Source organism: Helianthus annuus, chromosome 4 (assembly GCF_002127325.2).
Source record: "Helianthus annuus cultivar XRQ/B chromosome 4, HanXRQr2.0-SUNRISE, whole genome shotgun sequence".
In the NCBI taxonomy this organism is placed as follows: domain Eukaryota; kingdom Viridiplantae; phylum Streptophyta; class Magnoliopsida; order Asterales; family Asteraceae; genus Helianthus; species Helianthus annuus.
The window spans coordinates 191895363-191960724 of NC_035436.2; the positions used below are offsets into that span (position 1 = coordinate 191895363).

At 38.9% G+C, this 65362-nt stretch overlaps 1 protein-coding gene, 2 long non-coding RNA genes and 1 pseudogene across 3 annotated transcripts; 3 read left to right on the forward strand and 1 right to left on the reverse strand.

Moving 5' to 3' along the window:
• Positions 1 to 29773: 29773 nt before the first annotated feature.
• Positions 29774 to 37079, reverse strand: LOC118491183 (annotated as a pseudogene).
• A 326-nt stretch (positions 37080 to 37405) lies between these two features.
• Positions 37406 to 38916, forward strand: LOC118491184. The gene is made up of 6 exons (XM_035988718.1): positions 37406 to 37512; positions 37583 to 37622; positions 38102 to 38209; positions 38305 to 38353; positions 38454 to 38628; positions 38756 to 38916. Exons 1-6 carry the CDS (start codon positions 37490 to 37492, stop codon positions 38832 to 38834), a joined length of 474 nt encoding a protein of 157 aa, XP_035844611.1. The 5' UTR covers positions 37406 to 37489; the 3' UTR covers positions 38835 to 38916.
• A 7785-nt stretch (positions 38917 to 46701) lies between these two features.
• Positions 46702 to 47781, forward strand: LOC110937658. The gene is made up of 3 exons (XR_002590937.2): positions 46702 to 46779; positions 46858 to 46897; positions 47703 to 47781. It is a non-coding gene; the product is annotated as an uncharacterized LOC110937658 (long non-coding RNA).
• Positions 47782 to 48096: 315 nt separating this feature from the next.
• LOC110937657 lies at positions 48097 to 48633 on the forward strand. The gene is made up of 3 exons (XR_002590936.2): positions 48097 to 48204; positions 48312 to 48486; positions 48612 to 48633. It is a non-coding gene; the product is annotated as an uncharacterized LOC110937657 (long non-coding RNA).
• The last annotated feature ends 16729 nt before the right edge of the window (positions 48634 to 65362 follow it).

A 65362-nucleotide genomic window follows, 5' to 3' on the forward strand; every position in this document is an offset into this window, starting at 1 on the left:
TTATCGTGAGCTTAATAAGGTCACTATCAAGAATAGGTATCCGTTACCCAGAATCGACGATCTGTTCGATCAACTGCAAGGAGCAAGCTATTTCTCCAAGATTGACCTTAGGTCAGGATATCATCAGTTGAAGGTCAAGGAGGAAGACGTACACAAGACCGCGTTTAGGACTCGTTATGGACATTACGAGTTCCTAGTGATGCCGTTTGGGCTCACTAACGCACCAGCCGCGTTCATGGATCTCATGAATCGCGTCTGCAAACCTTATTTAGATAAGTTCGTTATCGTCTTTATTGATGACATTCTTATCTACTCGAAGAGCCAAGCTGACCATGAGAAACACCTTCGTTGTATTCTCAAACTTCTGTATCAAGAGAAGCTTTATGCCAAATTTTCGAAGTGTGAATTTTGGCTTCGAGAAGTCCAATTCCTTGGACATGTTGTAAGCGAGCGTGGTATCCAAGTAGATCCCGCTAAAGTAGAAGCAGTCATGAACTGGCAGGAGCCGAAGACTCCTACCGAGATTCGCAGTTTCCTTGGATTGGCAGGATACTATAGACGATTTATTGAGAACTTTTCAAGAATTGCTGCGCCCCTAACTTCGTTGACTCGTAAGAAGATTAAGTTTGATTGGGGCCCTAAGCAGCAGGAATCCTTTGACATTCTGAAGCAGAAGCTGAGCAATGCACCAGTGTTGACATTGCCTGATGGAATAGAGGAATTTGTGGTGTATTGTGACGCATCACATACGGGCATGGGTTGCGTACTCATGCAGAAAGGCAAAGTCATTGCCTACGCTTCTCGACAGCTCAAGGTGCATGAGAAGAACTACACCACCCACGATTTGGAATTGGGTGCAGTTGTATTTGCTTTGAAGCTATGGAGACATTACTTGTATGGAACCAAGTGTATAATTTATTCGGATCACAAGAGTCTTCAGCATCTGTTCAATCAGAAGGAATTGAACATGCGACAAAGGCGATGGATGGAAACTCTAAATGATTATGATTGCGAGATACGATACCATCCAGGCAAGGCAAATGTGGTTGCCGACGCCTTAAGTAGAAAGGAAAGGGTTAAACCGATCAGAATCAATGCCAAGCGCATTGAAATAAGAAATAACTTGAATGAAAGGGTGTTAGCTGCACAGAAGGAAGCTGTGCTGGAAGCTAACTATCCTGCAGAAAAGTTGGGAGTAACTGAGGAGCAGTTATCCCACGACAAAGATGGGATGCTACGACTAAACGGACGAATATGGGTTCCAGTATATGGAGGACTTCGGGATGTTATCCTCCAGGAAGCCCACAGCTCTAAATACTCAGTTCATCCTGGAGCAGATAAGATGTATCAGGATTTGAAATCAAACTACTGGTGGATTGGTTTGAAGAAGTCCGTGGCCGAGTATGTGGCCAAATGTTTGACTTGTGCGCAAGTCAAGGCTGAGCATCAGAAGCCGTCAGGTTTGCTTCAGCAACCTGAAATTCCCAAGTGGAAATGGGAAATGGTGACAATGGATTTCATCACCAAGTTACCAAAGACGAAAAAGGGAAATGATACCATATGGGTCATAGTAGACAGACTGACTAAGTCAGCTCATTTTCTACCCATCAAAGAGACGTATAGCTCAGATATGTTAGCTCAATTATACGTCGATAAGATAGTAGCACTACATGGTATACCTATATCTATTATCTCTGATAGAGATACTAGATATACGTCACATTTTTGGAAGAGTTTCCAACAGTCGTTGGGCACTCGTTTGAATTTTAGTACGGCTTACCATCCTCAGACTGATGGTCAGAGTGAGCGTACTATTCAAACTTTGGAAGACATGCTTCGAGCATGTGCGATCGACTTAGGTGGTAGTTGGGATAAGAACTTACCACTGATTGAATTCTCCTACAACAACAACTACCATTCCAGCATAAAGGCTGCGCCTTTTGAGGCCCTATACGGTAGGAAGTGTAGATCGCCCATTTGCTGGGCAGAAGTTGGAGATGTCCAGTTGTCTGGACCAGATATCGTCTTTGAGACGACAGACAAGATCGTTCAGATCCGTGATCGTTTGAAAGCTGCCAGGGATAGGCAGAAAAGTTATGCGGATCCTAAGCGCAAAGATTTTCACTTCGATGTAGGTGAAAAAGTGTTGCTTAAGGTATCACCTTGGAAAGGTGTGATGAGATTTGGAAAGAAAGGCAAGCTAAGCCCGAGATACATAGGACCTTTCGAGATTATCGAACGTGTCGGGTCAGTCGCTTACAAGTTAAACTTGCCTGAAGAGCTTAGTGCTATTCATAATGTGTTCCATATCTGTAATTTGAAGAAGTGTTTCGCTGACGATTCACTGGTTATACCGCATACAGATATACACATAGACGAAAGTCTAAAATTTGTGGAAAAACCTTTGTCGATTGAGGATCGACAGGTAAAGAAGCTTCGAAGGAAGCACGTGCCTATTGCTAAGGTCAAGTGGGATGCCCGTAGAGGTCCCGAATACACGTGGGAAGTGGAATCCACGATGAAAGAAAAATATCCCCATTTGTTTGAATAAATCTCGGGGTCGATATTTCTTTTAAGGGGGTGAGGATGTAACACCTCGAAAAATTTCGTCCAATAATGTCTTGACACGTGTCATAAGGTTCCGTTATGTGAAAACATACTTTAGAGGGACTAAAAGTGACAAACGGTGAAAACTATGGAACGTAAGGGTCCAAAGTGTCAACAATGGATAAATAGACTCTATGATAACCCTACATAATGTTCATAACCTTTAACGGATGGTTCATGGATCATACGACGCGGAAATTGCACAAAAGTGAAGTATTTCAAACTATACGGGCCAAAAGTGTCAACATGTTTAATTTATACCTCTGAGTGAACTTTTGGCAGACCCGAAGCTTTGTATAGCTAAAATATACTCACTAGAATATGTGGTAAAAATTTCATGAAGTTTCGTCAACGTATGAGAAAGTTATGGCCAAAACCGTACTTAAGGGACTAAAAGCATCAACGTCGAATTTCAGGGCTTTTCGGTTGAGCGCAAAGTGTTCCGAGGACATTTCCATGTTGGTAAAAATCCTAAGGTTCTTAAAAACCAAGTTTGGGGGTTTACGGGTCGAGAAAAGTGGCCGAAACATCGCGTACAAGCTCAGGGACCATTTCTGCCAAAACTGAAGCAAGTTTGGCTGAACCAGGGTCAGGCGACCCGCCTGGTAAAGCCCAAGCGGGCCGCGTGGGGCTGCCAGCGACAGGAAATTCGGATTTGGGTCGAATTGGGTCCGATTTTGAGTGGAATCCAGTTGTTCTTGCCTCCAAATGCTCCAATTAGAAGCCATGCATGGCTATGACTACAGTAAACCTCAAATTACAGCTTTAAATCCGAATTCATCTCATTCTTGAGCATTTACAATTGTGAACAAGAACTCTCAAGACTTGCAAAGGTTCTCAAGACTTCCTGGAGCTAATCTGATCATCAAGGCCGATTTCTAGTGTTCACTAATCACCTATAGGACCTTTGTAAGCTTTCATTTCGTTCTTTAATCCGTTCTTGTTGTGATTATTGCTAAAAGTCAAACTGGGTGTTCATAAGCTTTGACTTTCTGATTAAACGGATTTCTTTCAGTCATTTCTCGAATTGAAACCTGTTATAGATTGGTAATTATGTGGGAAACAAACCCTCTAAAGGGCACTATCTGAATCCCACCATATGCATGCTAATTGTCGAGTCAAACATGGTTCTAAAAAGTCAACAGAAGCGATTTTTGTGAAAAATGACTTGAATAATGATATAGATGACATGCAATCTGATTGATCATCATAAATAACTTGTAATACATATAAGAATGTGTTTTAATCATCATCAACTCGACAATCTATAGTATAGACACGAATCGGAACCGAAAGTCTTGTAAAACGATTATTTCGTAGACTATCGATTCGGATTCGTACATGCATGTTCGAGATCTGTATTGGAAAGTATTTTTGACTATTTTTATTTTAGTTAAACTTTCTGGAAATTTTATGTCATAAGTCTATGCTTAGCCGATTCGAATGCATGTTTCCGATTTATGCATAAAGTTGACTATTTTGCCCTTTTTGATTTAAAACGGGATTTTTGGAAAAGTGAAAGGATAGAAATCTTTATTTCTAATATATGAACTTGCACCGAAAATTTCGGATCAGTTGGTGGTCCAGATTGTGAGTTATGGCCATTAGCGTAAAACTATATTATAAATTTACATAAACGGTCCTTTTCGCGTAGAACCCGTTTCTGGCCACGTTTTGATACGAAACTTTTTACCAACTGATGTATTATAATATTCTGGGAATTTTGATGATTTTTAATTAATTTTTGGCTGAACGGATCCTAGATCACCTAGTCATTTCGGCTTATGTCGGTTTTGACCGTTTTAGTCATAAAATGAGTTTTACACATCCTTTTGACCCGAAACCTTTTTCTACTGATTTTATATGATGAATAAATTATTTTAAGTATTCTGGAAATATAAAAATCTCAGATTTTATTTGAAAACCCGAAAACGCCCTTAAATCGCATAGTTAGCGTTTTAAGCGCATAGTGAGCGTTATACTGGTTTTAAACATATAAGACCTATACCTACTGATGTGTTTAGCATATTTTCATATAATAACAGTAAGTATAATATTTTGAACTCAGGTTTCCAGTTTTGGCACTTTTAGCCCTGGTGAAATTACTAAAATACCCCTACGGTGCATAGTTTGGTTTTAAATGATAAATTTGGTATATGGGTCATACCCTACTGATATAATATGTTATATTAAGTATATTTACTGTATGAACCAGACCCGAAACTCAGATTTCTAATTTTACCCTTTTATTATCTTTTAAATGACCAAAATGCCCTTCTAAGGCATAAATTGGGTTTAAAATTATTCCGGGCAATATGGAACATAACTTACTGATATAATATCATATTTTAAGCATATTATCTCAGGGAACTTGCATTTGAATCATTTGTCTACCCGTATCGCCCTTTTTGCGTTCGGTTCGGTTTACGTAACTAGTTTGCGTAAATTGACCGAAACGGGTCAAACGTTATCATTTTTATTTCAAAATCCAGAATGTATTTAGTATACCCATATTATACAAGTATTCAAACTTGTCGGGTCTAAATCACATTCTATCCGGTCTTTCGCTTAATCGTGCGTAAACCGTATCATCCTTAAAACTAACCGGTCAAAGCTTAGGCTCAAATAAAAGACCCGTTAGGAATCTAATAGGTTAATTATAAACCTTTGTTCCAGATTAGGAGGCCCGGTAAAAGCTACCAACACTTATCATTTGTGACTTATACTTGCTCAGGTAAATACATTTTGACTTATTTTCCCTATACGGGCTTGGGGTACGGTATTTAAAATACCGCTTGATCGGGCGCACAAGTCCTGCGCCTTATAGGTGTACAGTCTTGAATAGCTTGTGCGACTTCGTTTAAACAGTTTTGTCTTACTTAAAGGCTTTGGGGGGTTATTGACCGTGTCCCGGATATCCTTGGCATTATCTTACGAGATGGCCACGACCAGAGCACGGGGTGTAGGCGTACACCCGACGTGTATAACGCATTAATGTGGTGTGTCATTTAATCTCTAGCCCGGACAGCAGATCCCGGGCCACCAGAGATATAAGTGCATGTAATTCGTTCACAAGTTTATATTATATAATTATCCCAAGTTAATAAAAATATTTATGCCTTGTGCATTTAAATCAATTTTCAATCATTTTCAAAATGAGTCAGTCGATTTGTATTTACCAGTGTAAACTGACGTATTTTTCCCAAAAGGTTAAGTGCAGGTACTATACGAAAATAGGCTGGCTGTTTCCTAAGAGCGTCCACTATAGTCTCGCAAGCTCGGACGACAAATATCTGTTGAACTATTTTTATCTTATTTTATTTGATCCGCCTGTGGATCCGTTTCAACTACTGTGATATTTATTATTGCACTTTATTTAAAGTTGAAATGTATCTATTTTGCTTCCGCTGTGCATTATTATATTGTGTTGATTGTCTATGACGATGCCAACTACGTCACTGTACCCCACACCGGGCCCACCGGTGACACGTGGAAATCGGGGTGTGACAGTCTAAGCTAAGGCTACATTAAAGACCCGTTAGGATTCTAATAGGTTATTTTAAACCTTCGTTCCAGATTAGGAGACCAGTAAAAGATATTTGCAATTTATTCGATTAAGGATTAATACTTACAAAGGTAAATACTTTTAACTTATTTTCCGTTATACGGGCTTGGGTTACGGTATTTAAAATACCGCTTGGTCGGGCAATTGACCCCAACTCATTAGTAGTTGGGCATTATCAATGTGACCCGTTTAAAAACTTGTTTTGTTGGCTTTACGCCTTTGGGAGTTTAATGATCATGTCCCGGATATCCTTGGCATCATTTTACGAAATGGCCACGACCCCGACACACGGGTGTAGGCGTACACCCGTAATGTGTCTATATAATTAAAGGTATAACCGTTGGTTTTCCCGCCACGGCTTTATGCTTTGTGGCGTGTCTTTTAACCTTTAACCCGGAATGACCCGGGCGACCGAACGCATAGTACACATTTAATTCTTTACAAGATTTAATTATAAATTATCCCAAGTTATGAAGAGTTTGTGCCTTGTGCATTCAAATCAATTTTATTAAACATTTTACAAAAGTGTCGGTTGAATGTATTTACCAGTGTAAACTGACGTATTTTCCCAAAAAGACTAAATGCAGGTACTAAGCGTAATTGGCTGGATATTTCTCCTTAGCATCAATAAGAGTCTCGCAAGCTTAAGATGCCTACGTCTGTTGAACAATTACTTTTATCTTATTATTGATCCCCTGTGGATTTTATTTCAACAATGGTGATACTTTGATATTACATTCAACGTTGAAATATATTTATCTTTATGCTTCCGCTGTGCATTCATATATTGTGTGGTTTGACTATATTGTTGCCAACTACGTCACGATAATCCCCCACCGGGCCCACTGGTGAGACACGTGGAAATCGGGGTGTGACATGTTGGTATCAGAGCCAACATTGAGTGAATTAAACACTAGTCTTTGGTGTTTAATCTCAATGACACAATTGCACATACTTGAGTCTAGACAAGAACATAGGACAGATTCGAATTTTATTCCAGTTTGTCTTTTATTGTTTATTGTGATTTTAAAAGTTTGTTAAGCAGGAAATATGCCGCCAGCAATCAGAAGAGGAAGAGGAGGAAGAGGCAAAGGGCCGATCACTCACAATGATCACGAGGCCGGACCCTCGAACATGCGAGCTCCTTCGAGTACAAGGAGTGAGGAACCCCATAGGCGAAGAAGGAACCTCTTTGAACCTGCTAGATATTCTACCTCGCACAGTTCGACACCATCATACCGTCACTCGTTCGGACCAAACTCAGAAAATGAACCCAATAACCCTCAACCTTCGTTTATACCTCTCCAGCGATCTCTATCGCACCATTCTTATGGCGATCCTTCTCCTTTCTTCCGAGGACAATTCAACCCAGCAGACTATGTCCAAGAACCCACGGGGTATAACCCATTAGGGCCAGAGGATCACTTTTCTAAAGACAACGCGGTAGATATGGACGAGGATACAGATCCCGTCGAGCCTGCAATCGAGATCTCGGATGGGTCATCCTTCCATGGAACACCCTATCAAGGTCCCGACAGTTTTCAGGCGAGGTTTGACCAGTGTGATTGGTACTTCAAACCCTCTCACCACTTCTCGCCTCATGAGCAGCAGCAGCAGGATCCCTCCGAGGATTTGCGTTTCGTGGCAGTTACGCCACCACCACCGCCACCAGTTCAACAAGCACCTCCTGATCCGCCAAGGCGTAGAAGATCAGGCGCGCGGATGTCTACCTGAGGAGGGGAATTTCATTTCAGCACCCCTCACCACTTGAGTGCAAGTCACTTTCCGCCAGTGCCTGAAGAACCACAGTTAGGGGAACCTTCGGGTCACCCTGCAGAGGTGAATTCTGCACCAGTTGCACCATCTCCGCCACCTTTCGGATATTACAATCCGATACCAGAGTACGTCGATTCCTCCGCGTACAATCCGTTTGAGCAGCCGACTCACACGCACTATAACTATAACTATGATGCCGATCCATACGTGGTAGCGGCTAATTAAAATGCCCTCCATGGACACTCTTGGAGACCGGACTACTCAGCTCATGGGTATCCAGCACCTCCTAGACCTCCGGTTCAGCAACCGTCGCAGCAGCCACGTTTTTCTCCACCGGAGCAAGAAGAAATCCTCCACCGTCTAAACCGAGTGGAACGAGACTTCGAACAAGAGCGTAAGAGTAATCGTGGATTCCTCAAGGGCCTAGCAAACCTACTAAAAGGAAGAAAGAAATGAGATCATTAGTCTCTTTATGTACTATGTAGTCCCTGTGTGGACATTTATTTGTTTAGTCCCTATGAGGACATTTATCGTGTTTAGTCCCTGCGTGGACCTATCGTCTAGTCCCTTCGTGGACTTGTTTTCTATAAACCTCTGCGTAGGTATTTAATTATTTAAAAAGTCCCGTTTAGGGCAGCGTGTAACCATTTTTAAAAATTAATGGAATGTTATGTTATAAATTTCATTTTTATTATTATATATGAAATAAATCATTCCTTTTAAATTAATCTGCCTAAATAAAGAATCTTAATGGTGAAACCTAGCCTGGTGTCATTATAAGACCCGACCAAGATGGTAAGACCTAATTAAAAGATTCAGATTCCTGTTAACCTCTGTAAACATGTTAACGTTCTTGGCAGATGTGATTCGTCAAAATCGCACGCGTCATTCTTATATGAGAATCCTTCTAAGGATTCCAAAGCCCAAATTAATGATTTGTAAATCATGGGTTAAATCGTCAATGAAGATGATCATTTATTAAACAGCCATTAGCGATGTAGTGCCTACGGGCCAAACTTATTAAACATCCATTGGCGATGTAGTGCCTACGGGCCAAACTTATTAAACATCCATTAGCGATGTAGTGCCTACGGGCCAAACTTATTAAACATCCATTAGCGATGTAGTGCCTACAGGCCAAACTTATTAAACATCCATTAGCGATGTAGTGCCTACGGGCCAAATTTATCAAACATCTATTAGCGATGTAATGCCTACTGGCCAAACCTATTAAACATCCATTAGTGATGTAATGCCTACGGGCCATATTTATTGTCATATAAGACAAAAGACAGTTGTAGTCTATGACTCCCTGTCAGAAAAGGTAAAAAGACTACGGTTCAAACCTTTATGCCTTGATTCTCTGTAATCTCGGCTTATATTATAAAAACGTCCTTGTGACTAGGCTTTTATGCCACTAACTATATGGTTTGTAATTAGGATAAGTTATATTCAAATCCTAAATAAAAGCGAGTAACAAATTAACCAAATATGGTCTATGTTTACCATGGTTAATGAATTGCCATAAAAGACAATTCCATAATAAACTCCTAAATGAAACTTTGTCATAATCTTCTGTAGCAGATTCAAGTTACAATGGCTGAACCAAGTGGAGTAAATAGCCATTCAAAAGAAGATGAAAATGACAACGCCCAGATTCATTTGACGGGCGCTGAGCTAAAGGCTCTAGTCGACGGCGCTGTTAAGGCAGCATTGGATCGACAGTACGAAGAATACACCGAGTCTCGGAGCAGAACCTTATCTAAACCACCTTCAAAGCCAAAAACCCACTCAAGATCTCACAGCAAACCACCATCGACTCCGTCTAAACCCAAAAAGGATGACGATAGACACTCGTCCAATGAAAACAGCGTCCATCCTAAGAAGAAAGTGGTCGATGATACACCTCGCGCCAGAGGTTGCATATATAAGTATTTTGTATCTTGCAAACCCCGAGATTTCACTGGGGAGAAGGGTGCGATAGATTGTATGACATGGTTGGACGAGATGGACACTGTTGTGGACATCAGTGGTTGCGCTGAAAGAGATTTGGTGAAGTTTGTTTCGCAGTCATTCAAGGGCGAGGCCCTGGCATGGTGGAGATCTCTGGTTCAGGCCTCGGGGAAGGCTGTGTTATATAGCATGACATGGGAGGAATTTATGGCTCTCGTCAAGGAAAATTACTGCCCTCAACATGAGGTTGAAAAGATCGAGTCCGACTTCCTATCGTTGGTTATGACGAACCTTGACTGTCAAGCTTACCTCACGAGCTTCAACACAATGTCCCGGTTGGTTCCGTATCTGGTAACCCCGGAACCAAAGAGAATAGCTCGTTTTATCGGTGGTTTAGCCCCCGAGATAAAGGCAAGCGTGAAGGCCTCTCGGCCAGCTACCTTTAGATCTGTAGCTGACATATCTTTGTCCCTCACTCTGGATGCGGTCAGACAAAGATCGCTGAGGAACAAGGAAGCTGAGAAGCGAAAATGTGAAGATGATAGTTCACGAAGGCCGAGCAAGAAGCACCGTGGAAACGGTGACAACAAGAAAGGGTCTGAGTCAAGGAAAGGTGGGCATCAGTCTGGTGAGAAGCCCACATGCAAGAATTACAAGAAACAACACTTTGGGAAGTGCAGATTCGAATCGAACTCGCAGACTCAGTCGAAGTCATTTGCTTGCGGGATATGTAAGTCCAAGGACCACAAGACCTTGGATTGCAAAAAGCTGAAGGATGCAACCTGCTATAGTTGCAATGAGAAGGGGCACATTAAAACCAACTACCCTAAAAACGCCAAGAAGCCTGAAGAGGCCAAGAAGAGCAATGCAAGAGTCTTCAAAATGGATGTGAAAGAAGCTTTGCAGGATGATAACGTAATCACAGGTACTTTCCTTGTAAACGATGTCTTTGCAAGAGTACTTTTTAATTCAAGCGCTGATAAGTCATTCGTAGATCATAAATTTTGCAAATTGCTGAATATGCCTGTCAAAACCTTAAATGTAAACTATGAGGTAGAGTTAGCAGATGGCACCATAGAAACCGTCTCTACTGTGTTAGATGGATGTGTTATATCCATTAAGAACCACTCTTTTCCTCTATCTCTACTCCCCTTTAAATTGGCCGGTTTTGACATAGTATTGGGTATGGACTGGTTATCTCATAACCAGGCCCAAATCGTCTACAACAGAAAGCAAGTGGTGATAAAGACTCCGTCTGGTGAATCCCTTACCATTCGGGGAGATACCCAGTATGGGCTGCCAGAGCATGTGACTATGCTCAAGGCTTCAAAATGTCTAAAGAAGGGTTGTGTCATCTACATGGCACAAGTGATTATTGATGAGCCTAAACCTAAGATAGAAGACATCCCCGTCATTTCGGAATATCCAGAAGTTTTCCCTAAAGATCTACCTGGGTTGCCACCAGATAGGCAAGTGGAATTCAGGATTGATATCATCCCTGGAGCAGCACCTGTTGCTAGGGTACCTTACAGGTTAGCACCAACCGAAATGAAGGAGTTGAGGACACAACTGGATGAACTGCTAGCAAAAGGTTTCATTAAACCTAGTTCGTCTCCCTGGGGAGCACCAGTCTTGTTTGTCAAAAAGAAGGATGGATCGATGCGTCTGTGCATCGATTATCGCGAGCTTAATAAAGTCACGATAAAGAATAGGTATTCTTTGCCCAGGATCGACGATTTGTTCGATCAGTTACAAGGGGCAAGTTACTTCTCGAAGATTGACTTAAGGTCAGGCTACCATCAATTGAAGGTTAGAGATGAAGACGTACATAAAACCGCATTTAGGACTCGTTATGGTCATTATGAGTTCTTAGTGATGCCTTTTGGGCTCACTAATGCACCGGCCGCATTCATGGATCTCATGAATCGCGTTTGCAAGCCGTACCTAGACAAATTCGTCATCGTTTTCATCGACTATATTCTTATCTACTCAAAGAATCAAGCTGACCATGAGAAACACCTTCGCTGTATTCTCAAACTCCTGCATCATGAGAAACTCTGTGCCAAATTCTCTAAGTGTGAATTCTGGCTTCGAGAAGTCCAATTCCTTGGACATATGGTTAGCGAGCGTGGTATCCAAATGGATCCCGCTAAAGTGGAAGCTGTCATGAATTGGCAAGAGCCGAAGACGCCCACAGAGATTCGTAGTTTCCTGGGGTTAGCAGGATATTACAGGCGTTTCATTGAAAAATTTTTGAGGATTGCTGCGCCCCTAACTTCCTTGACCAAGAAGAAGGTAAAGTTTGTTTGGGGCCCTAAGCAGCAAGAATCCTTTGATATTCTGAAGCAAAAGTTGAGCAACGCTCCTGTACTGACATTGCCTGAAGGTACCGAAGAGTTCGTAGTTTACTGCGATGCATCACACACTGGCATGGGATGTGTGCTTATGCAGAAAGGCAAGGTTATTGCCTATGCTTCAAGACAGTTAAAGGTGCATGAAAAGAATTACACCACCCATGACTTGGAGTTGGGTGCCGTTGTGTTCGCACTAAAACTGTGGAGGCATTATCTGTATGGTATCAAGTTTGTGATCTATTCTGATCATAAGAGCCTTCAACATCTGTTTGATCAGAGGGATTTAAACATGAGGCAGCGCCGTTGGATGGAGACTTTAAATGATTATGATTGTGAAATCAGATACCATCCCGGCAAGGAGAATGTAGTCGCTGATGCCTTAAGTCGAAAGGAAAGGGTGAAACCCATCCGAATCAATGCCAAGAGCATTGAAGTAAAGAACAGTTTGATTGAAAGGGTGTTAGCAGCACAGAGAGAAGCTGTGTTAGAAGCTAACTATCCTAACGAAAAGCTAGGAGTAACTGAGGAGCAGTTTTCTCTTGGCAAGGATGGAATTCTAAGATTGAATGGACGAATATGGGTTCCAATCTATGGTGGACTACGAGATGTTATCCTCCAGGAAGCCCATAGTTCCAAATATTCCGTTAATCCTGGAGCTGATAAGATGTACCAGGATCTAAAGGCAAATTATTGGTGGATAGGCTTGAAAAAGTCTGTAGCCACTCATGTAGCTAAATGCTTGACATGTGCGCAAGTTAAAACCGAGCATCAGAAACCGTCAGGTTTGCTACAATAGCCTGAACTTCCTGAGTGGAAGTGGGAGATGGTAACTATGGATTTTATTACCAAGTTACCCAAGACGAGGAAAGGAAATGATACAATATGGGTTATAGTTGATAGACTGACTAAGTCAGCACATTTCTTACCCATCAAGGAGACTCATAGCTCCGATACGTTAGCCCAGTTATACGTTGATAAGATTGTAGCCTTGCATGGCATACCTGTGTCTATTATATCTGACAGATATACTAGATACACGTCACATTTTTGGAAAAGTTTCCAGGAATCTTTGGGCACACGTTTGAATTTTAGTACGGCTTACCATCCTCAGACAGATGGTCAGAGTGAGCATACTATTCAGACGTTGGAAGACATGCTACGTGCATGTGCGATCGATTTGGGAGATAGTTGGGATAAGAACCTACCATTAATCGAATTCTCCTACAATAATAGCTACCATACCAGCATTAAGGCTGCGCCCTTCGAGGCATTATACGGTAGAAAGTGTAGATCACCCGTTTGTTGGGCGGAAGTTGGAGATGTCCAATTATCAGGACCAGAGATAGTCTTCGAAATGACAGACAAGATTGTCCAGATTCGAGACCGTCTCAAGGCTGCCCGAGATAGGCAGAAAAGTTACGCAGATCCAAAGCGTAAGGATTTTCACTTCGAAGTAGGTGATAAAGTGTTGCTTAAAGTGTCACCCTGGAAGGGGGTGATGCGTTTTGGTAAGAAAGGCAAGCTGAGCCTGAGATACATAGGACCTTTCGAGGTTATCGAACGTGTCAGATCGGTTGCCTACAAGTTAAACTTACCTGAAGAGCTCAGTGGAATTCACAATGTGTTCCACATCTGCAATCTGAAAAAGTGCTTCGCTGATGAATCACTAGTAATACCACATACAGATGTGCACATAGATAAGAGCTTAAAGTTTGTGGAAAAACCTTTGTCGATTGAAGATCGACAGGTAAAGAAGCTTCGAAGGAAGCATGTACCTATTGTTAAGGTCAAATGGGATGCTCGTAGAGGTCCCGAATTCACGTGGGAGGTTGAATCCACGATGAAAGAAAAATACCCTTATTTGTTTCAGTAAATCTCGGGTCGAGATTTATTTTAACGGGGTGAGGATGTAACACCTCGAAATTTTGTGTCCAATAAAGTGTTGACACGTGTCATAAGTTTACACGTGGTATTAAATACTAAATAAAGGACTAAAGTTGACAAACCTTGAAAGTATGTAAATTCGAGGGTTAAAAATGTCAACGAAGGGTAAATATACTGTATAGTAACCCTAAATGATGCTAGTACCTTCAAACGAATAAATCATGGATCGTACGGCGCGAAACGCGGAAGAAAGTGAGAGATTACAAACTACAGGGGTTAAATGTGTCAACATGTTTAATTATACCTCTGAGTGACCTTTTGACGAACCCAAGACTTTGTAACAGTAAATTACGCTCACTAGAATAAACGATATAAATTTCGCGAAGTTCCGTTTTAAAACGAGAAAGTTATGATCAAATTCGTATGCGAGGGGTTAAAAGCGTCAACAATAAAAGTTAAGGCTTTTCGGATAGCAATTAAACTAACCGGGGACTTAACGGCACGGGTAAAAGTCGCGAGGCCCTTATTCGTAAATAATCGAGGCCCAAATCGCAAAGTTACCCCTTCAAAACCGAAAGGTCAGGCTAATCATTACAAAAGATTTGAAAATCTTGATTTATAAGCCTCAGGCGGGCCGCGTTAAAGAAACCAACAAGCTAATGCGGGCTGCGAGCCACCTGCAGATTCGTTTACTGACATTAGGATTCAGGCGGCCCGCATGAGCCCAGCCTGAATCTTAATGCGGGCCGCGTCAAGTCCCCAGATGCAGAAAACATGTGCAGATTCACTGTTTGAGCTTGTGAACAATCTTGTGTGCATTAATTGAAGCATGGGCGCCCCCTACATGTTCCCTAGCAAAGGACACCTACTGATCATCCATGAACAATTGTAGGATGAGTTATAATGATCTTGTGCACCATAATTCACTATAAAAGGCAAGGCATTGCACCAATGTGAAACACACCTCAAACCTGCCTTCTAGTTCATCTCTGGAGCTCTAAAACATTCTTCTAACATCTCTAGTCGTGCACCAAGCTTCTGTAAGTATGCCTAACCTTTTGTGGCTTAGTTTTTGCATAGTTTAGCTTAAAAGTCAATCCGTCGTAATTAACGATTGACTTTGCGATAAATCACGAATGGTCCAGTGATTTGTCGAATCGAAGGTAGTTATATGTTGGTAATCATGTGGGCTTTAAACCCCTAAAAGGGCACCCTCTGATTCCCACTCTAACTAGTCCGAATGTCGAGTCAAACTTGCTTAGAAAAAGTCAACAGGATGCCTTTTTGCGATTTTATGAATAATCAGTAATGTAGATGGCATGTAACCTGTTTTAACACTCATAAAACATGATAATAAGTATGTTAACTAGTCTAAACTTGTTTGATCCGACCATTTACTGTTTAGACCCGGTTCGGAACCGAAAGTCGCAAAGCTTTGACTTTTGCTTTGACTTCAGTTCTGACCCGTTAAAGTATGATTTAGATATGCCTTAGGACTCTCTTAGGACCAGGTTACATGATGGTATAACCCTCTGTGACCGGTTCGTTGTTTGTCCGAGTCTTTTACACCTTTCCGTTAATTGCTTAAAAGTTGACCGTAACGCCCTTTACATTCTAAAGCGAGAATTTCGGACATGTGAAAGGACCATAACTTTAGTTACTGATTTCTAAGCATGTCCCAATAATTTCACGTCAATCCGAGGTCCAGAATAGGAGTTATGCTAAATAGCGCAATTACGGAAATATTAGTAATTAATTGGCGTAATTAGCATAACGCCTATCTAAAACCAGATTTTGACACCAAACCTTTTACACGCTGATGTAAAATAATATTTTGGAATTTTTAAAGATTTTTAATTATTTTTAACCTACTCATAACCTGCGGCTATGGCATCGGTTCGGTAAATACCGAATATACCCTTTTCGAGCATAACTTGAGTTCTACAAGGTCTTTTGACCCGATTCCAGTTGCTACTGATTTTAAATCATAAATAGAGTATTTTGAACTTTATAAACTGATCGGAAAACTCAGTTTTCCTGTAGAACTCAGAAACCTCTTTTATAATCTTTAAAATGACCGAAATACCCCTACGGGGCATAAAATGGATTTAAACTCGTTACTGGCATTATGTAAGGTATCCTACTGATACCACAACCTCTTTAGAGCATATTGACGTAGGAAACCTGTGTAAGACTCTTACGGTCACCCGTTGCGCCTTTTGCGCGCACGGTTCGGTTTATGTAACTAGTTTACATACGCTAGCCGAAACGGGTCAAACCTTGTTGTTTTGACCTCAAAATCCAGAGTGTGGTTATTAAACCCATATAAAACAAGTCCTCAAACTTGTTGGGTCCAAATCACATTCCATTCCCGGTTTTCGCCTTTCACGCGATTAAACCGTAATTATCTTTTGAAACCAACCGGTCTAAGCTAAGGCTACATTAAAGACCCGTTAGGATTCTAATAGGTTATTTTAAACCTTCGTTCCAGATTAGGATACCAGTAAAAGATATTTGCAATTTATTCGATTAAGGATTAATACTTGCAAAGGTAAATACTTTTAACTTATTTTCCGTTATATGGGCTTGGGTTACGGTATTTAAAATACCGCTTGGTCGGGAAATTGACCCCAACTCATTAGTAGTTGGGCATTATCAATGTGACCCGTTTAAAAACTTGTTTTGTTGGCTTTACGCCTTTGGGAGTTTAATGACCATGTCCCGGATATCCTTGGCATCATTTTACGAAATGGCCACGACCCTGACACACGGGTGTAGGCGTACACCCGTAATGTGTCTATATAATTAAAGGTATAACCGTTGGTTTTCCCGCCACGGCTTTATGCTTTGTGGCGTGTCTATTAACCTTTAACCCAGCACGACCCGGGCGACCGAACGCATAGTAAACATGTAATTCTTTACAAGATTTAATTATAAATTATCCCAAGTTATAAAGAGTTTGTGCCTTGTGCATTCAAATCAATTTTATTAAACATTTTACAAAAGTGTCGGTTGAATGTATTTACCAGTGTAAACTGACGTATTTTCCCAAAAAGACTAAATGCAGGTACTAAGCGTAATTGGCTGGATATTTCTCCTTAGCATCAATAAGAGTCTCGCAAGCTTAAGATGCCTACGTCTGTTGAACAATTACTTTTATCTTATTATTGATCCCCTGTGGATTTTATTTCAACAATGGTGATACTTTGATATTACATTCAACGTTGAAATATATTTATCTTTATGCTTCCGCTGTGTATTCATATATTGTGTGGTTTGACTATATTGTTGCCAACTACGTCACGATAATCCCCCACCGGGCCCACCGGTGAGAGACGTGGAAATCGGGGTGTGACAAGTATCTTGGACACGGCCCCGTGCTCATCGAGCACGGCCCCGTGTTCATCTTTCTGCAGAATTTTGTAACAAGAAATCTTGAAGTTTTAAGTTATTCCTCTAACTTATAAAGCCTGTTTGAGCAATATTAACATAAAACAATGTTGTTCAACTTATTTTTAACAAGATTTCTTGAACAAAACTTAATAATCCCTTCATCAAAGCTTGAAACCTTAAGCTTTAATGGAGGCTTTTGGCGAAAGATGAAGAAGAAGGAAATGGATAAAAGAGGAAAGGACAAGATGGTTGTTGGAACCTTCTTTTAGAACATACCTAGGATGGTAGGAGAGAAGATCCCTTCAAATCTCTGTCCCTAGATGGTCCAAATGTGCAGAATTCTTGGCTGCATTTATAGAAAATGACAGCGTGCTGGACACGGCCCCGTGTCGGTTGGACACGGCCCCGTGTGCAGATAGAATACTGACACAGTTTGTCCGTATTCTGACGTAAAAGTAAGAAGGAAATCTTTTGGTGGACACGGGGGCGTGTTGGCTGGACACGGCCCCGTGTCGAAGGGCTGATTATGAAGTTTGTCTATTTTTAAGGAACTTATTCGGATCGGGTGGTTCCTTACTGGATGGAACAACCCCAAAGTGCCTAAGATACCTCAATTGACCTAGGTTAAGACGAGAACGCAAGAGGTTATCGGTGAGGGTGATTCCTATGCTATATGTAGGTGGACAAGTCCAACCCTTTTCCGGGCTCTCGTTAAAGAAGGTGTATGCCGAATCGCTCAGGTCTATGTATACATCGAACGAAGTCGATGGGGAGTCCTTCACGGCACAATCGGCACAGGGACGACTATCGTCCAAGTCTTCGCTAGAGTTGAAGGTATTATCGGGAGCAACGAGGTTGTTTGAATGCGATCCCAACACTTCTTCTTGGTCATTGTCTTGAGATGAATTTAGGAAATCCAACCTAAGTTCTTTTAACCAATTAAGAATCAGATCTTCTAGTTGAAATAGTTCATCAAGAAGCATTTCCCATAAAATATCTGGTTGGGCGCCTTCGAGGGAGTGATAAGGATTATTTTTACTTTCGTCTCTCTTAAGGATACAGGGAAACGATGGGTCTATATAGTGGAGCTTATAATTTAGAAAATAACATTCTAATTCTTTATGACCGCCTCCACATAATTGACACCACGTACCATAAGAGTGCCGAAAGTAAAAAAGATCATTATCACTCATTTTTGTGTCAGAATTTACCAACCGTCGGGATCTTACGGTTCTGTTTTCAGTAACTGAATCTTGGGCACGGGGGCGTGTTGAGTGGGCATGGCCCTATGTTCAGCTTACTGTCTGACTTAAAACAAGATTGCCAGTTCCAAAGATTGGGCACGGGGCGTGTTCAGCGGGCACGACCCGTGCTGAGTTCTACAGAAGCTGAAAAATTAAGAAAATCCTAAAAAAAATAAAAAGAAAATAAAAAGATGATTAGGCCGTTGATTCCTAACTTTCTTAAAATCCTTGTGTCCCCGGCAACGGCACCAAAAAACTTGATGTGCGTTAGGTGTAATGTATTTTAGGTATGTATTTTAAGCCCTTTTACACTTTTTTAGCCAAGTTTTAAATTTATAAAACACGATATTTATTAACACTAAACACACATATGGGCAAGTGCACCCATCATGGACGTAGTATAGTGTTGGTAAGATACCGAGGTCGTCCAAGGACACAAGAGCTTTTAGTACCGGTTTATCCTCAATGTCTAATCAAATCAAAATGTTAGAAAAAGATTTTTAAAATAAGAAAATAAAACTAACTAAAAATGCTGAAAATAAAATAAAAATAAAAACAGATAGACAAGATGAATCACTTGGATCTGACTCGTGTGTTAGTGTAACCTTTGATTATTTTCGCACTTTTGCACTTGTTTAAGATATTATCTTAGTTATTGTAGTAGGTATAACAACCCTCGGTAAAACCGACATCCTCATAATAATTCCGATACCCTAATATATCTTTAAATGTATCTATGTGTCTTTATATGTACCCCGTATGTGAAAACCGAGCCCCAAAATAGATTTATATTATATAAAACAAATAAAAACAATAATCTTTAAGTTGAGGCGGGCCGTGTAGGGCCTCACCTCAAGTTAACGCGGGCCACGAGAGTGTTTAACCAGACTTTTCCTAAAACACAAGTTGATGCGGGCCGCGTACATGGTGGGTTAAGTCCATGCGGGCCGCGAGTGTCCGGAATTGTGGCGTGACCCGGTGCGGCCACGTGTCCAACTCGTGTCAACCCTAGATGATGACCGGAACAAGCTATACGTTGACTTTGGGTCAACGCGGGCCGCGTAAGGCCTGGCCAAACTCCACGTGGGCCGCCTGGGGACGCGATTTCACAACTATAAATAGAGGGCAACGGCCTTCAGTCAGTTTCGCTCAAATTTCTTTCTTTCTCTCTAGCTTTTAAATAGTGGGCATTATACCCGAGTCCAATACCCCCTAAAATAGCGAGGTTCTGCTACGATGTAAGTATTATAACCCCTGGAGACGTATTAGATACGCTGCCCGATTGATCTAGGGTTCCGTAACGGCTGTCGTGGTTCTGCCCGACGTAGTCGTTGGAATACCGTCTCGGGGAGGGTATTACTAATGTTAAAATGGGTTATTATACTAACACACGTGCATTTGTGTAAATTATAGATATTCACCAGGAAACCCTAAAGAATCACCTAAGACAGCAATGTGAGTTAATCCTCTTTTTTATATACTCATTTTTGTGAGTTAATCCACTTTTTGTAAATCTTTTTGTTAACTGTTTTACAAAACCTTAAATTTCTTTCCATGCGAATAACAGTTATTGAGTATTTGTAAGAATACAATTACAGTCGGTAAATTTGGGGTTTTGTATACAAAATTTGTTACCACCTGGTAAAGGAGTAACATGACCATAAGTCGGAACGACATTACCGTGTGGTGGTAATTGATATAACTTGGAAACAAATGTAATTGCGGATGCGCCCTCAATACTGTTCACTGTGAATTTTTATTTAAACTTGATTAAACTGGGATTCACTCACCAGTATTTCCCACTGACAAAATGTTTTTAAAACGCGTTTCAGGTAACAAAATGTGAAAGCCAAGTAGAAGCCAGCTGGACAGCACTGAAGGCTTGGAAAAGTGGCAATAAAGTTACCTAAGAATAAAATGGATGTTTTTATTAAATAAATAGGATTTATTCCTATGAAACGTGTGTATTGAAAACTTGGGTTTTTACCCATATGTTTAATGTTATAGACATGGTGGTTTACTCTGATTAAAATATTTCCTAACTACGATCCTGATGAAAATTTCCGCTGCCAAATTGAATAAATAAATGTGATACCACCGAAACTGGCTCACGGCCGCCCGTTCCCGGGAGATAGGGATCGGAGGTTGTGACAGAAGGTGGTATCAGAGCTATGCCACTGATTCAGCCACAGAAGTGTTCTGCTGACATCAAAATTCAAAGTGTTAGGAAATAAATTATGGAAATACGTGTATAATTGTATTTCTTGCTATGTGTTATCTGACTATTTGTTAGTTTACAGTATGAGTGACCAAGGACCTTCTGACGCCTATCGTCAACTGTCTGGTTCGCCTAGGAGCGAAGGCACCTCCTCTTCTCAGCCTGCCCTCTCAGGGTATTCTGCTGACACAGAAGAAGGGATCTTTGTGTTTAAGGCTCAGTCTGAAGAGCCATTTCCTCAGAAAAAGAGGGGATGGTTCAGTAGGGGAGCCCACGAGCGTAGGAAAAGAATGAAAAAGTTGCAGGAACAGCGAGTGTTAGCCGCAGCAAAAAGAGAAACTGATGCTTATAATCAGGATATGCTCAATAGGGGTATCGCTAATATCCATATTTTAGCAACCACTGCTGCTGATCCAAACCTGGAACAAATGCTAGCACCCCAACCACAAAATCCTGATCAACCCATGGAAGTAGAAGACCAGATAGAAATGCCTGATTTCAACCCGGAGGAAATACCTAGGGTACCTGCACCTGATCCTCTAGACCCAAACAACTACGACCCCTGGTGGGACGATGTTAGGGACTACGTGCAACAAAATCCAATTCCGGAAAATGTGCCAATGCCCAACTTAGGAGCTTACCCAGGGTTAGATCCTCAAGATCCCTACAACATTAGTGATGCATATGTTAGGGAAATTTTAGAGAATCCATACCCATACCAGGCCCCTATGCCTCCGTATCAGGAACCCATACCTCAGTTTCCAAACCCAATCCTAGAACCTGCACCCCCAATGAGTGCAGAAAATGTCCAGGAACTTAGGACTTTTAGGGAGGAAATTTTAGAAAGCAGTGATAGAATGCGACAGGTGGGAGAACGCCTCGTATGGAAATACGATGAGCGTAATATGGATTTTTGGATGAATCCATATCAGTGAAGGTGATGGTAGAAACAGTAATAATAATAATAATAAAATAATATATGTGTGTATGTGTTAGAAAAAAAAAAAAAAAAAAAACTACGGATGCATACTATTAGTATTGTAGCTTTACATTTCAGTCGGTACTGTAATTTTTATTTCTGTACTGGTGTGTATTGATGCATACTATATAAATAGAGTAAAAGTCGCAATGCTCGACGTTTTTGGTTAAACGTGCGTGTTATGTGATTGGATATATTCAAATATTATTTGTGATATTAATATTAATATTTGGTAAATGTTTAAAATTCAGATGGCCGACGCGGGAAATCAAGAAAATCTGAATAACGATAACCAGAGTAACATTAACGTGGTTAATGAGAATTCGGACAATAATAACAACGGAAACCAAATGGATAATAGTGCCGTTCAGCATATAGTGGCACAAGGAATTATAGATGCAATGCCCTTTATTATTCAAACAGTTCAGGAAGCGAATAATAAAAGTAAGCATAGCAGTAAGCGACCAACTGAACCAGAAAACAGCGTAAACAATGGACCCATACTTCAAGCGCCCGTTCCCAAAAGAAGAAGAACCATGCCACATGGTTGTTCTTACAAGGAATTTTGGTCCTGCAAACCAATAGAATTCTCGGGCAATGAAGGACCCATTGCAGCTTTACGCTGGATAGAGAAAACTGAGGCAGTTCTGAAAATAAGCAAGTGTGCTGAAGAAGATAAAATAATGTTTGCTTCAAATCTGTTTAAAAATGCAGCCTTAGAATGGTGGAACACTATCCTCCAATCCAGAGGAAGTGATAGGATTTATAATATGGAATGGGAAGAATTCAAGAACATGGTAGAAAGGAAATTCTGCCCTCCCAATGAAAAAGAACAGATAGCAAATAAGTTTCTGAATCTAAGAATGACCGGGGTAGACAGTAAGGGTTACACTACCACATTCTTTGAATATGCTAGGATAGTACCTACCCTTGCATCACCTGAACCGGTATTAATCTCCCGTTACATCTGGGGATTAATTGGAGAAATTAGACATGTAGTCAAGGCCGCTAGACCCCAAACCATAGAGGAAGTTGTAGAACTAGCCAATACCTTGACAGATGAGTTAATCCGTACTAGAGAAGAAGACCAGAGAAGAAACCTAACCCAAAGGCTTACTCAAGAATTCCGTTCTGGGAATTCCAATCGTAGGAATGTAGGTTCTACCTCTGCACCATACTGCAAAGCCTGCAAAAAGAAGCATTCTGGAAGATGCTCTACTTACTGCAATTTCTGCAAAGCACCAGGACATAAGGAGGAGACATGCAGAAGAAAACCAACTAATGGGATGTCCTTCAATTGTGGGGAAAAAGGTCATATCAAGCCAAACTGCCCAAAATTGACCCCAGCTGCAAATAACAAGAACCCTAGAAATGCTAGAGCATTTGTTTTGACTGCAGACGAAGCCAAGATGATCCCAGACGTCATTACTGGTACATTTTTAGTTAATGATATTTTTGCTAAAGTATTATTTGACTCTGGTGCCAACCAAAGTTTTATTAATACTTCATTTTGCAAACTCCTAAATCAATCATTAACTAAACTACCACAAGAATGTCTAGTGGAAACCGCAAATGGAGAAACTGTTAAGATTTCTGAAATCTTGCAGGGAGCAAGAATAGAAATTTTTAATCAAAAATTTATTGCAAACCTTTACCCAATGAATCTGGTAGGATTTGATGTTGTGTTAGGAATGGATTGGTTAATAGCCAATAAAGCCAGTATTTTATGTGAACAAAAGACAATTCAATTAAAATCACCAAGAGGTGAAAAGATCTCAATTAAAGGAGATAAACCATTTAGATCCACTAAATTCATCTCTGTGATGAAAACTGCAAGTTGTATAAGAAAAGGATCTATAGTGTATTTGATTTCAATAATCACTAACACTAAAGGAAAAGAAGTAAAAGATATCCCAGTAGTATCCCAATTTTCAGATGTCTTTCCAGAAGAATTGCCAGGACTACCGCCAGACAGGGAAGTTGAATTCAGAATTCATCTGTTACCCGGAACAGCACCGATTGCCAAAGCACCTTATCGTTTGGCACCCGCAGAAATGCAAGAACTGAAGAAACAACTAGACGAGTTGTTGGAAAAAGGATTTATACAACCAAGTTCATCGCCATGGGGAGCACCAATATTATTTGTTAAGAAAAAGGATGGATCAATGCGTATGTGCATTGACTACCGGGAATTAAACAAAGTCACGATTAAGAATCGGTACCCATTACCGAGGATCGATGATTTGTTTGATCAACTTCAAGGAGCTCGATTTTTCTCTAAAATCGATCTAAGATCAGGATATCATCAATTAAAGGTACAGGAAGAGGATATTCCTAAAACCGCATTCAGAACAAGGTATGGCCATTATGAATTTACTGTCATGCCATTTGGTTTAACCAATGCCCCAGCCGCATTTATGGACATGATGAACCGAATATGTAAGCCATATTTGGATAAATTCATAATTGTCTTCATAGATGATATTCTCATTTATTCTAAAAGCAGAGAAGAGCATGTAAGGCACTTGCATTTACTTTTAAGTTTATTAAGAAAAGAAAAGCTTTATGCTAAGTTTTCAAAATGCGAGTTTTGGTTAAAACAAGTGCAATTTCTCGGACATTTGGTGAATCATGAAGGAATTCATGTAGATCCAACAAAGATCGAAGCAATTACCAAATGGAAAACCCCAGAGTCACCAACCGAGGTTAGAAGTTTCTTAGGATTGGCCGGTTATTATAGAAGATTTATTCGAGATTTTTCTAGAATAGCCATTCCTTTAACTAAGTTAACCTGTAAATCTGTTAGATTTGAATGGGGACCAAAACAAGAAGAAGCCTTTAGAATTCTTAAGCAAAGATTAACCCATACACCAATACTAGCATTACCAGAAGGAACTGAAGACTTTGTAATCTTTTGTGATGCTTCTAAGTTAGGTTATGGATGCGTATTAATGCAACGTCAAAAGGTTATAGCTTATGCATCCAGACAGCTTAAGAGTCATGAAGGAAATTATTCGACCCATGATTTGGAATTAGGAGCTATAATTTTTGCCCTTAAGATTTGGAGACATTATCTTTATGGTAGTAAGTTTACCATATTCACTGATCATAAAAGTTTAAGATATATTTTCGGGCAAAAAGAGCTTAATATGAGACAAAGACGCTGGATGGAATTACTTAGTGATTATGATTGTGATATCCAGTATCATGCAGGAAAAGCAAATGTGGTGGCTGATGCTTTAAATCGAAAATATCACGAAAAGCCAAAAAGGGTACGTTCTCTTAAATTAAATCTACAAGTAGATTTAAACAATCAAATTAGAAAAGCACAAGAATCAGTAATCAAGGAGGATACTGAAAAAATTAAAAGGAATGATTAAAGAATTAGAACAAGGAACAGATGGAATTTGGAGGTTCCATCAAAAGAGAATGTGGATACCTAAATTAGGAAATTTACGTCATCGTATATTAGAAGAAGCTCATAAGTCTAAATATACGATGCATCCAGGAAATGATAAAATGTACCAGGATTTAAGGAAAAATTTCTGGTGGATAGGAATGAAAAAGGATGTAGCAGCTTATGTTTCTAAATGTTTAACTTGCTCACAAGTTAAAGCTGAACATCAGAAACCCTCAGGTTTGTTACAGCAATTAGAAATACCCGTTTGGAAATGGGAATTGATAACAATGGATTTTGTTACCAAATTGCCTAAAACAAAGAAAGGTAATGATACAATCTGGGTGAGTGTAGATAGATTAACCAAGTCAGCTCATTTCTTACCAATGAAGGAAACCTTTAGTATGGAACAATTAGCCAAATTATATGTAAATGAAATTGTTTCATTACATGGCATTCCTTTATCAATTGTTTCTGATAGAGATAGCCGTTTTACTTCTCATTTTTGGTCAAGTTTCCAAAGAGCAATGGGAACCAAGCTAAATCTAAGCACCGCATATCATCCTCAAACAGACGGACAAAGTGAAAGGACAATTCAGACAATGGAGGACATGCTTAGAGCTTGTATAATTGATTTTGGAGGTAATTGGGACGAACACTTACCTTTAATAGAATTTTCTTATAATAACAGTTATCACACAAGTATCAATGCTGCACCATTCGAAGCACTTTATGGACGAAAGTGCAGAACCCCAGTCTGTTGGGCAGAAATTGGGGAAAAACAATTATCTGGACCCGAGATAGTACAAGAAACAACTGATAAAATCATTCAAGTCAAGGAACGACTGAAAACAGCACGTGATCGACAAAAGAGTTATGCTGATAACAGACGCAAACCATTAGAATTTCAAGTAGGAGATAAAGTATTATTGAAAGTCTCTCCCTGGAAAGGAGTGGTAAGATTCATCAAAAGAGGAAAGCTAAGTCCCAGGTATATTGGACCTTTCAAAATTCTTAAAAGAATAGGACCTGTAGCCTATCAGCTACAACTGCCAGAGGAAATGGCAGGAATACATGATATATTTCATGTATCTAATCTCAAAAAGTGTTTAGCTGATGAATCACTCATAGTACCTCTCAAGGATATAGAGGTTAATGAACAACTCAAATTTGTAGAAAGGCCTCTACAGATTGAAGATAGAAAAATTAAAAATCTCAAGCATAAGAGATTGGTTCTGGTCAAAGTAAAGTGGGACTCCAAAAGAGGACCCGAGTACACGTGGGAGCTTGAATCCGAAATGCAAAAGAAATATCCACACTTGTTCCAGTAGATCTCGAGGACGAGCTCTAAAACAAGGTGGGGAGGATATAACAACCCTCGGTAAAACCGACATCCTCATAATAATTCCGATACCCTAATATATCTTTAAATGTATCTATGTGTCTTTATATGTACCCCGTATGTGAAAACCGATCCCCAAAATAGATTTATATTATATAAAACAAATAAAAACAATAATCTTTAAGTTGAGGCGGGCCGTGTAGGGCCTCACCTCAAGTTAACGCGGGCCGCGAGAGTGTTTAACCAGACTTTTCCTAAAACACAAGTTGATGCGGGCCGCGTACATGGTGGGTTAAGTCCATGCGGGCCGCGAGTGTCCGGAATTGTGGCGTGACCCGGTGCGGCCACGTGTCCAACTCGTGTCAACCCTAGATGATGACCGGAACAAGCTATACGTTGACTTTGGGTCAACGCGGGCCGCGTAAGGCCTGGCCAAACTCCACGCGGGCCGCCTGGGGACGCGATTTCACAACTATAAATAGAGGGCAACGGCCTTCAGTCAGTTTCGCTCAAATTTCTTTCTTTCTCTCTAGCTTTTAAATAGTGGGCATTATACCCGAGTCCAATACCCCCTAAAATAGCGAGGTTCTGCTACGATGTAAGTATTATAACCCCTGGAGACGTATTAGATACGCTGCCCGATTGATCTAGGGTTCCGTAACGGCTGTCGTGGTTCTGCCCGACGTAGTCGTTGGAATACCGTCTCGGGGAGGGTATTACTAATGTTAAAATGGGTTATTATACTAACACACGTGCATTTGTGTAAATTATAGATATTCACCAGGAAACCCTAAAGAATCACCTAAGACAGCAATGTGAGTTAATCCTCTTTTTTATATACTCATTTTTGTGAGTTAATCCACTTTTTGTAAATCTTTTTGTTAACTGTTTTACAAAACCTTAAATTTCTTTCCATGCGAATAACAGTTATTGAGTATTTGTAAGAATACAATTACAGTCGGTAAATTTGGGGTTTTGTATACAAAATTTGTTACCACCTGGTAAAGGAGTAACATGACCATAAGTCGGAACGACATTACCGTGTGGTGGTAATTGATATAACTTGGAAACAAATGTAATTGCGGATGCGCCCTCAATACTGTTCACTGTGAATTTTTATTTAAACTTGATTAAACTGGGATTCACTCACCAGTATTTCCCACTGACAAAATGTTTTTAAAACGCGTTTCAGGTAACAAAATGTGAAAGCCAAGTAGAAGCCAGCTGGACAGCACTGAAGGCTTGGAAAAGTGGCAATAAAGTTACCTAAGAATAAAATGGATGTTTTTATTAAATAAATAGGATTTATTCCTATGAAACGTGTGTATTGAAAACTTGGGTTTTTACCCATATGTTTAATGTTATAGACATGGTGGTTTACTATGATTAAAATATTTCCTAACTACGATCCTGATGAAAATTTCCGCTGGCAAATTGAATAAATAAATGTGATACCACCGAAACTGGCTCACGGCCGCCCGTTCCCGGGAGATAGGGATCGGAGGTTGTGACAGTAGGCCCCTCTTTTGAAGGTGACGTTACCCTCAACCCAGTAGTTTGAGTCAGCAAGGATACAATCCTAAAGGGTCGGATTATTGAAAGATAATTAATTAAGTTATTAATGCATAATGTGGTAGGCCCCTCTTTTGAAGGCGACGCTACCCTCAGCTAAGTAGTCTGAGTCAGCAGGGATACAGTCCTAAGTAGTTGGGTTAAAGTTTTAATAGTAGTTTAACTTATGAGGGGATCAAAGATTTTGGACCCCTGCCATCCAATACCTTTGGGTATTGAAGGAGGTCCTACTAAATTTGACCCAGGTCCTTTGTAGGATCTATACACTGAATAATGGCAAGACTCTTACCAAACTGTTCCCTTAACCCCCGACCAGGTAGCCAACATACCTCCATATAGACCGTGGAGATATGAATAGTGAAAATCTTTTATTTTATATAGACAGTAAAATAATGCCAAGACACCACGGACAAACAATAAGGAAGAATCACCTTCAACATACGAAACTAGTAATTAAAGTCATTAATACAAAACCAATTAAAAAGTGCAAAAGATTAAAAATAAAAAGTATTACACTAAACACTTGTCTTCACCAAGTGATGTAAGAGACTTAGGCAAACATGGCCTTTGATTGTCAAGAACTCTTACAATCAATCTTGGATCCCGAGATGACTCACACACTCTATGATGGACAATGGATGATGGTGGTGGATGATGGTGTTATGGTGGTGGTGGGTGGTGGGTGAAGTGTGAGAGAGGTGGTGTGCCAAGGGATGAGTTGAAATGGCTCCAAACACTCCTATTTATAGGCTGAACAGAAGCTCGGGCACGGCCACGTGCCCGCTGGGCACGGCCCCGTGTCCATCCTTATCTCTCTCTTCATTAATTGTAATTCGCAATTACAATAAATGCGCCTGCAGGAAGTTGACCACGCCCCCGTGTCCGCTGGGCACAGCCCCATGGTGGGTAGTTGAAGCTTCTAAAGGTTTGTCTTTTCTGCTGCTACTTGGGCACAGCCCCGTGCTCGCTGAGCACGGGGCGTGTTCAGTCTTCTGTTTTCTTAGTTTTGCTTGGGAAGGTGCTGTCGAGGGGTTGGGCATTCCACTTTTGTTCCTTTTCTTGTATTTATGTTAGATTTTGCTGTCTTTTTGCTCCTTTTGTTAATTTGAGCTCATTTAATCCTGAAAATACAAAAGGAAGACAAAAGCACACTTTTCCAACATTAGTACTAAAAAAGGGTTAGTTTTATGCCACAATTGATATAATTTATATGTTGCATTTTGTGCATATCACCAACAAACCGGATTCTTAAGGATTAACACAGTGAAATCGAGAACTAATAGCGAAAATAAAAAACTGATGAACATCGAAACGAAATTGGAAATTAGTGCGAGTGATCTACCTTTAAATCCCCATTACTAATGCCGCACTCTAATCAGTAGGAATTGTCCACTCAAAACTCATATACATGAAGTAGGAAGGTAAAAACAGTTGCAAAATCGCAACATCTCATCTTGTATAAAATAAAGGAATATGCAATCACAATACAGATGTGAAGCACAACCAAGACATACATACATACAACAAAAAAAACATTGAAAGTAACAGATTACTAAAATAGTGCTCAGTTATTAACAACTTCCATCATAAATTGTAATTTGTAAATGACAAACTAAGACATAAAATCGAACCTGTTCCAGGTCTGGGGGCTGAAAGAACTGCAATACCACCCTCCTAGAAATTCAAACTGCATTCATTTGTAGGTAGAAGTATCACATCACCCTTCTCGAATTCCATCTGCATTCATACCAACATACCATCTAAAAGGAACATGAGCTTTGCTTCTTTAGCTCACCTACACAAACAAAGTAGAATCTGTATGTAGAGTTGAGGCATTTTCCCTCATATCCATGAACTAAAATAGAATTCTACGATTCTCTATCATTCATAAAAGAAACACCAGAAACAAATATATTGGAGTGCATGAGTACGTTTATCCTCTTTCAGGATTTCTTTTAACAGCAATTTAAGTAAAGAAATACCAGAAACAAAATAGTGGCTAGCAGGCTGCTAGAAGCACCTTACATCGGGTAAATTGATAAAATTATTTAAAATGGTTCAACGGGTAAATTAATAGAATTATTTAAAATGGAAACCAATTTCTCGAGTCAAACGGTCAAAAGTCACTCAAAGTGTATTATTGTAGTAATGTCACTTTTCTTATCATAGTAAAACATGAACTATTAACAAAATTCTAGTTAAAAAATACAAACTCTTACTCTTTGGGAGTCAGCTTGACATATGATGACCAGCACTAAAGTTTACCCGTTTTGACAACCACCAATGTTACCACCGCTAATACCAAACACATACAACATATGACAAAAATATATTGCATTGTGGTATACCTCAAACCAAAAACCAGGGTTACAAAATCCACATGTAAACTTGGTTTTAAAATGTGCTCCCATGCATTTTGGTTGCAGAATCCAATGCACAATGCGTGCACACCACGTATGTGATGCGTGTGTTATATGAAAACTAATACCAACAGTAGTACGTGTCTAAAACTAAAATTGTAAACACATAATGTATAGGTTATAATTTACCATATGTTAAATATGATTGATAGTAAAAAAAGTTACAAAAATGAACTAAAATTAACCTGCAACAGCAGCTTCACCATCTAATGTCCGACCTTCCTCACAAGACCTCTTGTAACATGCAACTGGGCCCTTCTCAAAGACGTGTCTTGTCGAGTGACTGGCATGAATGCTTCAATCTTTCAACTTCCACCTTAGCCTGGAGAAGACAACTTAAAACATCAATAATTTATAATATTTATTATACATATGGCAAGATTCTTGTCAAATTTCATGTTCCATTTTCGCTTAAAGATGCAATATCAAATGTGTAGGTTATAAAAAGTGGAAGTTATAATTTAGAGTTAGTTTGATGTGACGAATGGGTGGGTTGGACGGGTTGGTATTGGTATTAGGTGATACCGCCCAATTACCCGCAACAAAACCGTATATAGTAGTATTTTTTTGTAATCTTAAAAGATATCATGACCCGTCTGCTTGGTTTTAAAAAGCAAGAAGCGCGCACAAAAGTGATAAGGTCTAAAACTTAGGCGCCAGACAAAAAAGCACACTGATTTTCATACCCGAGGTGCAAATAATTATACAATTTTTTGTATATTTTCTACACGATTCTAGCATAAGTTATCCAATATTGAGAAAAAAGTAAACTTTATATATGTTTTAATATGGAAATTACATACATGTAAAACCTAAAAAGCATGTTGTATAACAACTTGCTACCAAAAGCGCAAGGGCTTGAGCCTTGTTACAGACGCCTAAGGCGCGCATTTTTAAACCAAGATCATTCTATAGAAGTGTAATTGAGTATATGCTCGATTTTTTGTTGAGTTTTAAGATCGGGTTTTGGGTAATGAGCACCCGATACCTCTGAACACAACAGGCATGAAACATGGTTTTATAATTGGGTATGCATGCGAACAGTTGCTTAAAGTGTTTGTCAATTAGGTCATAATCAGAGATTCAGATCTACACAAGTCTAATTACTGGTCCAAGTCGGCCTTTTTGTTTTCAGTACGCATATCGTAGCGTTCCAGAACACCGAATTACTCAAGCGGAAACACATTTTCATATGATTTGCGACAAATTTAGTGACAATCGGCTATGAGCAATTTTTATGATCTGGATTGCGAACCCGTAGCATTTGGTTAGATTCTATACCCAATTCTGGTATGGGCGATTTGGTTCGTGATACGTGGGGGGTTCTGTGAATCCTTTGACTATGGACTATGGATTGAAATGGGTCGGCTCGGGTTGGCCGACACACTTTTTGTCCAATTCTTTATGTTCGTTTAAACAATCAGTATGTCAAGTATCAAGTATGATTAAAAACTTGATACTATCTAAAATGATTCTATGATTTATAGAAAAAAAAGAGGCGTTTGTGGATCAAGAATATGCACGTTATCCATACAAAATGCCTATTTTTAAGTAAACACTTCTTACCTAAGAAGTTTCCCTTTGTCTAGATGATTATGTGACCAGATTAGTACCTGTCACGACTTCTGTATCAGCAGCTCCATCCCACACTTTTTGTCAACAGCAATAGAACCATCTATGGCTCTGGTAATCGCCTTAGAATGACACCATTCTGTAGACAAAATAAAGATAGTCAGGAGTGGTTCATCTCAATACAACTTGTTGTGATCATATTAGGCATTTTCTAATCAATTTTCATGTATATTCATATAGTAAGTAACTTGTATTCATCAGTTAACTTTTCCAAATTTCGAAGAGCTCTTATTAATCAATTTTGAAAAACTGTATTCATGGAACAACCACTAAACTAACTGGTTATGTACACAAAAAGGTGATTCTACCCCCACTAATCAAATAATTGCTTACCACTGCACAAATCAAACTAATCATATTATGCCATATTCACACCATGTATTAAATTCCAAACATCATTCAAACATACTAAGGCAAGTCAAATTGTTTGTGCAAAGTCAAGCTAGTGACATTATGCTATATTCATGTCATGTAATTAATTCCAAATATCATTTAAACATACTCAAGCTATCAAATTGTTAATGTGCCAATAAGAAGACTAAACTAAAAACCGATGACAGTAAAGTGCATGGTCAAATCTTACCATATACCCCAAACTAACCTTCCATTTAATTCAAGGAACTCTTAACAAAAATCTTACCTATTCCATTTAACATCCACTTTATCGTTACTCTGTTCACATTGGTCGGTTTTAATCTCTTGATTATAGTGTGATCGGTTGCCATCACTGGTTGTCCTGATGGCGTTGTTATCCCACCAAAAAAAACCTGAATGACTCAGAACCTGGAATATATTATTTCTTCGTGGGACAGCCTGAAACAAATAACCGGCAAAAAAGATTAGGTCTTGTAAAGTAGGAGAAAGAAACGAAAGCACACAGTTGTGCCGCATAATGCATACATCCAATTAGTAAAATTGGTTCCGTTTCTTTTTCAGAGTTTCAGGGTCTTTCTTGGTAAACTTTTCACTCCAATAAACAAATGGGTCAGCATAAGATATTCCAACCTCATTGGGAAAAAAGTTAAACCAAGACCAACAAATGGATTTAGTCATTAGTCATTGGTGCTGCAAAAAATTGTTAAATCTAATGGTTTCAGTTCAGGTCTTACCTGCTTCCCATTACCCTGTAAGTCATCGCATCTATGATTGCTTTGTCTTCGTAAAATTCACTTGCAAGAATATCAACTGTCTAGTTACAGGAAATACCTCATAAATGATAGATCTAGAATAAAACTTAGTGCAATACTGCATCAAAAAGTTCAATAAAAAACTTCTAATCACCAGCTTTAACTAACAAAATGAGTAGTTAGACATACATTTGCCAATAGAGAAGCAATAAGCACACCACCACAATACCAGACAAACCACAAAACAGCACCCACCCAGAAGGTTGCACCCAAACACACACTACAAAGAAGCCACTCCCCAAGTGGTGAACCAACTAGACACCAAAACACACCCACACCAAGACACAACCAGTCCCAAACCCAAGATTCAGCCCCCACCCCACGCAAAGACCACCACTCTGACCTGTTTAATTACTTTCACCAACCTTTACACTAACCAAACGTAAAGAATCAGTAACAACATTTTCAATCCAAATTATCATAGACTTTTAGAGTCAGTCCTTATTCATATTATATATATATATATATATAGATGATGATTTTTATACTTGAATTAATACTATAATAAGTGTAATAGTGATCTTTACCAGCTGCCTTTGCACCAACAGCTTCTTGATAAACATCAGTCACAAATAGGATTTCTGATGGCTTATGAACTCCAAGTGATTCTGATATTTCAACATAACTTCTACTTTCTTTCTTGTTCCTGTCATCAAGTATTATAAAATTAGTGTTTGTTCATGGACATGAAAAACAATAGTTCAGAAACAATAACATAAATTACTCGACAGTGGTATCGAAAAATCCACACAAGTAATTCCTCAAGTCCCCATAATCTGTATATCCAAATAGCAGCCTCTGTGCTAATCTGCTACCGCTTGAATAAATATACACCTAATTCATTAATACGACTGTTTTCACCATCAAATCACTAAATTATGAAAAAAGAGACAAAAAGTTTGCCAAAAGTAGATGCTAATTATAGGAACTAACCTTTATCCCACAAGCATGCCATTTTTCAAGAGCGTCAGGTACATCATCAAATACAACTCCTTTAAGTTCATTTTTCTCAAATCCAGTGCGCCATATGTGACCCTAAATAATAAAATCCAGCAACTTTGAATAAATATAATTAAGAAAGTTAAATTTGCTTACTTGCAACTGCTTTAATGAAGTAATTTTCCTGTCGGATTTGATCATTTCTTCAACATTAGCAACCAACGCAGATATCACCGCCTGTTTTCCCGCCTCGTCAGGCGGAACTGGAACAACGCCCACAACCCCGTTCTGTAAATCATCTTCTACCTAAAAAACAAAAATATAATCACAATCAAATGTTTATACAATAAACTAAAAACATAATGATAATAATAATAATAATAATAATAATTAATAACAATTAATGAAATTTACTTGAGATCGTAACAACTTAATATCATCTTTCAAGAAATCAGTATCATGTCTTTCATCTATGTTTTTGAACATTGGTCCGAGCATATGGAAAAAGAACATCTGTCACAAATGATATCGGTGTGGTTGTCCCTTCAATGTCAAGAACAATACAACGCTGGAACAAAAATTGATAAATCATTAGGGGACCACAATGATTTAAACAGTTTTAGTTAATTTCAGTCTGTTTAGGTAATGAAAGAGCCCCTACCTTTTGAGATGTGTTTGTAGTTTGACCACCTAAAAGCGGTTGGGATCTTTGAATTGGACCATGACTTGGTGTTGACCAGTCAAGGCCTAACTGATGAAGTTTGATTGCAGCTTCAAAGAGATAGTTGTAGCATTCAATCTGAAAGATTTACAACATGCCTCATGTAAATACACCAATAAATTAAAAAAAAAAACAAAATTAGTAAAAACAAAAAAAATACAGACCTGAGTTTTGGCACTAATCCAGGAGTCACCCCATACATAAATACCATGGTTTCGCACCAGTACCGCAGTTTTTTTCGGGTACGCTTCAATCTGTTGATAACTGAGGAAAAAAACAGTTTCTCAATTGTCTTCGAATTTAACCAAAACAAAACTAAATGTTGCAGATTGTTGAAGCAGAGTACAAAAAGAACATACTGCTGCAGCATTCATGAGCAGTGTTTTCTATTATCGGAACCACAAGCTCATCATAATAACCATGCCCTTGAATTCCTTTAATCATCTCCATATGAGTAATCTAAACAAACCAAACAAAAAGGCACAGAAACAACAGCATGGTTTCATAATCACCATTAATAAAATAAAATTACACAAGACAATATACAAAAGACAAATAAATTACCCTAAACTTTTTTGCTAAAGGATCAAGCATAGTAACAAGACAAGATTCCATCCCATGACTATGAATTACTGCACCAGCATTCCGCATAATATAAGCCTACAAAACACAAAAACATCCATAAACCAAAACCAAAACTGAAACTCAAAACCGATCAATAACGTAACGACCAATCACACCGACACGATCAAAATAACAACTACCTTCATGAAAAGAGGTGCACAATATGAACATTTAGGTGGCTTGTGAGGGTTCGAGAACAATTTGAACATTTACTGAGAAACCCTAATCGAACCCTAAATTAGTCAATCGCCTCAGGTTTTGTACCCAGATCTATACGAAAAAAACATATGCAAGATTGAACAAAAGAGTGCGAGAATTCGAGAACAAACCTGAAGAAAATTGTACGAATTTCGAAAACTGCAAAATGAATGATGATATAAATTGTAAGTGATTTTTGTAATTATATAATACCGATAAGGTTCTATAATCAAACCAGCAACATAAGAATACGTGCTGCTGGTGAAACCCTAGCCGCGCCTTGTCTTCGCTTCCTTGAACCACACCATCACATTATCACAACCGGCGAAACCCAAAACCAATCCTTGTAGCAGTCATCTTTTTATTTAGGCCACAACCACCGTCAACATCTTCTTCTTAGTCGAACCACAACCATCATTTCTGGAGTTGTCGATCAACGTCTTGATATCTTAAACAATCCCACAAAAGAAAAATGACAATTGTATAACATAATATTCACATTTTAATACAATCTAATATAAAGGAACCTGAACTGATTAATCGACATCATCTGAAACCCTAACAACGAAATCCATATTCCAAAGTGAAAATTCTATTCAATAAAATCGATTGTCAACAATGTTTATTGCGTATCAAGAACGTATGTTGATCGCTGATTAATATCCACCTCAAAAAATAAATCTTCAGAGCCCTTGAATATGAACAAACATGAAAACCTCTTAGAAAACAGTAAAAATATAACAAAACGATAAAACATGGTTAATTAACCTGACCAAAACAGATTTCGCACTTAGGGTTCCATTCTCATCAAATCAACTTTGTACTCAATCTCTGAGCTCAGTTGGATGATAAATCAAAATAACTTTGATTAAATCCAAAAATAACGAAAATCGTTTAAAATGGAACGACAGAGAACATACCTTGACAGTTCCAACACATGAAGCTTGAAGGTTAAATCACCTAAGGTTATTCAGAATTGAATGATTGTGGTGGATGCGGGTCGATTGATTTAGGGTTTCGTATCCAGGGAATGAAGAGAAGCGGCAGATAGGTTGGGAAGAGGAATGAGGGATTTAGGTTTTAGAAGTTTTATATACCCGGGTCAAAAAACCGGGTATGGTTAACCCAATTCGGATCCCGTGTGAAAACATAAGGATTCTCATGTTTTCCCGCCAAAAATCCATTGTGGTTGCACCATAACTTGACACGTGTCCCACATCTTATTCATATATTATATATAATAAAAAATAAAATAATATATATAGATATAGATATAGATTTATCTGAATAAATTAGAGTTAATTACTGTTTTCCTCCCTATGGTTTGTCAAAAATTACTATTTCAGTCAATTAGTTAAAAAATTGAGATTTCAGTATTTCACCTTTGTAACTATTATCACTATTAAATTCTCTGTTCGTGGGATTAGGGTTGGTTTTTTTTCTGCAAGATCGTAAAATTCTCCTTCCTCCTTTGTGGTTTCGCTATGGCTCGTGGTCCCCTGCTCAAGTATGTGTCCTTTCGTTTGTGTTTATTGATTGAGTTTGCCCTAATTGTGATTTGTTTTGTTGGTGATCAGAAAGATTAATGGGGTACCGGCATCACCTTCTGGATCTAAGGTTGTAAGAACATCATCATCATCCATAAAACCTTTTATTATTGTTTCGTTTTTACACATATATATACATATATATTATGTGTTGCTTGTTAGGGTAATTAGCCTAGGGTTATTGATTTTCCAACACACTCTGTCACTATGGGGTCAGTTTAATTTCCGATAAAACCAACACTTGTTATTGTGAGTTTCAACTGAGTTTTTGTGATGATCAAGTTTAGATATATCCAACACAGAAATTAGTTTATATGTATACTATTATGCTTTAGTTTTTGTCATGTCTTGCAAGTAAAGCCTTGATTTTTAAATCCCAGTGTCACTAGTTTTGTTCTTTTTATTTTCAAACTAGGTTAGAAACCTGTGTATTATATTTTAGTATAGGAATGTTATAATCAAATGACTTGTCACTAGTTTTGTTTTTTTGTTTCCAGATTGTAGTGTACAATCATATTTAGTTTTTATTCTCATTTGCCATTTTTTTAGCTGGAGAAAAGGTTTGCCAAGTTGCGTCTTTCCAAAAGTGGGAACATTAAGAAGAAGAAGAAGAAGGCATCATCAGCGAATAAGGGAAATATCACATTGATGGAGAGAGTAATTATTAATGCATGCTGTATTATATATGATATATATCGTCATTGTATTGTTTTAATCATCTAGGTAATTATGGTTTATTTTCCCAACTACAGGTGGCCAACTTTGCTAAGACAAGTGCTTCTCATTCTTACGTGACTGAAGGTAATTCCAGTTCTTTTATGCTAAAACATATAAATAGTGCCTGCTTGCTAGCTGCTACATCATTATGTTTTTCTAACTCTAAACATGTATATCTATATAGTGCCTCGACCTCCACTTCTGTTGGTTGTATATGAGGGTGTTAAGGAGGTAGCTGACATCATGAGTCATCCTGATTGGCCCAATCACAAACTTCAATCTGATTTGCATCAAGCTGAGTATATACTTATGGTGACTTGTCGCGCTTTCCGCAACTTGTTGCCAACTGGCTGGAGATAGTATATTCCTTTCTCTTTTAGAAGCTCTATGCATACTTTTATCTTCTCTATATATAATTTATGTTGCACAAGTATATGGACGCTCCCACTTGAATCAAACTTTCATTTACTTGTTTTTTTTTTTCAGCGCACGGGAGTATGCCAGCGCTCTTATTGCAGGCTATGGCGAGGTTTTCACAAAGGATGACCTTCAATACATCGCGTAGTTTCATATTATTGTATGATATATGAGGGATAATATGTTGGAAGTTTGGACATTACTAGTAAGGAACTAAATAAACATATTATAACTCTTAGTTTGGTAATATGATTAGTTGAACACATATTCGTCAATTGTATTGGTGTAGACTTCTTGAAGTAGCTTCTCAAAAAGTCGGTTAATGACACCTTTTCTCTACCCAACTTGTTTTTCAATGCATTATCACTCGGGTCTACATACTTCACTAAATTGTTTTGCTCACTGAATAAGCTACCAAAAATTGACGGTTAAAGTTTCACTTGAATCTCAGCAACCCAAGAAGCAAATTCTGCATCCTAAAACCCCAAGAAACTGAGTATGTACATATGCCCATCCCTACTTGCCACCACACCATTAATCGTTATTGGTTCGATTAGTTAAGATTGATATTTACACTAGCTATAATTTACTATATGCAAGTAACACTATATTTAGAATACACTTCTATTTTCAACAAATTTAGACCAGAATGTCGAGTTTATTGTGTATGCTTGCTTGTTTATCTAACTAACTCAAAAAAAAAAAAAAAAAAAAAAAAAAAAAAAAAAAAAATCTACCCTTGTACATATAAGAGGCTTTATGTTAAAAAAACAAATCCCAAGTTTTCTTTGCTCCATTTTATGATCTCATTTTTCATATTAAAATAGAACTTCACCTAATTGTATACCTATATTAATTTCAAACATAACTGAGCAATACTGTTTTAACTGTAACAGCTATAACAGCGTCAAATTATTTCACTTGACTTTCTGGTTTACAACTATAGCCTCTCACTTATTATTATTATTATTATTACACTATAAAGATGTAACTTTTTGTGCATTAGGAGTTATACCCCAAGCTTGGAGAGTTTTCCAAAAAAAAAAAAAACCTTGATTTTCCACTTTTAACCCAAACATTTTATATTTTGTATTTTAACCCCTTTTAATTTTTTTTTACTTTTAACCCAAAGTTTTCCATCTTTTATAACTTAACAAAACACTTTATTATTTACAACTTTGGTCCCCCATACTTTTTATCTTTCGCAAGTTTTTCATTTTACGTTTTGTTCTAAATTTTGCGAGTTAACATGTCGTAGCGTGCATGTGAGGTTCAACGTTTTTTGCTCTATTTTTTCATATTTGACAGACCTGTCGCAACGCGTCCATTTTTTCCCTTTTACAAAGTTCATTGCAACGGGCTGGTCCTAGATCGACTAAGTTATTATTTTCTGCGTTTTACGTTTCTGGTTAATTTCTTCGCGTTAACACACTGTAATGGGTGTGCGTGGTTCAACGATTTTAGTTTGCTTTTCGTTCAGTGTAATTTTTATCATTTTATCTATTTTTTTTACGATGTTGAGAGTCGATGTCGTTGTGGCATTGTGTAAGGCCTCTTAATCCAAGATCTCACTCAGCTAAAGCAATCAACAGGTGTGCGGAATCCACCTGATGATCAACCACTGCAGATGGAACACTAGAATGCAAGGATTTGAGAGAGAAATCAAGAATACACTGAGTATTCTTGATGAAGATGAATGACGTCACTCACACAAAGCAGCCGCCATACAAAACATACACAATGATTAAGGTTAGATGCACAGAAATTCACACAGAATCGTTACCTTGTCTATTCCACATTAAAGTATATATACAAGGCAAAGCCCGGACTTTCAAGACTAACTAGAAAGCCCGGACAAAACATATAGCACAAAGCTCAGACCTTTTGACCTAGACAAAACTCAGACAAAGGGTCTACATAAACAAACTCTGACCTTAGTCCCATACAAAAAGGTCTGACTAAAGAAACCAACCTAAAACTTGGACAAAATGTCCCTAGGATAAACTTGGGACTATCTTTTACAAATGTACAATAAAGACCCTATAACTTGGGAGACATGCACTTATCACTTAAAGTGCATTAACAAACTCCCCCTTGATCAGTGCATGGTCTTCATTGCTCTTGAGATCTTCATACTCTCTTCGAGAAGCGGCTTCCTGCCCAGACCTTGTTCTTCACACAGAACTGAACCACCTTGATGAACTGGTCCGCTAGAACACGATCTTCTTCATTGTACTTTAGAGGCAGGCGCCGAAGCTTCTTCAACTGAGCTTCTCTAAGGTTGGCAAGCCAAATTGGATCCAGAATCTTAGCAATCTCCTCCGTCACTTTCTTTTCAGTAATCACGGCTTCCCCAGTCTTCCCATTGAGATACCAATAACCTATTTTGTCGAATTTATCGAGATCGAACTTTCGCATAGGAATTTTACGAAGGCAACTCGCTGGAGGGTAAACCATTTTCCATTCTTCTTTACCAGTGAACTTGTTTAGATACTTAACTCCTCGACCGACTGCTGGCTTGAACAACTTCCACTTACTCTCACGACTCTCAGCAACGAGATGAGGAATCAATCCTCTGATACTGGCAACATTTGTATGGTTGTTGAGATCGAGTTGAGCAATGTGATGAAGATCACGTGCTGGAAGAGTCTGAAGATCTTTAGCCCTTGGCCTGAAGTACTGAACCCCATCGGTCCTTTTGATCATTACCAGGTCGTGCTGCTCATCGAAATCCCAACTTCGAATCTGTCCCGAGTACTCACTTTTTGTGGATAAGTATCTCTTCCTTTGAGTATCATCTGGAAGATTTCTAAACCATTTTCGAGCTGTCACACTGACTTCTTCGGGAATTCGTATAGGATTAAAGATTTCTTCGGGCATTTCACAGCCAAACACAAAGCTTCTGATAGTATCACTGTTGACCGGTAAGGACTCATACTCAATCGTCTTCCCTTTCGCAGTCTCAATGAAACTGAACTTACCAGCCAAGTCGTCGTCGGATCGCCAATCCTCAACCTTCTCCTCAACCAGTAGTGCCGATGATGTCATCTCCGATTCCTGTAGTACCGCTATTTGAGTCGTTATCATCTCAAACGGGTACGGGTAATGTGTTTGCCCTATCAGGAAGTCCTTCTTTGCAAGCATCAGAGACACGGCAAGCAGGTCCGAAGGTCGATGGAACAATGTAGGCAAGGGAAGTCGGCAAAATGGATCCGTAACCTCGGGAAAGGATTGGCTCTGAGGGCTGGGCACGGGGGTCCCTGTCCCGAACCCGTCGGCTGTCGGTGGACTGCTCGAGCTACTTCCACTTATCACCTAAAGTGTATTAACACATTGGTGCTACTTGGTACGGTTTTACGAACGTTGTTAACCTATTAAATTTTTTACTAATATTTTGTTTCGGTTTACCCCTATACTTCCTTTACTTAAAAATTGTTTTTTTACGTGCATATTTTATGTACGGGTATGTATAAATATGATTTGTTCTACATTCCGATGTAAACTTTTTTTTTATAGACGAGTCAGGTCAAATATAATACGTTTTCGTTTAAAGAAACCATTTTTACGTGCATATTTTTATGTACGTTTTGGTATAAATTCAAATTGTTCTGCGTTTCGACGTAAACTTTTTTGGGAAATAATTCAGGTCAATTTTATATGTTTTCGTGTTTATTTTATGTATTTTCATAAAGTTTGTTTCGAACCGGCTGGAGTCAAATTATGGTTTCTTTTTCTCCCCTTTTTTCGAAAGCTCTAATTAATCCCTTTCGATTACATGTGCGTATTTTCCTTCATACCCGTTACGTTTTCTATCTATGAGTTGGGTCACATATAATACGTTATGATTGTTCAATATGAATTTGATTTACTTTACGTTTGATCCAATCACAATGCTTATACAAGTTACATTGAATTCAACTGGATACGTCGAAATGTGTGTTTTCATATGGTTAATGCATCATATAACGTTTGGACTAATCCATTCAATGTTTACGATGTACCAACGCCGCAACGCAGACAGGTCTTAACCCTAGTTTAGTTAGGTTTTTAATATACAATAAAAAAGATGGCAAAAGGAATACCATGGCCCCCCAACTTGACGTCAAGTGAAACTAAAATACCCACTGAACTTGTGTGGGCCGAGCACAAATTTTAACTTATATACCAGCCCAAAATTTAAGTAACAATTGCCATGGTATCCAGTCATCCACCTGTTCAGACCCAGTGTTAGATTTTCGAATACGAACACGAACCTGTTAATAAACATGTTACACGAAACGATCTGTTAAGACACACAAAAAATTTACCAATGTATCATACGACCTGTTTAAGACACGAACACGACCTATGAAGAAACAAACACGACTTGTTAAGACACGAACACGATTTGTTTAAGACACGAACACGACCAAATTGGGGAAGCTGTGAACCGTATTGGGAATGGTGATGTTTGTGAGACAGATTTAAAAATTAGGGTTTGACCCCATGTCCACATCCACATATAATATTGTTTTAATTTTTAATTATTAACATGTACTTAACGGGTCTTAACAGGTTAACGGGTTTTAACTTGTTTAGACACGAAACATGTTAAGGTCTTATCGTGTCGACCTGTTTTAGACACGAAACCTGTTAAGGTCTTATCGTGTCGACCTGTTTTAGACACGAAACCTGTTAAGGTCAAACACGAAACATGATAACTTCGTGTAGGTTTGTGTCGTGTTATCGTGTTCGTGTCAGAATTGACAGCCCTATCCGAAATTTCGAATATCCAAATTTCTTCGGATATCCAAAATTTCGGATACGGATTCGGATAGTGAAATCTGGTTTCCGAAAATTTCGGATATCCGAATTTTCGGATATCCGGTTTTGAACACCCCTACTTGTCACCGCTCAAACCATCCAACATGTACCCGTTGGGGAGTGGTCAGGGAGGTTTATAAATATAAAAATATTAAAAAATAATCTTCTCTCTATACTATATTATAATACATTTGCAAAGTGTATTTTAAAATATCTAAAAGTTAAAGAGTTTTTTGAATTTAATGTATAAGATACAACTTTAAAATGAGGGGTAATTTAGTTTTTTTTAAACATTAATTACACTATAATTCATCATCTTAATTACACTTTAATTCTCATCATTAATTAAATTTGGTTAATTAGTTAGTACTTACACTTTTGCCCCCTTTATGTTAAACCAATTACCTTCACGATTTTTAACGGTCATAATTTTTTCATATGTTAATATTAAAAAAAGACTATGCTATAAAAATGAGCATTCTATTCTATTTAAGTTGAATATAATATTTCTATACTCTTTTTCTTCACACTTAAATCATGTTTTTGGGTGTTTAACACTAGAACACCTACAATGTCCTCTCATTACAAAAACATACCAAGTCGGGTAAATGTCATCAACTAGATAAAAGTTTCATCTATAATGTCGCTCTATGGCTACAAACGAACACGGTGGTGCGCTTCCATGTATTTTGTTATAGAATAACGATGATTGATGTAGGACATTAATGTCGTTGTTTGAATCGGGAACATCAAAGCACGCATACCAGATCTATAAATCGTTTTGACACAAATGTTTCGAGCATGATCGTCGGTCTTTTGAGTTCACCTCTCATAAACTGCCCTCGCAAACTCGTTGAACAATTTCTCCAAATAATATGCATACAATCGATACCCGTATCTTTAAGTTCCTTGGCTTCTTTGACAACCATTGCAAAAAGAAAAAAAAATCAAGAGTAGAACCGTTACAGTCGAACAAACTGGATGAGTCGGGTGGAAATGAACTTGAACCCCCCATTGGTATTTCTTAAAAGTGTAGGTATGAAATTTTGTAAAAGGTTACACTTTAAAGTGTGTTTGAAAAATGGTAGAAGGTTGGATAAATTAAAGGGGTGGAAATAATATTTGTTTAAGTCTAACGATCATAAAACTGTTGTTTAACAACTTACTACACACACCACGCCCATGAAGGCCACACGCTCACAATCATAATCACATGGCTTGCGCCAGTATGACCATGACGGTCACACCATCATAAGGGCCACCACCAAGTCCCCTTAATAAATCCCCCTCTTCAAATCCAAGCATTATGAATGCTTTAAGAAAAAAAATAAAGTTAAACATCACATGCTATTGTGCGAAGAATATGAAGAAACAACCGACAATTTATTTGCTTCATACACGTTCACTCAGCAGGTTTGGACCGCAATTTTAGGGTGGTGCAAAGTCTCAAACTACTTCTTTTTTGGTGCAAAAGATGTAGTAAATCTGGATGATCATTAAAGGGGGTCAAGGAAGTGGAAGAAAATGCTTTACTCAGTTGTTCAGACTACTTTATGGTGCCTGTGGAGAGCCCGAAATGAGCTAGCGTTTAATCAAAGGAGCCCAAATGTTGCTAGCGTAATAGACGAGGTCAAAGCTATGGCCTTTTTATGGGTCAAAAACAGGGCCAAGGGCTAGTATGGGAAGGGTGAAACAATTTTATGTTAACCAGTTTGGGTGTGTAATGGTGCACTAGTCTATGTGATGCAGTTTCGCGTGCGATCAGATGGCTCAAGAAACTATTGATAATCAAAGACGATAATATGAACCAAAGGTTCCAAGAACAACGTTCTTTTCTATTAAAATTCAGTCAAAAACTGAGTAAACAATAAACCCTAATCTACTTCTCATTTATAATATTATTTATCTGAATTAATTAGAGTTAATTACTGTTTTCCTCCCTATGGTTTGTCAAAAATCACTATTTCAGTCAATTAGTTTAAAAATTGAGATTTCAGTCCCTATGGTTTCACTTTCGTAACTATTTCGGTCCACCTCGTAACTATTTCAATCCCTGTACTTAACAGAATAATGGATTGAAATTGTTACGAAAGTGAAACCACAGGGACTGAAATCACAATTTTTAAACTAATGAACTGAAATAGTGATTTTTGACAAACCACAGGGATGAAAACAGTAATTAACTCAATTAATTATTACTTTTATATTTATATATTTACTTCAAATTCAAACTTAGTTATCTAATTTGATCTTAACTATATATTTGAACGTTTTGTTTAGTTTGGTATCAAATAGATTTTATGAAACTTGAAATAAAATTAACTAATATTATTTATCATTTATATATTTACGGAGTTTTAAATAAATGGTTACATTTATATATTTACGGAGTTAAATAAAATTAACTACTATACACTTAGAATATGAATTTGGTAAGTTAAATAAAATTAACTACTATACATTTAGAATATGAATTTGGTAATATAAAAAAAAGTGGTTAAATTTCAAACGTCAGCTAAAGTTCATGTTTTGTTTTAGAAATGATTTTTTACCTATGTTATCTTTTCTTTTTACTAGTTAAAAGATTGTATTTTAAATTTTGAGTTTTTAAGTATTAAATGTTGGTTTGTTTAGATGCATACGTTACTTTGAGTTAGATAGTTTAACAAGTTTACAAATACATTTTAAATTTTGTATACTAAGGGGGTGTTTGGCCTAGCTTTTTTATTTAAGCTTATAGTTTTTTAGCTTATTTTTACAAAATAAGCACTAATGGGTGTTTGGTTTAGCTTTTTAAGCTTATGCTTATTAGCTTATATAAGCTAATTCTAAGAAGCTTATGGGAACATGGGTTTTTAGCTTATTTGAAGAAGATGGTTTTTTACTCATTACACACAATGATATTATACCCCTTTCCATAATACAAAATAACTTAACAAACAACTAAAAATTAATTATTAATTATCAACTTGTAGAATACAAGCTAATTCAAACACTTAAAAATAGCTTATTAAATGAAATAAAATAAACATAAACTACTTTAAAATATAAGGATAAGCCAAAAAAATAAAACCTAGGCCAAACACCCCTAAATAGTATAAATGTAATTAAAAAAAATAAAAAACATATCATTTCACCGCGAATTTCGCATGTAGTAAATTCCAATAACGAGAAGATATAATCGACACGCCCTTCTCTGTTCGTGGAATAGAGTTGGTTTTTTTCTGCAAGATCGTAAAATTCTCCTTCCTCTTTTGTGGTTTCGCCATGGCTCGTGGTCCCCTGCTCAAGTATGTGTCCTTTCGTTTGTGTTTATTGATTGAGTTTGCCCTAATTAACTAATTGCGATTTGTTTTGTTGGTGATCAGAAAGATTAATGGGGTAACTGCATCACCTTCTGGATCTAAGGTTGTAAGAACATCATCATCATCATCAGTGGCGGACCCAGGATTTTATTTCAATGGGGTCCATTTTCGGGTCGGTCCTCCTTCGGGTCGAGTTAAAGTGAGGTTTGAACTAGATTTAAAAAAAAATAAGAAAAATGGGCTTATCAAGGATTGAACCCATAACCTCTTGGTGGAAAAGAGGGATATTTACCACTACACCAGCTTTCTTTTTATTTCTATAGTGTTCATCTAATTGTATTTATGGGGCCCATATACAATTTAATATACCGAATCTACTATTTTTTTAAAAAAGATTGGGGTCCGGAGACCTCGGTGGCACCAATGTGGGTCCGCCCCTGATCATCATCCATAAAACCTTTTATTATCGTTTCGTTTTTTACATATATATACATATATATGTGTTGCTTGTTAGGGTAATTAGCCTAGGGTTATTGATTTTCCAACACACTCTGTCACTATGGGGTCAGTTTAATTTCCGATAAAACCAACACTTGTTATTGTGAGTTTCAACTGAGTTTTTGTGATGATCAAGTTTAGATATATCCAACACAGAAATTAGTATATATGTATACTATTATGCTTTAGTTTTTGTCATGTCTTGCAAGTAAAGCCATGATTTTTAAATCCCAGTGTCACTAGTTTTTTTCTTTTTATTTTCAAACTAGGTTAGAAACCTGTGTATTATATTTTAGTATAGGTATGTTATAATCAAATGACTTGTCACCAGTTTTGTTTTTTTTTTTTTTATTTCTAGATTGTAGTGTACAATCATATTTAGTTTTTATTCTCATTTGCCATTTTTTTAGCTGGAGAAAAGGTTTGCCAAGATGCGTCTTTCCGAAAGTGGGAACATTAAGAAGAAGAAGGAGAAGAAGAAGGCGGCATCATCAGCGAAGGCTCATAATTGTAAGAAGTGTAAGAAGGATTTATAGAGTGACAAGTGTCCAATAACCTAAAATTAAACCCACTACATCACCACCCAACCCACCACCCAAAAACCTAAACCCCCACCCCCTACCCCCTCGGCAAAAAAAAAAATGGGGTGGGGTGGGTGGGGGTTTAGGTTTCTGGTGGTGGTGATGGATGTTTAAGGGTTTTTTTTCTTCTTTTTTTTGTGTAGTGGGTTTTTTTAGGAGCCTTTGTACCCTTCTTACAATTAGGATCCTTTGTATTTGATCCTAATCCATTATATATGATATATATCGTCATTGTATTGTGTTAATCATCTAGGTAATTCTGGTTAATTTTCCCAACTACAGGTGGCCAACTTTGCTAAGACAAGTGCTTCTCATTCTTATGTGACTGAAGGTAATTCCAGTTCTTTTATGCCAAAACATATAAATAATGCCTGCTTGCTAGCTGCAACATGATTAACTTTTTCTAATTCTAAACATGTTACATGTATATGTATATAGGGTCTCGACCTGCAATTCCATTTGTTGTATATGAGGGTGTTAAGGAGGTAGCTGACATCATGAGTCGTCCTGATTGGCCCAATCACAAACTTCAATCTGATTTGCATCAAGCTGAGTATATACTTATGGTGACTTGTCGCGCTTTCCGCAACTTGTTGCCAACTGGCTGGAGATAGTATGTTCCTTTCTCTTTTAGAAGCTCTATGCATACTTTTATCTTTCTCTTTATATAATGTATGTTTGCACAAGTACATGGACGCTGCCACACGAATCAAACTTTCATTTACTTATTTTTTTCAGCGCACGGGAGTATGCCAGTGTTGGCCCGAAATAGATCTTGATCTCTAGAACGAGCGTGAATAACAAACTTGAATAACAATAACTTGAATGTAATAACCGAATGTATGTACAATCGAATTAAGAGTAAGTGATTACAAATGAAAACAATCTATCCTATTTATAGTTTTCTATGGGTACGAGTGAAGAGTTGTGTCTCTTCGTGAATAGACACGTCTCTTGAATGTGTGGCTGTGATTAAACCTTGAAGAGGTATGTTGTTTCTTGTCCGTTCAATCCAACCGGTGCGTTTCTTCTTGTCTTTCCCTTGTGCCGATCGGAATAGGTGTGAGAGAAGGGACACACCTTTTCGGTAATGATGGTAGTTACCATCTTTCATTTTGACAACATTAGTCCTTGTAGTTCATAACCGCTATGTAATAATCTATTCTAACTATCCAACTAAGTGTGATGTTAAGAGATTAACCGGGTTTCATTCACCCCCCTAATCTCGAACATCCGTAAGTTGCTTCAAATCTTGAATTCCGAGCAGTTCCCTCATTGTAGCAAACTTGATTCTTGCTAGTGCCTTTGTCAGTATATCTGCCCGTTGTAGTTCTCCACTTATGTGTTCCACAGTGATATCTTCGTTCTCCACACATTCTCTTATGAAATGATAGCGTGTGTCAATGTGCTTGCTTCTTCCATGAAAGACTGGATTTCTCATGAGTGCTATTGCTGAAACATTATCTACTCTGAGTGTTATCTTTTCTTCCTTCCAGCCTGTAATCTCACTTAACAATCTTTTAAGCCATAGTGCTTGACATGCTGCTGCAGTGGCTGCCATGAATTCTGATTCACATGATGATTGTGCCACTGTCTGTTGCTTCTGTGTACACCAGGTTATAGGTGATTCTCCGAAGTAGAATACCAGACCAGTTGTTCCTTTTCCTTTGTTTGTATTAACTCCAAAACTACTATCACTATAACTTGTGATCTTACATCCTCCTTGCTTCTTGTAGATGATTCCATGCTCTTTAGTTCCTTTGATGTAACGTAGTATTTGCTTTACTGCTTTCAGGTGTTGTTCTTTTGGTTCTTGCATGAATCTACTAAGTAGACTGACTGGGTAGCAGAGATCTGGCCTTGTATGTAATAAGTACCTGAGAGAACCTATCAGGCTTCTGTAATGTGTTGCATTTACTAGATCTCCTTCTTCAGTCTTTGTTAATTGAGTTCCTGGAGTCATGGGAGTCTTTGTGTCATTGCGGGATAACATATCGGCGTCTTTGAGTATCTTGTTGATATATCTTGTCTGCTTGATGCCTATCTCACCCCCTGTTTGAATTACTTCTATTCCCAGATAGTATGCTAGCAATCCTAGATCGCTCATATCAAATTTGTTCTTCATCTGAGATTTGAAGACGTCTATCTCCTTTTTTGATGTTCCAGTGACTGTCAAGTCATCAACATAGACTCCAACTATTAGCGTAGAAGTTTCACTTGTCCTTGTATAGATTGCATTTTCTAAAGTGCACTTCTTGAAGTTAAGTGACTTTAGGGTTTGATCTAACTTCGTATTCCAAGCTCTTGGTGCTTGTCTCAATCCATACAGAGCTTTAGATAGTCTATCAACCTTTCCTTCATTTCCTGGCTTTACAGATCCTTCTGGCTGTGATACATAGACTTCCTCCTTGAGGTCTCCGTGCAAGAATGCAGATTTCACATCTAAATGATGTACCTCCCAACCTTGATATGCTGCTAAAGCCAATATTAGTCGAACTGTCTCCATACGTGCTACTGGTGCAAAGACTTCGTCAAAGTCTACTCCGTGTTGCTGAACATATCCTTTTGCAACCAGCCTTGCCTTGTGTCTGACAATGTTTCCGTTTGCATCTTTCTTAGTCTTGAATACCCATTTTAAACCTATTTGTTGGTGCACTTGTGTCTGTACTTTGTCTGTATTCGGTCACGTTATAAACGATGTCCTTGTTAGTCATGTAAGTTTGACCAAGTCAACTGTCCTCCTAGTTTGACTTGGCCAAACAGTTAGTTTGTGAATGTAACATGTCTGGTTCGAAGGATATCTCATCGAAGGATAGTTAGATCCTTCGATGAACTCGAAAGTTGAACCTTCGATGGATGGACCTCGATAGATAGTCCTTCGAGGTCACTGTGAACCCTAGATGGAAGTCTGATCGAAAGATGATCTTTCGATCAACATTCCTGATCCTTCGAAAGGTTCAACACCGATAGATGATCCTTCGAGACATCTATCGGATCCTTCGATCAGACCTGCTGTGTATGGGTATAAATACCCATGCAGTGTGTTCATTTCAGTTTGAGATGCACACAGACAGAAAGATATACTCGAGAGATAAGGAGAGCATTCTGTCCGAGAACACACACACATATTAGAGAGTTTGCAATACTGATTTGTAAACATTGTGCTTGTAACCGGAACCTTCATTCGTATTAATACAGTGGTGTTAATCGGTGAACCTTGTGTGTTTGTGTTTTTACTTGTTTCATCTCGGTTTGCTTGCTAGCTTGGATTCCGCACTCGCTAGTGGGTTTGTATAACAAGGTTTAGGTTCGTCATCCTCCGAGAGGGACCTACAAGTGGTATCAGAGCCGTGGCTCTTTACCTTGTTTAAAACCGGGTTTGTTCAAGTTCTTGGTGTGTTTGGACACTTGGTTTAGCACCCGTTTTTGGTGGTTTTTCTTACATTTTTAAACTGAAAAACGCGTTCTAAACCTTTCGGGAGTGTTCAAGGTTGGGTTGGGTAACTTAAAAACCTGTTTTTAAGTAACTTGGTGTTTTCCGGCCATATCTCCGGTGTGTTCCGGTGACCGGACATTCTGGATAAGGTTTGCCATTTTGGGAAATTTTATTTGAAAGTCAAAAAGTTGGTGAAAAGTTGTGTCTGCACATACTTTCTGCCGAAAGTTGTGCACCAACCCATCACCTTTCCCACCTACCCGTCAACTTCGTGTCAGTGTGTCAGAACATTCGAAAGATATCCTTCGACATCGAAAGACCATCTTTCGATCAAAGACAGCTCGATAGATAAGCATCTTTCGAGTAGTCTTTCGAAGTCTAAGCATTATCTTTCGTTCTTGGAATCTTTTCGAAGGATACAATCGTTCGAGCTACTGTTACTCTTCGAAAGATAAGGATTTATCTCGAAAGATAAGGATCTTTCGCTGTGAATCTTTCGAGATTAGTGAATCTTTCGAGATCAGAGTCGAAAGATAAGGATCTTTCATTGTGAATCTTTCGAAATAATTGCTCGAAAGATAAGGATCTTTCAAACTGTGAATCTTTCGAAGTCTTTCGAAGTCTTTGCTCGAAACTCAACAGTGATCGTTCAAACACTGTTGATCATTCGAACAAGTCTTGATCCTTTGAACAAGTCTTGATCTTTCAGTTCGTGTCTGTTTGAACTTAACAGTTTGTGGTTGTGTAGGTTTTCTATTTATATTTCATCAAAATGAGTTGTATAAGTCCTTGGGATTGGAGTTTGGACTCACAATCTAGTCAAGAACTAACTTCTGCTGCAGCTTGGGCAAAAAGTATGTTTCCACCGCCATCAATCAGTCCAAGTCAATGGGCTTTGGTATCCAATCAAAGTCAACGCATTCAAAACCTTTTGATTAGTGAAAGCGAAACGGGAAGCAACAATCGTCCACCAAAGTTGAATCATATGAACGACTTTCCATCATGGAAAAACCGCTTTCACACGTATGTTCAAGGGCAAAGCACCGATCTTTGGACGTGTTTCATCAATGCATTCAATGCTAATCTGGAGGTTGCTGCGTCCACTTCAGAAAGTTATGCTAACATGCTGGAAAATGACAAGAAGGCTTATGAATTGGAGAAAAAGGCTTTTGCTACACTTACACAAGCACTCAACAAAGATATCTATCATCAGTTCTCCTACTGCAATACCACGAAAACATTGTGGGATGCCTTAGTTGCTAGAGGAGAAGGCAATGCAGCTACTCGAAAGTCTCGCCATGATTTGTTGAAGAAAGAGTTTGAATCGTTTCAGTTTTTGGAAAACGAAACTCTAAATGATATGACAACACGGTTCTATCATCTGATTAGTGAAATGTGTGCTTATGGGGTTGTATCTACACAACAAGACATGGTGAATAGATTTGCTGATGCTTTACCTCCAAAATGGAGTTCCTTTATTGAGTTGTTGAAGCACACTGGAACTCTAGACACGGTTAACATCTATGAGTTCATTCAGAAGCTAGAACATAAAAATGATGAAGAAATCAGGAAAGCAAAGCGTGCTCCCGCTCCTCATAATACAGAAATGTACCTTCCAGGTTTCGATGTTTTGGCAAGATCTGCTGCAGCTCAGCAACCTAAGCTGCAAACTGCATTTGTCTCCAACACAAGTTCAAGTTCTCTTCCGTTTCCTCAATCAACTGCTGCTCCGGCTTTTGATCCAAGGTCTTACATTCCTGTCCCAACACAGCCACAAGTCCAACCACCACCGAAACAACAGCAGTCTCATTATACAAACAATCCTCAACCTCAAAATCCTCACACAATCCAAGTCGACAACTCAAACCTTTCACACCTCAGCATTGAAGTTGCTAAGGAGCACATGGAAATTATTAATACAATGGTCAGTGCTTACTGTGGTTTGGTAGCAGGTCAGCTTGGAAACATCAACATGACCAATGAAGATTATCAACAGATCGACAAGGAAGAAATGGAGTTGATGGATATTAAGTGGGCTTTTGCAAGTGCGGTTAGAAGGGCCAAAGACTTTATGGCTCGTACTGGTAGAACTTCGTTGGAAGGAAAGAAAGATACGAAGTATGGGTTTGATATCAACGCCGTGACATGCTTCAACTGTGGTAATAAGGGGCACTTCAAACGTGAGTGCACTCTACCAACAAAACATGGCAATCACAACCCTTTCAGAAACCAGACGAGTACTACAAATGTGAATGCCCAGCAAGAGAACCGTGAGAGAAGGATGGTAGCAGTTAATAACAATCAGGGCCAGCCTGGAACTTCAAATCCCAATCGGGCTTTGGCTGTTCAAGCTGATGAGGGATGTGACTGGTCAGTGCAGTTTGGTGATGATGATCAGAGAAGTGGAACAGCTTGTTATGCAAAGATCATCGAGCATGTTCATAAAAAAGAGTCTTCTGGAAGTGATGACAGTTCTGGTTATTCTGGTAGTTCTGATGAAGAAGGCTCTGTTTCTAGGGATAATCACTCAGAGTCTCATGTGAAGGAGGAAGGAGGTGATGATATTCAGGATCTACTGAATGAAGCTGATGAGCTTAAATGTCAGAAATCAATTCTGATTAGGAAGGCGGCTACTGCATCAAAGGAAATGGAGAAGTTATTTTCTGAAGATGGAGCTTTTTCTTTTCAAACTGCCTTTATGGCAAACGGTTTAGCCTCTTCTAGTCAGGTAAATTCTGAACCTCCTGCTCCTAGTGTTTGTAAATCATGTGCTGATATGAAGCTTGAATCAGAAAAGCTTCATAGTCATAATCAGAATTTGGTTATTGAGCTGTCGAAATGCAAAGAGGCGAACATGGCTTTAACTCGGAATGAAAAAGAATTTAAATCTGTAATAGAAACATTAAAGAAAAATGTGTCCGAGGTTAACAAAGTAGTTTACCACAAGCAAGTGAGTATAAATGAATATATTAACATTGTGGAAGAAACTAAGAAGCAATTAGCCATTGCCCAATGCGAGAATGATGCGATCAAACAAAAATTGGATAGTTATTCTAACTCCCAATTTGTGCTTGATCACATCATTGATGTTCAACAACCGAAGGGAAATCAGAAAGGCATAGGGTATAAGAAATGTCCGCCCCCTTTGATGAACAATTATACCAAGATGCCTGATGAGGAGGAAATGCCTCGGTATGAACCCAGTGTGCCTCTTGATGTTGAGGAATTTGCTGCTGGCCTAGGGTTCAAACCGGACAATTCTTCTAACACATCCTCTAAGGAACAAGAAACTTCATCATCCATGAAGCAAAGTCCTCCAATTATCGAGGACTATGAGACATCAGATGATGAATCAGAAGTGGATGTAGGTGAACAGGATAAATCACTTAACAAGATGAAAGGAGTAGTTATTCCACGAGAGAATCACATTCTTTGTGATCCTGATACTCCTGATGTTCCATCTGTTAAGAAGCAAGTGATTGATCCTGTCAAAGTTGATAAGACATGTGTGTCTACTGTTAAAAGTAGCAATGTGTTGTATACATTGGTTGGAGACAATAAAATCTACTCAGATCACGTTTTTCCAATTAAAAATGTAAATCAATCTTTGATTGATAAAGTCTTTGAAGACAACACAAACAAATTTTTGGGAAAAACACTTCCGGGAATTGTTGTAACACAATGTGATCCAATTCCTAAGGCTGAGATTAGAAAACAGTTTGGTAATCAAAAATCTTCAACCACTCAACAACCTACTGCTTCTAATGGTAAACAACCAGTCAAACGAGCTCAAAAGCATAAAGTTTCTCAGATGAAGTCTGAAACAAAGGGAGCTCGATTTCAAAAGAAAGCAAAAGATGTCAAATTCGTGTCATCCAAGGGTACTGATAAGATTGAAACTTTTGAAAACAAATCTAACACTGATTTTGTAAAACAAGTCACAATCTTAAAACGTAACAGTGATAACAATTACACTCAACGCACAAATGGGTGTGATGAAAAGGCTAGTACCTCGGGTTCCACGAGTTCGACATCTTGTGGTCAATCAAGTTCTCCAAAATTTATTGAAAGGAGAACATGTTTTAAATGTGGAGAAATTGGGCACATCATCAGAAACTGCCCAAATGCTCCAAAGAATAAATTTGTTGAGAAAGCTCCACCTGAAACAGTTCATCCTCAACGTCGGTCAGTTTCACCTAAATATGATAAACGAACTGTAAAAGAACAAGAAACTAAACAACGACATAAGAACATGAAAACTGTTGAAAAAGCTTTAAAATCTGAGGTTAAAACAGTTCAAAGGGAACCAAGTGTGTCACAACCTGTAAAACCAGAATCTTCAAAAACTGGTAGGCAAAAACGAACTTGGTTACCTAAGTCGGGTGACAATTCAGGGGGAGCAGTTGTTCTTGAAAACCATCAAGAGATTGATATCACGTTTCGTGATGCTCAGGGACGACCCAAGACCACTAAGGCTTGGGTCCCCATTCTCAACTGATGTTTTTAAATGACATGTGCAGGATGTTCTAGAAGGAACTATTAATAGTCACTGGATTGTTGATAGTGGAGCATCCAGGCACATGACTGGCGACTTACGGCTCCTATACGACGTGAGAAATATTAGAGGAGGGTATGTTGCTTTTGCGGGTGACAAAGGCGGATTTATCACTGGAGAGGGAAGTATCTCAAATGGTATGGTGTGCTTCGATAAGATCAATTATGTTAAGCAAATTGATCATAATCTTCTCAGTGTGTCGCAAATCTGCGATAAAAAAATTCACCATGCATTTTGATGATGCCGGCTGCTATGTGCTGAAACCTGGATTCAAAATTCCACAAGAATGGATTCTCTTATCGGCTCCGAGAGTTAATGATCTTTATATTCTCGACATGAGCCAAGCGATTACAACATCTGCACAAGTCACTTGCTTTGTCTCGAAAGCCACGGAAAAGGAGTCTATATCTTGGCACAGAAGAATGGGACACATTCACTTGAGAAAGATGAACCATTTGGTGAAAAATAATCTTGTGAATGGTGTGCCTGTGAGAAGTTTTCATCTACAAGATATCTGTGTCTCGTGCCAAAAGGGGAAGCAAACAAAGAAGTCTCACCCTTTGAAGAAAATCAACACTGTCAGCATGCCTCTCGAACGTCTTCATATGGATCTTTTTGGACCTATGAAGCACAAGACAACGTTCGGTGATGCCTATTGTCTAGTTGTTACTGATGATTACTCTAGATTTTCTTGGGTATCCTTCATGGCACACAAGAGTCAAACTCCTGGCATCCTCAAGGATCTTCTTACAATGTTGGAGAATCTCTATTCGTTGAAAGTGAAGAGGATCCGAAGCGACAATGGAACCGAATTCAAGAATCAAGTTATGGATGAGTTTTGTACTTCTAAAGGCATTCTTCATGAGTACAGTTCTCGTTATACTCCACAACAAAATGGTGTCGCAGAGAGGAAGAATCGAACGATTATAGAAACTGCAAGAACAATGTTAGTAGAGTCGGAACTCCCTATTCAATTCTGGGGGGAGGCTGTATCGGCTGCATGCTACACGTTAAACAGAGTTCTTACAGTAAAGAGACATGGCAAGACTTGCTTCGAACTCCTTCAGAAAAGGAAACCGGATCTTTCTTACCTAGAACCGTTTGGTGCTCCATGTACTATGATCGAGCCGGATGGAAAGTTTGGAGCAAGAGCTATCGAGGGTTTCTTCCTTGGATATGCTACTCCGAATTTTCGTGTTTGGAATCTAGCTACCAAAAAGATTGAGCTTTGGAGTGAAGTCAGGGTTCAAAGTTACACGAGTCCTGTTAGGGCTCCGGGTGATCCGTGGTTGTTCGACTATGATGGGCTATTTGACTCCTTCAATCTGCCAACCTTTGACGAAGAATCAGCAGCGGCTAGAATGTTGTTGGAAAGTGACAACGCTGCTGTCTCGCCTTTGGTTAGACCTATTGTTGTTGACCCCCAAGCTTCTTCGTCTGTCAACAATATGGTTCAAAATGAGGTTTATGAAGATGCTGCTGATTATAATGATTCTTCTGAAGATGATGAATATCATGATGCAGCTGAAGGATCTTCGGCTCCAGCTGCTCCTGTTCAAGGTGCCTCTGGTGATACACCTCATATGCAGAATGTAGACACTGCTGAAGGGAATGCATCCACCTCTACCCACATTCCTGGTGTGGAGTTGGTTGTTGATCTTAATCTTACTAATTTGGGTATCAATGCACGTGTGCCAGAAAATCCTGAAATGAGGATTCATGATACCCACCCCCAGCAGAATATTATAGGAGATGTCCATCGCGGTGTGCAGACGCGTAATCAGCTGAGAAACAACCGGAATGCTGGTTTGTATTCAGCTATAAGAGAATCTGGTCAACAAAATGACTGGTCCTTCGCGTGTTACGTGTCACAAGAAGAACCAAAATCGTGGAAAGAAGCGTTGAAAGACAGTGCTTGGGTTGAAGCCATGCAGGAAGAATTGCAGCAATTTCAAAAGCTTGGTGTTTGGAAGCTTGTTGAAAGACCTGAGAATTACAAGAAAATTGGCACTCGATGGGTCTTCAAATGCAAGAAAGACGACCGTGGAGTGGTTATTCGAAACAAAGCTCGTTTAGTCGTTCAAGGTTTTCGTCAGATAGAAGGGATCGACTACAACGAAGTGTATGCACCTGTTGCACGTCTCGAAGCAATTCGAATCTTTCTAGCCTATGCGTCTTTCAAAGGATTCAAGGTTTATCAGATGGACGTCAAAAGTGCATTTTTACATGGTGTGGTTGAAGAAGAGGTATATGTCGAACAGCCTCCAGGTTTTGAAGATCCTGTCCATCCCGATCGGGTTTGGTTGCTAAACAAAGCTCTCTATGGTCTTCATCAAGCGCCACGAGCTTGGTATGCAACCTTATCCACCTATCTGCTGGAGAACGGTTTTGGAAGAGGTCTTATCGATTGTACTCTCTTCATCAAAGAACAAGATGGAGATCTTCTTCTGGTACAGGTATATGTTGATGATATTATTTTTGGTTCTACTAATGATGCTTTGTGTAGGAATTTCGAGCGCATTATGCAGGATAAATTCGAGATGAGTGCTATGGGGGAGATGACCTTCTTCTTGGGCCTACAAGTGAAACAAACTGAGTCTGGGATTTTCATCCATCAGACTAAATATGTTGGTGACATCTTGAGCCGGTTCCAGATGTCCGATGCAACGCCCATTGGTACCCCACTGCCACAAAATCACAGAATTACTCCAGACTTGAAGGGTGAAGCTGTTAGCCCCTCATACTACCGCGCAATGATCGGATCTCTTATGTACCTCACAGCATCAAGGCCAGACATAATGTATCCAACGTGCCTGCTTGCCAGATATCAAGTCAACCCGAAGGCCTCACATCTTGCAGCTGTAAAAAGGATTTTTCGTTATTTGAAGGGTTACCCTGACACCGGTCTATGGTACCCTAGGGATAATAACTTTGACTTACTCGCATTCAGTGATTCTGATCATGGCGGATGCAAAATCGACGGCAAATCCACAACGGCTGGATGTCAATTTTTAGGAAATCGCCTAGTCACATGGCAATGTAAGAAGCAGACGTGCGTCGCTACATCAACATGCGAAGCTGAATACATTGATGCCTCAAGTTGTTGCTCCCAAGTTCTTTGGATCCAACAATTGCGGGACTACGGTTTTGAATTCCTAACTACTCCTATTTACGTTGATAATTCTGCTGCATTACAGATCACTAGAAATCCTGTGCAGCACTCAAAGACCAAACACATCGAAATTAAATATCACTTCACACGTGATTGCTTTGAGAAAAGACTAATCGATGTTGTTAAGGTCCACACCGATGACCAACGTGCCGACCTTTTTACCAAAGCTTTCGACAAATCTAGATTTGACTTCTTATTATTGGTAAACGGCATTAAGGTCAAGCAAGAGTAAAACCAACATCGGAAAATCATTTTTGTAAATACCTTTGTGTTTTAAATTTATCTTAGTTTATTGATTTTAGGGGGAGTAAATCCAAAAATCGAAAAATCCAAAAACATCGAAAAATTTCAAAAACACAAAATCAATAGAAAAACAAAAATGAGTTTCCTGGCGAGCAAAAGAGAAAATGATAGTACATCAGTGGTCTATCCAAACCTCTTTAAACCTTAAATGAAAAACGATAAGCAGCTCTATATAAGATGTATCGGTAGGCTCACAATCATTTTAAAGTGTGCAGGGTGATATAAATCTTAAATCGACTGAAGACCAGGTGGGAACCATTCATTGGCATATGGTCTTAGTACCGAAATTTCGTTTGATAGATTGCCGAGGTTCTGAGATATTCGGTCTTTATGCTGCTTATCATCTGGGTATCATGGTTGTATCTTTTACCGGAAAATAACGGGGACGCAAGTCTAGATCTTCCATGATACTATACATACGTGTACATAATACATACTGCATTCGACCTCAATAAGTGATAAACAATCACATGTCCAAACAAATAAGTGATAAAATATCACATTTATCCGGGAGTCAAGTTCGTCTCCCTGCTGTACGGAAGTACTGACCTGTTCACGGACTTGCTCCTGTGCCCTCATGCATATGAAAATCAAGTTCCTCATCAATAAGTGATTATATCACATAGGGCTTGTTTTCAAATCAAAATAAGTGAGTATCTCACAGCTTATACGGTCAAACAGATGATAATCAGTATACTCACCGGTAAGATGAACTCTCGTGCATACCTTGATACGGGAATGTGTCGTGATGTGGATGAACACCGGTCAGTAAGTATAAATCATACCTTAACGTATCCCCTCGCCATGATTACATCTGATAAGTTGAGCTTAAGTGGACAACAATACCGATAATTGTTATAGGATGCTTATTTTAATGTTAACTAACTGAACAACAAGAGTGTTTTGACATGACCGTACACTGATATGATTCTCTTACCCTCGAAACTCGCAAAAAGAATGTCTGTATATATTTATTTATTGCTTAACTTTTATTGTTTTATTTTTAAACAGTTTCGTCGTTTGGTGCATATCAGCACGACATTAGCGGTGATGTCGTTTGATAACACTCAAAGGATATTAAAATTGTTGTCTTTTAAGTTATTCAAAAATACCAAAAAGATTTTAGGTGAGTTTTAATATAAACTTTATAAAAGCCAAAAAGATTTTATTTCTACCTTATTTTCGATCGTACGATGTTGGAGCTCGAGTCTTCGTTACCTGAAACCTGAACGAAAACCGAATTGACTAAATCTTCATAAACGGTCGAAATTTGCAAGTTTTGAAAAATGAAATCTAAAATTGATAAATTTGAAAAACTTTCAAACTGTCGGACGGTTTTTGATAGTGACATGGTCATTCGTGTGTCACTTGTTTATACTGACTATTCCAAGCAGTTGTTCTCATTACGCGTTTAGATTTCTTGCATGTGCAGATTCTAAAGGCTAGGAGAACATGGTCGATGACAAGCTTTGGAATGAAGACACGACGTGAAGGCACTCAAAAGATGAAGATGATCGAGTTGCCGCGGACCATCATCAACACCACAAGGATCTCACTTCATAAAGATCAAGTTTCTCACGAGCATAACTCAAGGGGGAGCTTATGTTAAGGGGGAGTTTGTCAACACACTTCCTACATGATACGGGTAGTTTATTGATACACTTTCTGCTTTCAAGACGTGAAGACTTTGAAGATCCTCCGACATTGAAGACTTGAAAGGACATCAGAGTCTTGAAGACATGAAGATCAAGGATGATCAAGGTCAAGACAAATCTGCAAACATCGAAGATCGAGACAAAGCTACAGCCAAGGGGGAGTTTGTTGGTGCACTTGTGTCTGTACTTTGTCTGTATTCGGTCACGTTATAAACGATGTCCTTGTTAGTCATGTAAGTTTGACCAAGTCAACTGTCCTCCTAGTTTGACTTGGCCAAACAGTTAGTTTGTGAATGTAACATGTCTGGTTCGAAGGATATCTCATCGAAGGATAGTTAGATCCTTCGATGAACTCGAAAGTTGAACCTTCGATGGATGGACCTCGATAGATAGTCCTTCGAGGTCACTGTGAACCCTTCGATGGAAGTCTGATCGAAAGATGATCTTTCGATCAACATTCCTGATCCTTCGAAAGGTTCAACACCGATAGATGATCCTTCGAGACATCTATCGGATCCTTCGATCAGACCTGCTGTGTATGGGTATAAATACCCATGCAGTGTGTTCATTTCAGTTTGAGATGCACACAGACAGAAAGATATACTCGAGAGATAAGGAGAGCATTCTGTCCGAGAACACACACACACACATTAGAGAGTTTGCAATACTGATTTGTAAACATTGTGCTTGTAACCGGAACCTTCATTCGTATTAATACAGTGGTGTTAATCGGTGAACCTTGTGTGTTTGTGTTTTTACTTGTTTCATCTCGGTTTGCTTGCTAGCTTGGATTCCGCACTCGCTAGTGGGTAGCTTGGATTCCGCACTCGCTAGTGGGTTTGTATAACAGGGTTTAGGTTCGTCATCCTCCGAGAGGGACCTACACTATTGCCTTGTGATCTCTTGGCAACTCTGTCAAACTCCAAGTGTTATTCTTGTTTATTGAGTCTAACTCAGCCTTCATTGCTTCAATCCATTTTCTGTCACCAGATGCTTCCTTGTAATTCCTTGGTTCTTCTTCGGCAAGTAGTAATTCCTGTGGATCTACTTGAATTTCTTCTGTCTCTTCATACAGATCTTCGAGACTTCTCAGTCTTACTGGAGTGTCACTAATACTTTCTGTTGTGCTTTCAGAGGTGGATGGACCTCCACTTGATAAACTGCTTGAACTTCCTGCTGAGTTCTGATTGTACGAATGTGCTGGCGGGGTTACATAGGAGTCTTGTTCTTCTGTCTGATCTACTCCTGAATTATCATGATGTGGCCCGCTACTACTAGGACTACTTGGTTCATTTTCCTCTAACTCTGGTGGGTTGTCATCTTCTTGAATGACAAAGTTTGTCCATTCGGGATTCCCTGAATCTACCGTTTCCATATAACTATTCCAGTTCCATGGTTGACCTTCCATGAACTTTACATCTCTACTGACACATATCTTGTTCTTTGCTGGATCATATAATCTGTATGCCTTTGATCCTTCTTCTATTCCAAGGTAAACCATGGGTGCACTTCTATCATCTAACTTCTTTTGTTGAAGTGGTAGTACCTTAGCGTAAGCTGTGCAGCCAAAGACCTTCAAGTGTTCCAGATTTGGCTTTCTTCCTTTCAATGCTTCATATGGCGTCTTGTTTACCAGGGCTTTTGTTGGAACCCTGTTTAGTACGTATATTGTGTGTCGTATTGCTTCACCCCAAAAGTTCTGTGGCATGTTCATTGCCTTCAGCATACTGCAAGTAGTGGATAACATCGTCCTGTTTCGCCTTTCTACTACTCCATTTTGCTGTGGGGAATACGGTGCTGTGAGCTGTCTTGCTATGCCATTGGTTTTGCAATACTTGTTAAATTCAGCCGATGTGAATTCACCTCCTCTATCCGTCCTTAGCATTTTTAACTTGGTCTGCGCTTCCTTTTCCACCTTTTCTTTGAACTCCTTAAAAGTTTCGAATGCTTGATCTTTGGAAGTTAGTAAATATGCCCACATGTAGCGAGTACAGTCGTCTACAAGTAAGAATATATACTTCTTTCCAGCATGTGTTGGTGGGGATATAGGACCACACAAATCTCCATAGACTAAGTCCAGAGGTTTTAAAGATCTGAACTTTGCCTGATTTGGAAATGGTGCCCTACTATGCTTTCCTAATAAGCATGCGTCACAGATTTGACTAGCATGACTTATTTGGGGAACTCCATGTACCAAGTTCTTACGAGTCATTTCCTTGATAGCATCGAAGTGTAGGTGGCCTAACCTTGCGTGCCATAACCATGCTATGTCTTCGGTCTTTGAGAGTAGGCAGATTGGTTTTCCAGTCTTCAGTTTGACTTTGTACAGCCTGTTCTTCATTCTCTTGACTCGCATTAGTAGCTTTCTATTTCGATCTTGGATAGTAAGTAGATTTCCGTCCATAACCACTTTGCAACCAGTTTCTGTAAGTTGTCCGAGGCTCAATATGTTGCTTTTCAGACTTGGAATGTAGTATACTTGTGAAACAATCTTTTGTTCTTGGTTTAGACATTCCAGTAGAATTGAACCTTTGCCTTTAATTTCTACGTGCGACCCGTCACCGAACCGTACTTGCCCTGTCACCGTTTCATCTAACTCCTTGAAGTGACTTCGCATTCCTGTCATGTGGTTGCTGGCCCCGTTGTCTAAGTACCATAGATTTTCATCTTCTGAGGCGTAACTTGTTGGTTTTATACGTTCCTCGTTTAGTAGAGCCTTTTCTTGAACAACATTTTCTTCTTATATTGCCATTAGCAATACGGGTGCTTCGTCTTCTTCGACGAGGTTTGAATGTTCTTGTACTTCGTCTTTCTCAGAACAATCCTTCTTGAAGTGTCCAAACTTCTGACACTTAAAACATTGGATCTTACTTAGGTCGGTTCTTGCAAACTTCCTCCAATTTCTAGAATTTCCATTTCTAGGTCTAGATGTAGGTCCTTCGTTTTTGGGACTTTGCCTATTTCCGTTGTTTCGCCAATTTCCACGCGTTTGGTTAAACCTACCACGTCCGCGGTTTCCAGATTGTCTTCCTCTGGTGTTATCATTATGTGTGAACATAAGCCTATCTTGGCTTTCTCCTTGATTTCCTTTCTTTAACCTGAGCCGTTCTTCATACATCTTTAATCTTCCGACTGCTTCTTCTAGCGTCATAGTTTCTAGATCGGAGTATTGTTCCATGGAGGCAACGATTTTTGAGTAAACTTATCCGGTACGCCATTTAGGAGTTTGCGTACTAGAGTCGGTTGACTCAATGTCGTTCCTACTTCAGTTGCCCTGGTAACGATACTATTAATCTTTGCGGTAAATGAATCAATAGTGTCGTCAACCTTCATTTGCAATAATTCGAATTCTGATAATAGCGTGTGCATACGCGCCTTTTGTACCCGATCAACACCAACGTGTCTAACCTTTAGGTTATCCCAAATTTCCTTTGCAGTTTTACAACTTGCAACTTGCAATACAACATCTTCCGGTATTGCTTGAAACAGATATGCAATTGCAGACTTATCTTTCTTGGTGTCTACCGTTGCATTTTCTGCCGGTTCGATCGTTTCCCACAAACCATTCGCTTCAAGAATCGTCTTGATACGAATAGCCCAAACCGTATAGTTTGTAGGTTTCAGAATTGGACACTGAAACTGGGAAAGAGAATTTCCTTCTTTCTGTATTATTATTGGATTTTGTCCGGGTGTTCCTGACATATCTTCCTGCCGAACAATCTTCACTTCTAATAAACTTTTATTTCCTTGGTTTCAATAGATCTTCACAATCCCACGATTACTCGAATCGTGTAATAATCAAACAATCAAACAATCTAATTCACACTAAACCCCGGAATCAAACAAACCCTAGATTCCTAACCAACCCTTCGGTTCAACCGATTTCCCTAGAACCGAAATCAAAAATTCTGAATTGAACTTGCGAATTTAAAAACGAAATTGAAACCTGATCGCGAATTCCCTGCGATGCCTTGCGATTCTCACGCCTAGAGCCTGATGCTCTGATACCAATTTGTTGGCCCGAAATGGATCTTGATCTCTAGAACGAGCGTGAATAAGAAACTTGAATAACAATAACTTGAATGTAATAACCGAATGTATGTACATTCGAATTGAGAGTAAGTGATTACAAATGAAAACAATCTATCCTATTTATAGTTTTCTACGGGTACGAGTGAAGAGTTGTGTCTCTTCGTGAATAGACACGTCTCTTGAATGTGTGGTTGTGATTAAACCTTGAAGAGGTATGTTGTTTCTTGTCCGTTCAATCCAACCGGTGCGTTTCTTCTTGTCTTTCCCTTGTGCCGATCGGAATAGGTGTGAGAGAAGGGACACACCTTTTCGGTAATGATGGTAGTTACCATCTTT

Bases quoted from the DNA above. Each gene is read 5' to 3' on its own strand.
- LOC118491184 (XM_035988718.1), top strand. From the start codon at position 37,490: ATGGCTCGTGGTCCCCTGCTCAA. The intron at 37,513-37,582 runs GTATGTGTCCTT...GTTGGTGATCAG, and splicing joins GCTCGTGGTCCCCTGCTCAA to AAAGATTAATGGGGTACCGG. The intron at 38,210-38,304 runs GTAATTATTAAT...TCCCAACTACAG, and splicing joins ATATCACATTGATGGAGAGA to GTGGCCAACTTTGCTAAGAC.